Genomic DNA, 72,089 nt, shown 5'->3' with positions numbered 1-72,089 from the left:
CCGAACATTCTGTGTATGTGCTGAGGAAATTGATGTGGAGGAAACCAGTTTGAGTTATTACTGCTTTCATATGGATTGTCCATGCATCTAGTTGTGTCATTTAGTTTTTATCTTAGGCCCCTTTGCAGGGCTTCAGTTATAATTGATTCTGCAAACAGCCTCTGTTCTTCATCCATTCGTCTCAGTTTGGAAGCAGTCGTGAACCCAAATGCATAAAACTCATCTGATGGCTTGGGAAGAAGAGCAGCAGTTTAGTGTATTAATTTCTGTGTTGATTCTTCATAATTTACTTTATTTTTTCTTTTCCTACCCTTGGGCATTTTTTGTGAGGTATTATCTTCATGTCCATCTGTGTTTGGAAGGCTGGAAGCACTAGTACTGCTAGTGTTTTGTGATGCCTGTGAAAATAAAAAAGTGTGAGAAATGTAACATATCAATTACAATGAATATCATTTTTTTCCCTTTTTTGTTGCAGTTCCCCTCAACTGCCTTCAATTTATAAAAAATGTTTATCACATAATGTTTTGCATGTGTTTCAAATGCAACCAATCCTTTATTCTTTTAATATTGTTGAATGCTAAGAAAATTGCTGCAGAATAATTTTTTGGTCAACTTTCAAAGCACATAGTGTATGAACATAATATGCTATAGCACGTTGCTTGCTGTAATAAAAATAATGGTCTTGCTTTTATTTCTATTACCTGTTGCATACATATGGCTTTTAATATATATAGAGATTTTTATGTGGTTTATACCCTGCACTTTCATACTTGTAGCAGTGTTTTCGCCTCATCAGCCAGTAGGAGTGGTGCCAGCATTGTGTCACTATCTGTAGTATATAGTCAGTTTCTCCTTCCCTGCTCCATGCAGACATATGGATTTATGTCTTCCTAATGCATAATAAACTTCTTTCACTTATAAGGTTATATGGTGATATTTCTGCAGTCAGCACCAATTTATTTATTTCTTTACATAGTTCATACGGTTAGAAATGAAGCTTTCAGCATGAATGTTTGAGTCCTTCCGTATATTTTCGTTGGCTTGTGCTACAATCCTGATATGCGCAAAGAACAATCGTTCTATGACAAATGTCTGTAATTTACACTCACTGGCCGATTCTATTCCTGAACTACTAAAATTTTTATCATCCAATCAATTTTGCGAACGATAATGTCGAGACGATCATTCGTCCGACGATCGTTCATACACTATCAACTATCCGATAACTTACCAATATTATCGGAATGTTCTGAAATCGGCCATTTGGAAGTAAAAAAACTGCCCGTGTATGGCCATAGAGTCAGCAGTGATCTATCAATACCAACTTAACTGAAAAAAAGTGTTTGAAGGTGAACAACTCCTTTAAAAACGTAAAATGCGAATAATTCTTCCTTGTGCATAGTTAATAATCATATATTGACTCAACTGCATATTTTGGCATTTGAGCCAATGCACTGTGTATTTCATAAAGTATCTTACCACAAGAGCAATTATTCTGTGCAAAAATATTTAGGCCACCTTCAAGCTGGTGTTTAAAATTCACAATGTGCAGTAAATGTGATGTGTTTTTGCAAATTTGTATTCAGTTTGTCTTTTATTACAAGCCCAATATGCACTGGATATAAAGGTATTATTTTGTGTTCTGTATGTGTGTGAGTGTGCTTGAGTGTACTTAACGTAAAGCTGTCTCTGACTTATGCACCTTTCCCCTTCTGTGAGCATCGAAATGACAGGATCTAATAAACTAATGAGATGCAGCAAGGATTTTGTCTGTGCATGGGTAGGTGACAAACTGAGCTAAAATAAGTTGCTTGCCTTACCAATTATAAAAAGTAAGGTAGCTGAAAACAGTATCTGCAAATTGGTGTCTTAGATGCGGTCTCTTTCACACTGGCAGTCAGTCTTCTTCTGTGACAGATGTATTTCATTATCTGGCATTAGCTGGAAAGACAGTCTCCAGGGTGAGGCATTAGCATACTAGTGTGCACACAGGGTATTCATTTAATGACTTTCTTTTTTTAGACCTGGCAGCCATGATTTTAAAAACGACATTAACCCCCTGTGGCCACCATTTTTTTTTTACCTAATATTCCGAGGTTCCACTTTACCTACAAGAAAATATAATTCTACAAGCAATAAAAGGCAATTTCTTATTTGTTTGTTTATTTGATAATACAAACTTCAGCTACGCAGTGATTAGTGGTTCTCTGAGGAAGAGACCTGCACGGATCTGTTTTTAAAGACCCACACCCAACCCTGACCCAATTAGCCTAAGCTGTACCCTGTTATGCCTACCTGCCTTCTGATTTTCATCCAACCCGCTCCCCGTGCCAACCGGAAGTGACGTCATGCCGATCATTTTTTACATCGGGAAGCATAGGTTTTCTTACTTTACCCCAGGAATGACCACCTGTAGTCCACCCCACTGCAGAGTATCAGGTTCCTGCAGGCCACCCACACAGTGGACACAAAAAGTATAATCCGTCTGAGAACCAATCACATTGCGGGTATTCCTGCGGGTACCCAATCCAATGCAGGATTCTACTCTGAGGCTCATACATCACTCAGAGCTGGGTTGCCACCTTTTCTGGATTGAAATATCAGCCTTCCTATATTTTTATGGTTTTTCCCTATAAATAACATTGGTATCAAGCTAAATTTTTACCAGCCAGGTGGCAACCCTACTCAGAGCTACAGAGGAAAACAAACTATGATGGAGTTTGGAAGATGATACAAGACAAAATGTAGTTAAATGATCAGTATAAAAAGGCTAGCGGTAACAACCTGCATGTGGGTTTTCCAGTCCTCATAAGGTCAAAGGATAATAGTTATCATAGAAAGGATGCCTTGCGTTCAAGGAGAGAATTTTACTTTTATGCATGCATCATGCACATTAAATTCTCTCATTGTTTGAGTTTTATGACAACCATGAGTATGAGTAGACCCACCTATTTTTTTTTACATGACTTTCCACATTCATCCCATCCCACACAATCTTTATTTTGTTTCCAGTCAGCTATGAATTCCATCAAGCAGGGTCGGACTGGGCTACTGCCCCAGGGCCCCCTCCAACCCCCCCCCTGCTGCTACTGGTTGTCACATTAAATACTATTGGGCTGATTTATCAACATTCAAATTAACATTTTTACCACAAACTGAGTTTTTTTAAGCTAAAATCACAAATTAAAAGAAGAGTTTCAAAAACTAAAATTTTAGCAATATATTAAGCAACAGAAACTTAAAAACTCAAATGTAAAAATGTGGCATCTAAAATGTTCTGAGTTCATACAGAAGTCAATGAGAGTTGTCCTTGGAAAAACGTAAATTATTCTTTTCAATTCAAGTTCTTCAAGTTTTTTCAAATTATATTGAGAATTCGTAAAACGATGAGTTAAATACAAGTTTGATGCATTTAAAAAATTTTCCAACAGTTTTATTTGATCTAGTTGTTTTAGATTCAAATTATTTTATAAATAAGCAAACATTCAAGCCTTGTAAAATTTCAATGAGTAAAACCTCTTAGGGGCATAGTTACTAATATTTGAATTTCACAAATTAAATCTTTGTGGTTTTTTAAATTTCTCTAAAACTCTAAAAATTCAAGATGTATCAAGTGTAAAAACCACAAAAACGCCAATACAAAAACTTCAATAAGTAAAAGCCGAGGTCTTCCAATTTGTTAGCCGATTTTGTAGGTTTTCAGAAGTTTTTCGCTAGCAATTTTCCACAAAACTCAAACTCAAAGAGGTTTTAGTATTCTTTAGTGAATTGTTCAGTGTCTTTTTTTCAATCATACTTTTTATATTCAGATCTTTTAATAAATTACATTTAGGGGCCTATTTACTAACATTCAAAACATCCATTTTTTTCACGAATATCTAAAAATTCCTATATGTCTTAAAAACTCGAGATATATTAAGTATAAAACAATGAAAACCTGTAATACAAAATTCACCAGGTAAAAATTGTTGAGGCAGTTGTGCTGATCCTATTGGGCCATTTTTGATCAAATCAGGCTTTTAGAGGGTTTCTAATTTTTTTTCATTAGGAATTGTCAGAAAAACTCACATTTTTAGAGGTAATCATATTTTTTACGGATCGTTCAGTGCTTTATTTCATTTGTGCTTTCTAAATTCGTCGTTTTTAAATAAATTCCATGGAATTCGTGGTTTTAGAGAAGGTTTAGCTGTGGTTTCACAAACCTGTAAAACCACTACCACAGTTTTAAAACCTTAAAAAAACAACTAAAATGAGAATTTTAATAATTGAACCTCGCTGATGGGAATTGTTGCTATTAAGAAAGCCAGCAGTACCAGGCCAGGCTGGCCCCTTAGGTATCTCGGCTGGTCCCTCGCCTTCCACCCCCTGACATGTGAGCGAGCAGGGCATGCACATGTCCTGATCCCCCAGTCTGACCCTGCTGAGGACAAGCAGCTCCCCAGTGCTCCAGCGCATGCAGCTGCTATGTTCGCATGGCCTAGGGGCGCCTGTGCAGAAAATCTGGACCTGAGCTCACCCTCTTTCTATTCATTCTTATGGTGAACTCTAAGGGGCTTATTTATTAAACCTAGAGTTTTTAATGGGGGAAACGCAAATTTATTTTTTTTAGAGGAAAGAAAATAGAATTTTTCTAAATTTATTATGCTCTGACTCTACTAAAAATCGGAATCCAAAAATACTCCAGCTAAAACCCATCAAAATCATGTAAAAGTCAGTGGCAGATGGTCCTTTTAGCAATGCCTTTTACCTTCAGGATTCTCAATTATTTCGGGCTGCTTGCACTGGTTTTTATCCAATACATTTGTGTTTTTCTGGCGCAAACTTGAAAAAGTTTGATCATCAAACTGAAAAAGTTACACAATTCGAATGTCAAATTGAAAAAGTCACATGATTTGAATTGTCGCACGATTTTGTCTCAACTTTTTCTCACACCAATTTTTTTTTTGAGAATAATTATTGGTGAATTAAGGGGATTTGGGTTTGGGAGTTTGTTCAAATTGATTATTTTAATAAAGTGAAAAAAGTGAAAAAAGCTACTCACTGATTGGCTGCTATGGGTTACTGCCCAGGAGCAAGTGTTTATAAATGAGCTCCACAGTGTTGCAAAATTGGCAATAGAAATGATTAATAAAACAAGGTGTATGTAGTGACTAGCAATGAGCAAATTTATTTCCCAGCTATGGATTTGCGCCAATATTTAGAATTTTGTCATGTGCAAATTTTTTCACTAAACTGTGGCAAAAATTTGCAGAGAAAACATGCCCATAAGAAAAAACGCCCATTGACTCTAATGCATTAGAACAAAAAAGTTGGACAGATTCGCTCATTAGTAGTGACACATACAAGCCAAAAAGACCAAGGCACAGCACAGCAAAGGTTAATAACAGGGCCGGAGCTAGGGATAGGCAGAAGAGGTATGTGCCTTGGGTGCAAATATTATGGGGTGCATGCACTTACCTCTACTTTTGCCTACCCCTAGTCCAGGCCCTTGTCCCAACCACTTTTTCTTAAGCTCTGTCTTAAAGGAAAACTATACCCCCAAACAATGTAGGTCTCTATAAAAAGATATTGCATAAAACAGCTCATATGTAAAATCCTGCTTCATGTAAATAAACCATTTTCATAATAATATACTTTTCTAGTAGTATGTGCCATTGGGTAATCATAAATAGAAAATTGCCATTTTAAAAAATAAGGGCCGCCCCCTGGGATCGTAGGATTCACTGTACTCACAAACATACCAACAAACCATACATGTTAGGTCACATGAGCCAATTAACAGACAGAGTTCTATCTTTTGCTTCCACACTTCTTCCTGTTACAGTTAGGGGCCGATTCATGAAGCTCGAGTGAAGGATTCGAATGAAAAAAATTCGAATTTCGAAGTATTTTTTTGGTACTTCGACCATCGAATTGGTTAAATTCGTTCGAATTCTAACGAAATCGAACGAATCGAACGAAAAATCGTTCGACTATTCGACCATTCGATAGTCGAAGTACTTCCCCTTTAAAAAAAACTTCGACCCTTTACTTCGGCAGGTAAAACCTACCGAAGTCAATGTTAGCCTATGGGGAAGGTCCCCATAGGCTTGCCTGTGATTTTTTGATCGAAGGATTTTCCTTCGATCGTTGGATTAAAATCCTTCGAATCGTTCGATTCGAAGGATTTAATCGTTCGATCGAACGAAAAATCGTTCGATCGATCGATCGCAGGATTAGCGCTAAATCCTTCGACTTCGATATTCGAAGTCGAAGGATTTCAATTCGAGGGTCGAATTTCGAAGTTTTTTTAACTTCGAAATTCGACCCTTAATGAATCTGCCCCTTAGAGTTGTAGTATTTCTGGTCATTTTAGCTTCTCTACTACTTTGTTAATTTAGCAAAACAAAGTTTCCACAACCTAAACTTATATGTTAATCTATGTTTTTTATTTTTTCAAAATTTCACAGCTACAGCAAACAGGCAGGTGCTAAATTGAGAGAAAGTTTTCCATCTTCTCTGTACTGTATGTGCCAGAAAGAACAAGTAAAAACTGAGCACTTGAGTGACAAGTCCAAGCACAGGCTATGCAAGATTCAAAGCAGTGAGCAGAGCAAGTGAGGAGCGTAGTGATATCAAGAAAGAGCAGTATGGGACATCAGTCGCATAGAGGTAATATAATACTGACAGTCAAGATACTGAAATAACTGATAAATAAAAACAACAATTTGAAATTCTTCTGTTGGAAGGGTCCTTTAAAGGAGAATCCTGCCTTCTCTGTGTACAGCTTTGCCCCTGTCATTTGTTCATATGAACATTGCTAAGAAGCACATTTTCCAGCACACAACACCAAAACAGCAATTTGCTAATTTCATATAAAATTATAGTGCAATATGCGCTGTTATTAGATAACAGCAAGATGTTTGATGAACACTAGTGGAGATGTTTCCCAATATAAAATCCTCTTTCATCTATCCTCTATTCTCTCATTTTAATGTCTAGTTCAAACAGCACTCATTTACTGTTTTGGGCAAAAGGCTATGAATTTGAGAAAAGCAAATATGAACTCCTTAAGGGCTGCCTTCAGAGCGTGGATTGGGATATTATTTTTTCTGCTAAAAACACAGAACAAAAATGGTATTAATGGATATATGATATTAAATCATTGCTGTTTTCAATTTATTCACTCAAAAAAGTAAATGTAGAGTGTTAAGGCCACGCTATGTTCAGTTCAGTAATAAAGAAGTTAATAGGAAAAAAGGTGTTGAAAACAAGACGTTTTTGAAGTATATTAATAGAAAAAGAAAGGGTTTGAGAGTGTGTCTCCATGAAATAATGGTAATGATATAAAGGATATAGAAAAGTGCTTATATGTGCTTAATTAGTTCTTTTTGTCATTGTATACAATAGAGGTGTCATAATTCTAAGACCCTCCTGATAGGGGCACTGTTGGCTCAGCTCAGTCTAGTTAGTGGCTGATTCAGGATAAAGATTTACACATAATTAACATGGTACCAGGGCCAGATGGAATACACCCTCAGGTACTGAGAGAGCTTAATTCAGCTTTTAGCCAGGTTCCTATTTCTAATTTTCTCAAACTTGGTATAGTAACCATGGACTGGAGGAAAGTTGATGTACATCTTATGTTTAAAAAGGGATTATTATCTCAGCCTGGCAATTAAAGGCCAGTGAGTTTGACATCTGTGGTGGAAAAGTTATAATACTTTTAAGGGATCACATTCAAAGTTATATTCTGAACAATGGTATTAAATTGAGCAGTTATCAGCGTGGCTTTATGAGGGATAGGTCATGTAAGGCACGTAAGGTTCTGTTTTGGGTCCACTTTTATTTAACTTATTCATTAATGACTGTGTACAGCTTTGTCCCTGTCATTTGTTCATATGAGCATTGCTAAGAAGCACATTTTCCAGCACACAACACCAAAACAGCAATTTGCTAATTTCATGTAAAATTATAGTGCAATATGCGCTGTTATTAGATAACAGCAAGATGTTTGATGAACACTAGTGGAGATGTTTCCCAATGGAAAATCCTCTTTCATTTATCCTCTATTCTCTCATTTTAATGTCTAGTTCAAACAGCACTCATTTACTGTTTTGGGCAAAAGGCTATGAATTTGTGAAAAGCAAATATGAACTCCTTAAGGGCTGCCTTCAGAGCGTGGATTGGGATATTATTTTTTCTGCTAAAAACACAGAACAAAAATGGATATTAATGGATAAATGATATTAAATCATTGCTGTTTTCAATTTATTCACTCAAAAAGTAAATGTAGAGTGTTAAGGCCACGCTATGTTCAGTTCAGTAATAAAGAAGTTAATAGTAAAGAAGGCATTGAAAACAAGACGTTTTTGAAGTATATAAATAGAAAAAGAAAGGGTTTGAGAGTGTGTCTCCATGAAATAATGGTAATGATATAAAGGATATAGAAAAGTGCTTATATGTGCTTAATTAGTTCTTTTTTTCATTGTATGCAATAGAGGTGTCATAATTCTAAGACCCTCCTGATAGGGGCACTGTTGGCTCAGCTCAGTCTAGTTAGTGGCTGATTCAGGATAAAGATTTACACATAATTAACATGGTACCAGGGCCAGATGGAATACACCCTCAGGTACTGAGAGAGCTTAATTCAGCTTTTAGCCAGGTTCCTATTTCTAATTTTCTCAAACTTGGTATAGTAACCATGGACTGGAGGAAAGTTGATGTACATCTTATGTTTAAAAAGGGATTATTATCTCAGCCTGGCAATTAAAGGCCAGTGAGTTTGACATCTGTGGTGGAAAAGTTATAATACTTTTAAGGGATCACATTCAAAGTTATATTCTGAACAATGGTATTAAATTGAGCAGTAATCAGCGTGGCTTTATGAGGGATAGGTCATGTAAGGCACGTAAGGTTCTGTTTTGGGTCCACTTTTATTTAACTCATTCATTAATGACTTAGGGGAGGGTATTGTAAGTAATGCATCAGTGTTTGCAGATGACACAAAACTATCCAGCCCAATTAATTCCATCCAGGATGTGGCATCCTTGCAACATGATCTTGACAAACTGGCAATCTGGGCAGCTAAAAGGGAGATGAGGCAGATGAGATTCAATGTCAATGAATGTAAATCCGCCTGGGATGTAAAAATATTAACTTATATGACTAATGGCACTATATATGCAAACCTATGATGGAGAATGACCTTGAAGTCCTTGTAGATAATAAACTTGGCTGTAGCAAGCAACACCAGTCAGCAGCTGCATGCGCAAACAAAGTCTTCAACTGTATTAAAAGGGATTCACAGGAGGAGGGGGGGGGTCATTTTGCACTGTACAGAGCATTAGTAAGGCCCCATCTAGAATATGCCATAGAATTTGGTCTCCAGCACTCAAAATGGGACATTATTCAATTAGAAAGGGTGCAGAGAAGGGCAACTAAGCTGTTAAAGGGAATGGAAAATCTTAGCTATGACGAATGAATGGCCAAGTTGGTGATGGAGAAGTAGGGAGGAAGCATATGTTAACTACTGTATGTATAATTATATAAGTGGTCATTAGTGATGGGTGAATTTGTCCCGTTTCACTTCGCCACATAATTCGCAAATTCCCAGTGAAATTCGCAAAACGGGTGAAAAATTAGCGAAACATGAATTTTAAAGCTGCAACAATTCGCGGGCGTCAAAATTGACAGCAGGCGTCAGAATATTTCCGAATTTATACACCGATGGCGAAACGCACAAATTCGCAGCGAATTCGCACCTGCTGAATAAATTCGCCCATCACTAGTGGTCATATAATAATGTCTTAAATACTTTATATACCATTAGGTACTTCCAGCTGACACAAGAGCATCCATTACAATTAAAAGAAATGAGGTTCCTTGTAAATATTCGGAAACTTTTTATTACAATGAGAACTGCGAAATTGTGGAATTCTCTCCTGAATCATTTGTACAGGCTGATACGTTAAATAACTTCAAGAAGGGGTTGGGTAGCTTTTTAGCAAGTGAGGAATTACAATGTTATTAAAAATAGTTCTAAAGTTGATCTAGCTGATCCAGGGAATGGTCTGATTGCCATCTTTGAGTCAGGAAGGATTGCAGTGCATTGTAAATGTCCCCTCTGGTGTGTACACCCTTAAAGGGAATGTCAACCCAAATTTTTTACAAAGTGTCTATGGTTTTTACGTTATTTGTATATGTAATGCTATTAAAAGCAGTGTGTCTGTCCCTTACTATTCTCTGCCCTAATGGCTCAGACTGTTGATACAATGTAAGACAAGGCAGCTGATTAATAGACCTGTCTTTGCTGGGAACCAAGGCTTTTGCAACATTGTTTAAAAAGTAATAGCCAGGAGTTAGGCAAATGCTGCTTTCAATAGCAATGGTTTTGTTTTTATTTTTTACAAATAACTTTAAAAGCACTGAAAAATGTTAATAAACTTATATTGGAAAGTTGCTTAGAATTATGTTGTCTCTTATTAGACACATTTTTATTTTGGGGTTGATTTGCCCTTTAAAAACTATTTTGAACTCTAAACTTAAAGGAAATTATGTGCTCAACACCAATATGATAACTGGACTGCCCCTGCATAGTCAGCATATGACACGGTGCTCTGCACGCTGTCTAATTACATTGAATAAATTGGGGTTTTTCCTCCCTAAAATGACCTTATTTCCCATGTTTCCAAAACTGTACTAAATTATTTCATCCACTAATCTTAAACCACCACTAACAGTGAATGGCTTGACCATGTAGTAATTAGTAGTGTTATGCTGCCTTGCTGCTTGATTTATGACCAATTAACTAATTGTGTGGAATTTGTATGTTCTTCCTGGATTTTCAGTTTCCTTTTACATGCCCCTCTAATGTTGGGGGCCCAGGACAAAGGCCCTTGTTCTTTTCATCTAAAACTGGGTGTGTCAGTAAACCAAGTATGCAAGTCAGTAGCCTCAGTGACTCTTTATAAATCAGCGCCATGAGAGGTAAAACTTAGGTGACAGCGAAGCTCTACTTCAAGGCCACTTTTAGTCTTGTGAGCCCTTATTTGATCATATCCCAGAACTAAAACTGAGACAATAAGACAGGTTCAGTAGAATCAAGTTCTTTGTAAAGATAAGAAGTAAGACATCCATCCTACTTTACAATTGTCCATTTAATCTTTTTTTTATTTAAAAAGCAAATGAATGTATGTACAGTATATGTTTTTATATTAATATAGTACCACGGGCATGTACAGGCATCACTAAACATGAACTTGGTGTATACTCTTCAATGTATTTTTTCTGCAAGTAGAGGGCCCTCTGTAGTATGTTTCCTTGTTAAACTCCTTGTTACATCACTAATCACTTAGGAATCAATCACCCTTGCAAATGCTCTCATCCCAAAAAAAAATGTCCCCCACTTCTCTATACACAAATAGGTTTATTTGGCTGAAGCAGGATGGTGAAATGCAGTGACTAAACTAGATTTCATGAGCATTTTCCTTTCTTATGCTATTATTTATGTTTTACTAAACTTGTTTTTGTCACTAAAAAGATAAATGTTTTGGTATTTGGTTCATATCAATTTAGCTTTTTATTTGGCTCTATTAGGAGCACTGCGGCACTGAAAAGACATGAGGGAAAAGGGATTGCTTCATTTTGAAATATTGGGGTCGAATAGATGGCTCATTCTGTATCTGGCTGATAAACGAAATGCAGAATTGCAGATGCTGTGTTAAAAAATGATGTTGCAGAATCTGAGAAAGGGACCAAGGGTGCCATCTACTGGCAGCAAAAACAGAATCAAATTTGTCAGCTGCGGAAATATTGCCATTTCTTACAATTATTTTGTGTTTTGTAGAAAATGAAATTCTATCATAATTGAAAAGATATCATCTGTTTGTATTTACTTTAAATATTTAGAAGTGATTTTATAGTCAATTCCATCTTGTTATGTTATGTTTTCCTTAGGTTCTATGAAGGAATTACTAAGGGTGAAGGTTTACTTTGCGGAGTTGAGAATGATTTCATATTCACACTGACACACGACTTTTCGAAACGCCTCCCCATAACATTGTGTGTGGGTGTAAATATATTGTCATGCTCAACCAGGGTCAGAATGGACCACTAGGACACAAGGAAAAATCCTGGTGGACCCCGACCCTGTTGGGCCCTGCCATCTGCTTTCAAGCCAGCTGCCCCCAGTCTCCACTTCTCCCTGCTTTGCTCCACAGTTGAACACATGGCTAGCTTTTATTTTTAACAGCAATGTAAGTATTGAAGCAGCTTTGGTTGGGGACAGAGCAGAAAAGGGGATCTGCAGTGCCTGGCCTGGATAGCCCAGTCTGGCTCTGTTTAATAGGCCAGTCACAGAGCCAGTCACAGTCCAAATGGATGCCTCACTTGCTCTAGGGCCATAGATATCTAGAAAACTGCATAGCATAAGCAGTAAAGAATAATACTCATTAGGCAGCCTGAATTTGTGCATAGGCATCAAGGACATCCTACATCATTAAGATAAGTTTTATTGTGCATTATGCAGATTGTTTCTGGGGGTCCCTGGGTTTCTGGTTTGGTAATATGGTTACACATATCATATAACTAAGGGCTGAAACATTTTATTTCAGCCTTGACTATTATGCAACAGACTTTCCTGTTGTACTCAAGCCAGTGCCCCATGCCTTGTAGCTCTACAACACATACACCTTGGCATAATGATAAACATACTAACCAAAATCCTCAATAAATTGCTTGCGCATCATAAGCAAATATAATTATTCATTCTAAACTACGTCAAACCATGAATGTTTGTTTCTCATCATGTGTTTCTTTAAAAATGGGGCAATTAAAGAAGCTCATAGATATCTCACAGAATTACAGTTTTCTTGTTCTGCATGCGCATTATTTAGGTTGTCTGTTAGATGAATGTCTACTGAACTCAACTGATATACATGCAAGTATTTATTTATTGATATAGTTTAAGTAAAATTCAAGGCCTAGAATGGCAAAGGAACAAATCAAGATATTACTGTGCTATAGGCATATCAGTTGCCATGGCACCCATTAACTCTAAAAGCCCTCAAACAATTGGTAGCTAAACCTTCACCAAAACAGAAGGTAAGCAATTTCATCCTATTTCACGTGTAATAGAACTCAAATTGTCCTTGAGAAAGGATTCATTGCAGATTTAAAGATAAATAGACAGCCTTGTTTTCCGGTAATTTATGGTCTCTTCTTCATGACTGAGATGTTGCTGTGCAGCTAAGGGATTGTTTATATTTTTTTTTTTTGAGATATCCAATTCTGTGGGTGAATGCAGCATCTATAAAACACTCAGCGTACCATAGTCCTTAAACACACTGGCACAGGGCAACCTTTTTTCTGAAATGAAATGTTATACGAGGTTGATCCTTGGCAGTAGCATGGATATATGTTTGCAATCTGGAATACTGTAATATAATTTTCAATAGTAGACACCTTTTAGCCCATGGGTGCCAAGACTCTCCTGATATTTTCAAAGAACACCAAACAAAAAGTGAAGCTCTCCAAACCCCCTACTGATTAGTAAAGTCAAGACTTCAATGCACATGTAAAATTATTACATTTGCAGGCTCACCAGATAGCTGACTTGGTTCGGGTGCTCATGTCTCGAACCCTCCAGTTGACACTATTTATCCAAATGATACAAATGTAAGGTTCACTCACCGCCCCTGCTTTATGGCCCAAACAAACATGTTTAGTCCTAACGTGTTTTGTGTGTTTCCCCACGTAATCAAAGGCATCAATTCACAATATCAAACACTTGGGTTAAAAAGCAGTCTAAGGCTACATCATCATCTTTTTACAAACATGTATGTTATCGTCTGTTTTAATCTATGATTTCTTAGTATGTTTTAGACGAATATTACTATGTCAAAACTTTAATAAATTACCCACTTTATTGTGATTATCATTAACCTTTCTACTGATATTTTAGTGATTGTATCTACCACAGACAACCGACACAGGGAGTCCCACACCTACTTAAATGAAACAACATCCATTTCCACAGCCAATGTAAAATCAAAATGATAGGAAGTACCCAGTAGGGTGATTTATTGTAGCAGTTTCTGGCCATTGCTGAGCTGCTGTGAACTACAGATCACTGGCTCAAGATTTACTCATAGGTCATGATCTAACTTTTGGACACTCCAGCTCTATGCCTATTTCACTTTTTGATGATGCAAAACTAGTTGGTAAAGATTATGGGCATCTTTATTAAGTGAGCAATGTGTGTTTGATCACTAGATGTATGCTCCATCTTTTTTGGTTAAATAGATATTAAACTCTGCACATGGTCTGGTACTATGGTACTTGCTCTTACAGCTTCCAGTAGAGAGCCATATAACTACCACCTAAAACCAGAAGGATAAAACGCTTGTAAGTACCACACAGGCCATGCTTGTTTGCTAACCCACCCACTGGTGCTAACAACTACAATGCCAAGTTAGCTGGTCAATGTAGATCTTTGTGACAAGCTTTCCTAGCAGCTTTCCTACAGCTGCTACCTAGATATATTGAAATAGCCACATACAAATCTGCTCCTGGTAACTTAAAGAGCTGAAATTCCAGGTCTTCTAGATGCAGTTGTGCTCTCTGCACTAGTGATGCAGCCCCCCCGTACCCACAAAAAGTTTAAGCGCGGGAGGAGTTGAGTGGATGTGGCGTCGATTTGGCTGTTTTAAGGTGGCATAGGGGCGCTCCTCACCCCTGAACAGACTGTTCAGACAGAGATTTCTACAGACTATTCAAACACATTTCAGCAAAAAAAAAATTCACACACACAAGAAAACTTTGGGAAATAACTAACCATAACTATATGGGTAATATGTCTTTTTATTATCATTTATTTTCACATTTTGATAAATACAACCCTTCAGTACTTATCCAAATTAGATGCTTTACACTCATCAACAACAGTCATCTCATCAACAATGAATGTTGTGTTCCATGTATATCAACCCCAGAACTGGCCAGGTTAGATCAATGCTCCTAAAATATATAGAGTGAAATTAAACCGTGATAGTCTGTCTGTTTAGTCACTAGGACTGGTTCCCCATCCAATTTAGTCTCACAGTATAATGCAACTCCCTCCATTCCTTTTTTCATTGTGAAGTGCTGGCAGAGAATCTGTGCGGCAGATTCCTCCCTCATTCACATTGGAACAAGTGAGGGAAGAGTTACAATACACTGCCAGCCCATAGGGGAACTTGTTCCAGCGACCACACAGACTATCATGGTTTCCTTTCATTCTACAGAATCAGGTATGTTTGTGTAAAAACAATGTTTGCAATATTTTACATAACCCCAACTGAATGAGCTTAAGCAACAAAAAGAGGGGGTAATATATTCCCATTAAGACCTGAAAAGAACACAATGGAGAGAAATATGTATATAAGAAATTAAAGTTTTCATAGTTATGAAATATAATATGAAGCCGTCTGTGTATATGCAGAGCACCAAGTTGGAACTGTGTCAGTTTTAGAGCCCTGTTGCTAATCCTTTTTTGCATAGGTAATTGTTTCCTGAGAAATGTAAAGAAGTGTAGTCACAACTGCACTGCAGGAGCTCCAACAAAAATGATGCAGGTCTCTCTAAGACAAAAACTTGAAGGTGATCATCATGTAACTACACCTGTTAGAAAGGCCTCCTTGGAGATAAAGCAAATAATATTTTGAACAACCTAATTCTGGAGCTTGAGAGCAGGCACAAAGCAGCATTTTTTTTTCAGTTGCAATGAAAGCAACTTTTGTGTCATAATATGCTGCTTCATTAATAAATACGGGATGGATTTGTTTCTCTCCATTGTACAATATGCCATCTCCACTCAGCCTTTGGAAAATGGGATCGCCTGGCTTCAGAGGTCTTTCAGAGGTCTTTGTCCTGAAATAAAAAAAATAAACAAGTCAGCACAATCATAAAAACAATTTTTTTACTTTGAAGAAAAATACATGAACTATTGTTTCCCAACTTAACTATGGGCAAAGGGTGCAGAAATGTCAACATTTCAAAATTTTTTTGTAATGTTAGCATAGCATGCACCTTTCTTTCCCCAGTACTGAACCCTGCTGTGATGGCCCTGTGTAATTAGATTATCTGAATAGGGCCATTTCAATAGATATATTTGGTGTATACAAGCCATATTGTTTGAGAATAACTGCTTATATAGGTTACTACAAAATAACCTCATATTGTTAATAATAACTTTACAGTGCCCACATTATGCTATTTTTAAGGAGCATACTGACAGAACTTTAGTTCTTTTTTTCCACTGTATACACTGCATCATCATATTCATTGCTTATTTGTATAGTGGCAACAAGTTACAAGTTACACAGTGCTTTACATCAAATTGTAATCAGTCTGGGACTAATTGTATGCTGCTAACATGTGTACAGAGACAATATCCCCACAGGCAGAAAAAGCAGATTCTTTCAATGCAAACAGATATAGGTGTAGTCTTCAGAAGACGATTCTCTTGAAGGGCAACATCTGTCCTGAGCCTTACACTTAGGGGCCCATTTACTTTGCTCGATTGAAGGAATAAAAAAACTTCGAATTTCGAATGTTTTTTTTGGCTACTTCGACCATCAAATGGGCTACTTCGACCTTCGAATTCCAACGATTCAAACTAAAAATCGTTCGACTAATCGACCATGCGATAGTCGAAGTACTGTCTCTTTAAGAAAAAACTTCGACCCCCTAGTTCGCAACCTAAAAGCTACCGAAGTCAATGTTAGCCTATGGGGAAGGTCCCCATAGGCTTTCTAATGTTTTTTAGGTCAAACAAAAATCGTTCGATCTATGGATTAAAATCCTTCGATCGAACGAATGAATAGCGCTGAATCCTTCGACTTCAATATTCGAAGTCGAAGGATTTAACTTTGACAGTTGAATATCGAGGGTTTATTAACCCTCGATATTCGACCTTAAAGGACCAGTAACACTAAATTTTTTTTCCCCAAAATTCGTTAGTATAGAACGAAAAATAAACACCAAGGCAAATAAAACTTTTAAATTGCAAAGCCTTTATTAAGAGATAACTTACCAAAACTCCACTTCCTGTCCTCTTCTAAAACGGCGAAAGGGCGACCATCCATGCAGCGGCGTTCAACTTCTCCTCCCTGGCTATTCTAGTGACAGTATGTGAAGAGGAGGCAGTGGTCCGCTCTGCAGCGCTTCCCCTATTCCCAGCAGTCGGACTTTGACTCCAGCCTTTGCTCCTCCGACGATTAAGAAGAAGAGGAGGAGGGCAGCCTCTGCCTCTCCAGCGGCAAGTGCTGTCTGCAGAATGGTAGTAATAGTAAGCGGCAGGCGCACCGATCTGCTGAAGAATATCCACTTGTTCCCTGTCGATGTGCCCATCTGAGTGTGCCTGGGGCTGGCAGTCCCAGCTGCTGCAGAAGAAGCCGGCGATTTTAGACTCCGGTTGCTGCAGAATCCATGGATGAGGTGGGAGCGCTGAACCACTTGCTACCCGTCGATGCGCTACGATTGCGGGTAGCAGTGGCCGGTGTATTTAGTAAAAATAAAAAACGAGCCGGTAGCACTCCCGGCTCAAAGGCGGTGCGGAACGCAAAGCCAAGGTTTGCAGGAACTGTGCACTTGGAGAGTGCACTTAGCCGCATCGAAAGCCTTCAGTGTGCGCAGCTCCTCCACGTAGCGCTGGTTCGTCTTCACTTCGCTTGTGCACTGTAGTCCTACCCGCAATCGTAGCGCATCGACAGGTAGCAAGTGGTTCAGCGCTCCCACCTCATCCATGGATTCTGCAGCAACCGGAGTCTAAAATCGCCGGCTTCTTCTGCAGCAGCTGGGACTGGAATAGGGGAAGCGCTGCAGAGCGGACCACTGCCTCCTCTTCACATACTGTCACTAGAATAGCCAGGGAGGAGAAGTTGAACGCCGCTGCATGGATGGTCGCCCTTTCGCCGTTTTAGAAGAGGACAGGAAGTGGAGTTTTGGTAAGTTATATCTTAATAAAGGCTTTGCAACTTAAAAGTTTTATTTGCCTTGGTGTTTATTTTTCGTTCTATACTAACGAATTTTGGGTAAAAAGAATTTAGTGTTACTGGTCCTATTTGCCCCTTATTGTAGACATTATGTTTTGCTATTTATGAATCATGTCACATAATTAAATTTTTATGTTTTAATTTACGTACATTTAAATGATGATGATCAAGCTATCATGTATGCCCCCCTTGTTTTATCTTATACATATACTTTCAAAAATGTATGTAGAATTTTCAGAGAACTACATGGGGCTATCCTTAAGGAATGGCTAAAGTGTAATTTGATTCCATATCCCGTGCAAGTGCCTGCATTTTGGGAATTCCTGAATAAATACTTCTTTTGAGATATTGCCCACCAAATTATATTAGCACTTCTTTTTCTGTTATTTTTTTTATAGAATTGCTGAGTCCCCATGGGGGTTGGTCCTTTGCATGGGATAAAATGTGAGGTTAGGTAGACACCAGGAAACCGATCATGCGCACAAGATGGAGCGCTGTAAATAACAGCCTTACAGGTAGAAAAGGGGTTCAGTACCAGTTTGTTTAGAAGAAATACCATTTGATATGCAGTATAAACATAAGCTTGCTTCTTCCCTATCAATGCAAACCACCTGCTATCAGATTAGGAAAAAGCATTAGCAGCACTGAGCAATATAACCCAAAGATTTTACAAAGAAAAACATGTTAGGGTAAGGCCACACTGGACGTTTTGTGGAGATTTAGTCACCTGGCGACTAATCGCCTCATCTCTGCGCTGGCTAAAATGAAAAATCACTGGCACTAATCACACGCAGCGATTCGTTTTCCGAAGTTGCCTCATGAGGAAACTTTGGGCGACTTCGGAAAATGAATCGCCTCGCAAAGACGGAACGATTAGTCACCAGGCGACTAAATCTCCCCAAAAGCCCAGTGTGGCCTTACCCTAAAAAATAATAATAGTTTTCCATTCATTGAGTGGGCACATGATGACCTGGCGTTGCTGCAGAGAATAATCAGCAGTCAGTGCCGGGACAAGGCATTGAACAGAGGTACATGTCTGGCAGCCCCCTTCTGCTACGCCCTAATTGAGTATGGATGGTCTAACGCATAAAAAGAAAAAACAATTATACAGATGAAGCCACTTGGATTTGTGAGTTAAATGCGTCATGACTCAGAGTTAATTGAAGAAACTGTGTTATCTAAAGTTATCTTATCTCATTTAATGCATTTAACCTTTTCATTAGCATACCAAAGCACCATTGTTCACAATGGTGAATGCTTTAATTAGATGGGATGTTGTGACACAGTTTTCTGTGTTAAATGAGATAAATGGGATATCTGTGTTTAGTTATTCTGTGTCAAACAGACAAACCAAAGTGGCTGCATCTGTACATAGGATTGCCATTTGGAAAAATTAAAGTATGTGCCCACTAAATGAATGGGAAACTGTTATTATTTTTTATGGTAGGTAACACGTTTTTCTTTGTAAAAAAAGGTAGATTAATGTTTGTATGTCCTATTCTCATCTGTGATACAGTACTTCTTCCTCCTCTTCAGTCACTTGCAATGTAAATTACCTGTACATAAGCCATCTCTAAAGCCTACTTTATACATTACATTTACAGAAAATGAAGCTCACCTGCAACTCTGAGTGGATAAACGCCTGTATTTCACCATCTGTACCACTTGCCGCACAAAATTTGTATAGAAGTTTTTTATACACAGGATCTTCTTGTGTGCCGTAAACTGTGCTTTTCCCATAGACAATAGTGGGGAGACATATGTTAGAATTTATGAAGTTTACCCAAGGAAAAATGGACTTAAGGGTTCCCACATGCTATTCCCCTAAAAGCTGGTAATACTCCTGCTGACAAGCTGAGGTAATTACCTTTCATGTACTATATTAACGGATTTCTTATGAGAACACATAAAAGTCAGTATCCAGCTACATACAGTATATGCTCTTATTCTAAAAGCAGTAAGATATTTTACAGACAATGGGTGGGGACTCATTGGAGGACAAGGAGATTATTTTTGTTGGAAAACAACAGACAGAGGGGTCCGTTTACTAAAGTGCGGTAAATCTGACTTTAAGTTTCCGCATGTTTTCGATGAGAATATTTTTCCACCAGAATATTCGCAGCGACTATACAGCGATGCGCTCAGAAGTCATTGCGATCACTTGTGGTAACTACGTTAACGAACCAGCTTACATTAGCGGTAATTTTAGCGAGTTGCGAATTTTCTGGCAACAAATTACGTTTTTTGCGAATATTTATGCTATAAAATAGTCTTGTTTTATGGCGGTTATTATTAGTGATTCTGTGTCAGCACACAACTCCTCCACTGTTTCTGGTGCACGTTCAATGGTGGCCACCCCACACCGTAGAAGATTCAATGTAGACAAGAACAGCACCTTCTTAATGTAATAAAAGGCCTTTATTTAGACATGGCACAGACCAATAGTAGCAACGTTTCAAGCCATCTCTGGCTCTTTATCAAGCTAACACACCTGGTCACAGAGATTTCCTTTTAAACATGTAAAAACAGCGCCATCTATTGACATAGTAGCAACAAAGTAACAGCAATTTGTATATAATGTAAAGCATACTTGTATCCATTTTATATGTAGCCACTCGGCAAAAAGTTATTCAGCTTTTCTTCAATAGTATGCGCAGAGGTCAATTACCTGTAAAAACACAATACAACAATAAAAATACTATAAAAACCAACTGGATGTCTTTTATTAAAAAATAGTATGTAGATCATTATGGCGGTTATTATGACAATTTTTACTGTGACATTTATAGCCAGAAATGCAACTTCAAACTCATAGGGGCACATTTACTTAGCTCGAGTGAAGGAATAGAAGAAAAAATACTTTGAATTTTGAGTGTTTGGCTACTTTGGCCATCGAGTTGGCTACTTCGACTTTCGACTACGACTTCAAATTGAACGATTCGAACTAAAAATCGTTCGACTATTCGACCATTCGATAGTCGAAGTACTGTCTCTTTTAAAAAAACTTCGACTAAATACTTAAAGCCACCTAAAACCTACTGAACATCAATGGGGAAGGTCCCCATAGGCTTCCTAACAATTTTCTGATCGAAGGAAAATCATTCGATCGATGGATTAAAATCCTTCGAATCGTATGATTTGAAGGATTTAATCGTTCGATCGAACGATTTTTCCTTCAATCGTTTGCTCGTAGAAATGCAGTAAATCCTTTGACTTCGATATTCGTTAATTAACCCTCGATATTCGACCGATATTCGTAAATGTGCCCCACAAACTTTATTGACTGATGATTATACCATCCAACAACATCACCAGAGTAACACCAATCAAACATGTCTGCATCATATAAACCCTTCTGCCAATAGAAACATATGAACAAGAAATCATACCAGTCAATCTCTTTGCTTCATACAAATGCACAGTTTAATGTAGCCAATCACAATAAAACCAAAAAAGCATAGAGGCTGACGAATCCTTGGACTGTGATGCCGCTGCCAATAATACGCCTCTGAGCTGCAGCAGATAGAAGCAGAAGCCAAAACATCCTGTCAGCAATAGCTACAGATCGCTCTCCTGTCAGCAAAGAATGATGGGTAAAAAAAGTATTATGGGATATTTCCTGCCCCTTGAGAATTTTCAGGCGAAAAAATACTTTTATGCCACTACATAGGTGGCGGTAAAATGTTGCGAATATTCTTGCGTAAATTTAGTCTTTTGCACATTTCGCTGTTTAGTAAACCAGGCGTTCATGTGTACGTATCGTTATTTTCAGCGAATGCGATAACATATTATTGCACAAGAAAATTTGCAAATTTATACTTAGCTCAGGTTAGTAAACTGGCAAAAACATATTTGGCGTCAAATTTGTCTATATTTTGTCCGAATATTTTTATTGCGCTTTAGTAAATGGACCCCAGAGAATGTTCCAGTGGATGTTACTTAATGCAGGGAGGGTCTATTGTTGCTTAGCAATGTGATGTCATTTTTGACCAGTTGTTTTGCACTATATAAAGTCCTATAAATGCGATTTTTTGGCAAAATACATTTGAATACTTCTTCTTAAAAACTGTGAGTGCGTCTTTGTCTTTGCAACTTTAAATTTTCCCTTGGAGGACAGCACCCAGGCACCTGTGACTATAATATTTATATAGTGAATAAAGTACCCCCTCTTGTAAAATATAAGGATATTATAAGTTACTGAGGAGTTTCATGACCATATAAAAACACGAGGCCGAAGGCAAGGTAACTTCTAATATCCTCAGATTTTACAACTGGGGGTACTTTATTTATTATAATACACAAATTTCAGTGAGTCATGTGACCGAAATGACATCAGAACTCACCGTTTATAACTGATGACATCAGAACTCACTGTTTATAAGGATATAATTTACAAGATATTCATGGCTTTTGTGTATTATATATATATATAAAGTCTAGTTGTGTAATGCAAAATAAATAGAATAAATAACCAAGGTGCTTCCAGAGAAACTTCTTATCCATATAGCAAAGGACAGGAACAATCATATAAAGCACAACAAATATAAGCACAACAAAATTCTGCCCTACAAGGAGGAATGAAACATAAGACATAGACAGTTGTTTCACCTGGGTGCCTGAGCTAAGAAATAACACATGCAATGCAGAAGAACAGCACTCACAGGACTTGCTGAATCAATCTTCCAAAGGTTTATTTTGCGCAACGTTTCGGTCCTCCACAGGGACCTTCGTCAGGAATCAAACAGTGTACAAAGAGAAGTACAAACTGCTGCTTTAAGGCACAATATACATTTGAGAGTTCTTTAGTATAGTGCCATTTGAAACAGCTTTCCCAAAAGGCAATTTACTTCTTACTGTATTCACCATTATACACTGGCTAAAGCATTAAAAATATTGCTACGCAAAAAGTTTTATGACATCTGAATGAATCTCAATTTAAATATCAAGGACATTTTCCAGCAGAAAGATTGTCACTCCTGTGAATATATAAATGTAGAATTATACCGAGCACAACATGATGGGTTCATCTCCATGTATTTATGTGGGATCTAGCAGACTGAGGATTTTGGCATTGTAAGTGTCTGCAGTGATATAAGGTGATAACCCTCAACGCAACTGATTTGCTACTGAATTAATGAACCCATACTGATCACCATGCCAAACAATATTGCTATGACTGTAAAGCCAGTCAGTGACAATGTATCTCACTGATTAGATACTGCAAACACCAATTATTTAATAACTGTTGTAAGTTTTTTTTAAAAAAAAAAAGGATGATTCAGTGCAAATATTAGAAGTATCCTGTTACAAACAAATATATAACGCACAAATTTATATATGTATAGCACAAGTACTGTATATCTTTTTTAAGTGTTAGATGCCAGCCTGGTGGCATGCACACAGCTTTTCTTCAGATTTTAACTAGGTGAGATGTGCAAAAGTGCTTAACTGCAAATGTCTGGCAGCACCAGTTCTGGCATGTTTCAGCCCCAAACCACTACACTACAGCATTTTTATTCTGTAAACTAATAATGCTAGCAGCACTGTTAGATATTTTTTCCTTTCAATTGATAGTAAGGTGGCAGCAATTGAAGCTCTGCAGGTGAACATGCCCATATTCTGGTATGTCAATGAGGAGAATGTGACATGGGAAAGAAGGATCAACACATTTATTCTAAAACAAGAAAATAAAACTGAGCAATGCAAAACATCCATTATTCAACCATGTTTACAATATGTGCAAAATTCTTACAAAATCTTCAGGGATCTTGAGGTCCCCTCATTAAATGTCTATAGACATAAACTGGCATGTCTTGGGTCTAGCAACGCAAAGAACCAAATTGTCTGCTTTGAAATAGCAGATTACTAAATGCTACTTTCTGGTTGCTATGGGTTCCTAATCATGGGGTATAGCAGTACCGAAAAGAAAGAACGGATATGTTAGTATTAGGGGGAAATGTAATCTGATCACTGCAAAAAAGTGGGGGCTAGAGCAGAGCAAAAATTGAGGAAAAGTTTCACGCTTGTTTGGCATGTATGTTTTACGTTATAAAAAAAATGTGTACTTTTGTTCTCATTGCCCCTTTGTTTTTAGGTAAAGTTATTTATGCCATGCCCCCTTAAGTCTTCTTCAGATGCAACAAAGGTGAGTAGGTTCTCAAATCAAGTCCCTAATAGCATTGAGCCCTCTAAAGTTGTAGCAATGGTAGGTAGGTTATATTAGGTGAAAAGTGACTACATAACCCTCACGTTTCATAAAGAACCAGTCCGGTAAAACATGTTATCTTTAACTGACAACATTTTTTAACTGAGTAAAATTATGAAATTGGACAGTATACACTAAAAATGTTGTAACGATCATTTTGTTCTATTTGAATGCTTGAGTTCAACTCACCTGTAAGTAGCTTGCCACATGCAATGCAAAATTGTCTCCCTTAAAAAGTATTGTTGTGCCCATATTGGATGTTGTATTGTGATGGTCAATAACAAAATTTAAAGAAGATTGCTTTGGTCCATACTTCTGGTATAGCTCCCTAGCCCGTTCTGCCTCATAAGAATCACTTTCGAGACTGAGGCACTAAAGTTAGAGCAGAAAAAAAATCAATAAATCGGCAAATGTTGCTCATAAAGAAATGCTATATATTAGAAATGCTATCCTATGGGAGAAAACACTACATTTTGGGGCAGATTTATCAAGGGTCGAAGTGAATTCGAGGGAATTTTCGAAGTAAAATAATTCAAAGCAATTTTTTGGATACTTCGACCATCGAATAGGATTCTATGACTTCGAAATTTACTTCGGCTTCGATTCAAAGTAAAATAGTTTGAATATTTCATAATCGAAGTACTCTCTTTAAAAAAGAACTTCAATAGTTCGCCAAATTAAACCTGCCAAAGTGCTATGTTAGCCTATGGGGACCTTCTAATGCATTTTAGAAGTTTTTTTGTAGTCAAAGTAAAATCGTTCGATCGATCACTGAAATCAATCGAATTGTTCAATTTGAACGATTTAATCGTTCAATTCGAAGTCGAACTATAGGCTTTCGATGGTCGAATTACGAAATATATTTCACTTCGAAATTCGACCTTTGATAAATCTGCCCCTTAAAGTTATAGAACTGAATAAGAGACAAAAGGGGGTCATTTACAAGTGTGCCCCAGCCTGCCCCTTACCACTGTATTGCCTTGATAAAGCGTAAGCGAAACGTACGTCGGCGAGCCTTCAAACCCTTTTTTAAAAAAAAGCTCATTATTGAAATCTTACCTTTTTAAACTTTAATTGAATCTCGGATCCAGAGAAATTTAATGGAATTGTAGCGCTATTAGTGCAGCATTCATTCCTTTTATTCTCTTTTATCCCTAAGGCACTGAGGATTTGTTGGTTTTATAGCAAAGTTAGCTCTCCTTACAAGACAGTTAAAAGTAGTAACGAGACCACAGTCCTCAGTGTTCTGCCTTCCTCCCACGTGTGGTGTCCCAGGGCTTAGAACAACGCAGCTAGTTTCTTCAGGACAATTCCATCTCTATACTATTTTCTAATTTCTAACTTTTATTCATGAATTGCTGACGCTTTATTTTGAATTGTTTGATACCATGAACTCACTTTAAAATTATAACTACAGCACTAGCACCTTATTTAATTCCTATAAGAACCATGAACTTTTAGATTATTCATCAATTGTGTGTGGATACATTTTGTTGAAGGTCACAGCACCTAATTTATAGCGCTTAAGCACTTTAATCATAATTATTTGAATTAACACAATCGAAATACCATTAATTGTATGTTGGTGCTAAATTGATTGAGAACTAAGCATATGTTTATAATAGCACTAAGCACTTATATAATTAGATCTCAATTAATTTTAGTAAGGTAGTGTGGGGTTTTACTGCTTTCTCTTGTTTTTAGTACATTTTCTATCTTCGTAAAGCAGTTTCTTGCACATGGATACTCTAGGTATAGGTACGGTTGACAACTGGATATATTACAGGACTAACCACTAAAATACTAAATAAGGCCACTGAGGTATTCAAAATGGGTCTTGCCAGTAACTGCCTATTTATTTAGGCTTCCCCTTATTGTACCCAGTTTACCTATTTATGATTCTGTTCCTCTGTGCAACCCAGTCTGCTACCCGTCTCCATAGCTCCCCCGTTGGTTACATGCCTGATAAGTCTCTATGCCTGTCCCCCACTCCCCCTATATGAACATCCGTAAACATTTTTAATAGGTAAATGGTATTTGAGCTATAAAACTTAATCTGCTAATTTGTAGATGGTGACTTTGTAGCATAGAAGACCATTGGCATCTGAACAAATAAAGTTGATTAGTACATATAAAACATTTTTGCCAAACCCATAAGCAACACTATTTTTAGAGGACGGTTTTGATGTGGCAATAGTAGTATTTACTAGTAATAAGCGATTTACTGCAGTAATTAAAAAAAAAAACCCTGACAAAACCTGACATATATGTTATCTAAAGTGAATCCATACTGCAATATGTCTAATGCCAAGTATATGGCGCCATCTTGTGTTATAAATGGCAAAGTGCAGAAAAAAAAAAAAAACTTCTCACATTGACATTGAGAACACGATAAAAAAACAAACAAAAAAAAAACACGTTTTTGTACCTTGGCATATTTGTTCATAAATTGCTGCTATGACCCTATAAACACCAGCTATTGCTTTATTTCACTTAGAATATGAAAGCAGTTCAGCCAGTGAGCATAAGAGTCTTATTGCCTGGCAATCTTATTCCTGGCTGATTTGTGATCGCCTACTTGTGCTTAAAGAGACATTAACACTTTTTCTTCTTAATCAGCCATTACCCTTGTCAATTGTTGGCTCAACCAGTAACTTGTAAATTTAGATTTTTTACATTGCATTCTGCAGGGTAAACATTCAAAGACTGATCAGGTTAATGGCACACTTAGCAGTATTGGCAGAGATTCAGACAGTTAGGCTACTGCCCATCCCATTTTATGCAAGAACAATTTAAGCACCTTCATTCTCTAATTTAACACTGACATTGTGTTCAATCATAGTTCTAAGTGCTGAAACCCAAGACTATCCATTTAATGACTTGTTACAAAATTCTAAATTAATTATGCTGAAGCATTCAGCATGTGGTGTTCTTAAATAAGAGGATTAATATGATTGAAAGGAATGGTATATGTCTTTGGTCAAGTTAAACAGGTTTTAAAAGCATGTCCATTTGTTTTGAGCAAATAAAGAAAACAAATAAAATTCCAGAGAGGCATAAAGAAAAATATGGTATTTAATTCTTGAAAAGAATCACTGTGGGCTTTGAGATGTTGTGAACACATTACTTTAAGCGCTGTCAAGCATTTTGGGATTGTATGCTATGTCTTTGAAATGTTGGAGGAGAGAAGAAAGTCACCATAATGACTTTGATCCCTTCTTCACCACAACAGACAGCTGCACAGCATATAACAAATACAATCTTTCTAAAGTGTCATAATGCTTCAATAAATTAGGGAAGCAGAGTCTTCATCTGGATGGTACTTTTCACTTCCGATTCTTGATGAATTCTTCACCCTTTTTAATGGAGCCTTTTAGCTCTGCCATGGCTTCTGAAATCAGTTTCTCTTCATAAGCAGTCAGCTTGCCTAGTCCCAGATTCTTCTCTATGCCATTTTTCTGTTCCAAAACATTGTAAAATGTCATTTCATACAGTACAAGGGCTTAGATATTATACACCAGAGTTAGATTTATGTATTAATTCTTTCACTATCTGTACATGGTATTTGTCAAAAACATTCCTTGATACAGGTCTAACAGGGCAACGACACATAATGGAAATGCACAATGCTGCCTGCAAAAATATAGGCTGCAGAGTTTTTATGCATCGACTCACTGAGGCACATACATTAAATTATTTAAAAAAAAAAAAAAAAAAAAAGTGTGCAAGGTTAAGCACTAAAAAGGATTTGAGGAGTAGTTAAGAGAATTTAACTCACTTTTGACTTAGCAAATCTGGCCCTAAAAATCCTACACAAGTGAAAAAATGAGCTGTAAAATTACTTATTTCAAAGTAATGTCATCCTTCTATAAATATGACAAAATGTCTTTCTGCTTATGCATAAACAGAAAACTTTTACTGTGAGTGAAGATATGAGGTGAATGGCACATTTAATTAAGGTTACACCAAAATTAAATTACACAAATCAATACCAGTTGGTAAAAATTTTTGCAAAAGAAAAAAGAATAGTGTAATGTATGTATAAATATGAAGGAAGTTTTACATACCCCCAGCAGCAGTGGAGTTGAGAAGTATGGGCTCTCGGTTTCCTCAGACCTGACAAATGAGCACTCAATTACACCCTCCTTTCCATTCATAGCATCCAGGAGTGAGAAGACAAATCGGGCTCCAGCATATGCCATGGAAAGAGTGGCAGATCCTGGAAGAGGAAAACATGCACAAACATTACAATTGGTGCACAGACAGCAAGCCTGCCATCTGAAGAAAATATCAGAGAATACTTCAAGAGCTTGTGCATAAAGGTGTGTGCGGAAAACATACACCAAAGAAAATATTTAATTATGTATCCAAAAAAAGGACTTCTTGCTCAAGTTCTGAAAACAGCTGAACTGAGAAAAGCATTGAAGTTGAACAACCCCTTTAAAATGTACTAACATCTGTCCCTGTGACTCAAACAGAAGGGCTACATGCTATATTACATCAGCCAAGGAATGGTTAGATTTAGTACTTTTTTTTTTTCCCCGTCAGGTGATAAGGAAATTACCAGAAGAGCATCACAAAAGCTGCAATTTTTACAGTGTGCAACAATTTGATAAATTATTAAAGTCAAAAAATTAAATTTCTTTACAGGGTCCACTGCTTAAATATAAGCATATCTTCAATACACCAATAAAAAATTGTGTACCCTTTTCATAAATATCATGATTTTCTGAGCTCCAGTTCCCCCTTCTCTCCAGCAGCACAGACTTCAGCCTGCATGAATTCTTCAACCTGTCCAGGCCGTTGCATTCTCCCCTCCTCTGAGTTCTGAAGTGTCAGGGAAGGAGTTTGTGGAGTGAAGTTTGTCATGGAGGTTAGCTTAAGTCAGAACGAACAGATAGATTAACCGGTTACCCTGCTTTGCTGCCCTTTCGAATTCGAAGAAGCTCTTATTTTAAAGTAAAGCAGCCAGTGGCCGGCCGGGTTGAGGAATTTATGCTGGCTGAAGTCCGTGCTAGTGGAGAGACGTGGGAACAGGTGCACAGAAAATCATGATTTTTATGAAAAGGGTATAGAATTTTTTATGGAAGTATATTGAAGATAGGTTTACTTTTTTTAATCAGTGGACCCTTTTAAGGAATTTAATATTTTGACTTCTACATCCCCTTTTCACTTTAGATATAATCTTCTGACAATTAAAAGTTTATATATACTGTTATTTGTAGACATATGTCATTAAAAATGTATTTGTCTGGCTCTTTATATTCTCTGCAAAGCTGGTTCTGACGTTTGGAACAATGCAGCCGAAGCCCCTTCGGGTACAATGTTTCAAGAGTCAGACCCCTGAGAATCCATAAACACAGCCTTCAACTGCAATTACATCAACAAAAACACAAAACACTTTAAAATATAAAAAACAAACAGGAGAGTTACTTTGTTTCATGCAAAACAAAAAAGGCCAAACAGGTTTTGGGTAGAGATTACTTATGTTTTAGTTCATAACATACAGTTCTCCTTTAAGTCAACTCCCTTCCCCAACAATTACGTTTATTTTAAGAGCATCCCATTTGTAGCTGACCTGCTCCTGCTTTAGCCTTGACAACCTCTGTACCAGCCTCTTGAATTCGGCCAATCAGTACTGCCAGCTGGTCTTGGGGAAACTCTACTTTTGGTGTGCTCTAAAAAAAAGAGATAGTTTTTCTACACTAAAAGTTACGGACAGAAAATGGACAGTCAAGATAAAACCACTTGTGTGTCACAAGCATTTAAATACACCCCAGTACTAATATGTGTGGAGAAGGCCACAGCCACTTTAATGCCAGGGTGCAGATGACCTAACTGAACATTAATTGCTTGCCCAGCACTAGCACCTGTGTATCTACTTATTAACACCAGAGCTGTGGAGCCAGAAGCAATTTTGGTTACCTGGAGTCAGAAAAAAAAAAAAATGTACCGAATCAAGACTCTTAAATTGCAATTAAAAATGTATTCGAATATTAGACTGTCAAGGTTGGGGTTGTTTTCTCTGGAAAAAAGGCGCTTGCGAGGGGACATGATTACACTTTACAAGTACATTAGAGGACATTATAGACAAATGGCAGGGGACCTTTTTACCCATAAAGTGGATCACCGTACCAGAGGCCACCCCTTTAGACTAGAAGAAAAGAACTTTCATTTGAAGCAACGTAGAGGGTTCTTCACAGTCAGGACAGTGAGGTTGTGGAATGCACTGCCGGGTGATGTTGTGATGGCTGATTCAGTTAATGCCTTTAAGAATGGCTTGGATGATTTTTTGGACAGACATAATATTAAAGGCTATTGTGATACTAAACTCTATAGTTAATATAGGTATGGGTATATAGAATTTTAATTAAAAGTAGGGAGGGGTGTGTGTATGGATGCTGGGTTTTCATTTGGAGGGGTTGAACTTGATGGACTTTGTCTTTTTTCAACCCAATTTAACTATGTAACTATGTAACTATTAGGTAGTCATAATAAAATATTTCTGTCCAGTTGTGCGATTATAATCTTATTGTTTTCATTTGTCGTCTTTTGATTAAACTTTAGATTTAAGGAATGTTTGTAGTTTATTTAATAAATAAAAAGACAATATAGGCAATCCAAGTTTTCATTTCTGACATTCATATTCACAAATTCAAATGTCACGTTAAAAGAGTAATGTTGTACAATTCTGTTAAATCGGACCGGTCACCTACACATCAAAAGCAGTATTATGAAAGACCTTTGCAAATTAAACATTGAACCTATATTATTTTCTTCATTAAAACATTCATATCTGTTATAAAGGTGTTAAAATATCTGAGCTGTCAATCAAATATTACCCGCCCCATCTCTATATCTCTATGCTTGAGGTATAGAAGTGGGGCAGTCAATTACTTTCACTTTCAACTCAGCAATTCCTAGATGTCACTGTTCTCCTCACGGGTAAGGCACCGAACATGGGACTTAGGTCCCCCATTCTTGTGCATACACAAGGTTTTGTGGTGATACACAATGGGGGGGGGGGATTCACAAAAGTGGAGTTAGCCCATTTTTGGAGTAAAAGTGGTGGTAAACTGGTGTAAAATACTTTCTCTATATTCACAAAGAGAAATCCACCTAAATTCCGACTCAACCGCCACTTTTTCATGAAAGAAAGACAGTTTAAAGACACTTTTATGAACTTTGTCTTTCAGACTACATAAAAATGGTGCAAAAACGACATTTTACACGTAATTTTCGCCAGCATTTTAAAAATGGAGTAAAGCTCAGTATAACTATTCCCCATGTGTCAGATCAATACTAAGAAAATTTGCTCTGCTTTTGTTCAGCCAATCTTCATTTCATACCTCCTGTATGTGCCCCATTGGGTAATTATTAGCATATTAATAGGAATTAGCATTTTATAGTCATGGAACAAGTTTCTGTCTAACCCCATTGGTGTAAAAGCATCATTAACAAAACAAGTGAAACACTAATGAAACAAAAAGTTAATTTAATACAAATTGATAGGTAAAACGTTTTTAACTCACACTTGCATTATTTTTCTAGTTTTAGCTTAATGAATAAGGCAATATTAGCAATTTGAGTGAACATATTAACTAAAGGAAAAGTAAAGCCCCCCAGCCATTTTTTAGCAGCAATGAGACACTTGACCTAAGATAACAAAACATATTTCTGATACAAACCCCTATATTATGCAAAATAGCATTTCATGTATTTAGACCCTTATATCGTGCTACAGAATTGGAATTACACAAACATGTACGCAGATTAAGAAAGCCCAGGAAATCCTGAAAAAAATTATGTATCATTTTCCTAGGTAAAAAACCCCCTCCCCCAAAAATTCCAATATGATGGCTGACTGACAGGTGTAATAAGAGCTAAAGACAAATTCAGGAAAAAAAAAGGTCTTTAAAACGTCGTGCAAAAGATAAAATCTGAAAACGGTCTGTTTAAAAGACAAATTCCCAAAAGTGGAGATAAGAGTTTTGTGAATTTGGTGGGAAATCCGACACTTTTATCTCCACTTTTATTTTGTCTCAATATCACCACTTTTGTGAATTCCCCCCCCCCAATGTCTTAATAAAGTGTTCCACAAAATGGCACATGCCTGCTTGCTGTGATTGTGTAATTTCAAGACTGGAGGAAACAACATTTAAATAATAAATATAGTGTAAGTACGTTTATTTTGCTCAATTAAAATGATAGAAAATAACTAAAGATTGTTTCTTAGGCTGACAGGTCCCCAACAGTTCCAACAGTTTATATACCAATTGTGTATACCAAATGCTATTTGTTATGTAGTACATGTTAATGGGTAACCATTAATATAGCATTATAGACTAAATTCCAGAACATTACAAGTACTTACCTGAGAAATAAGGGGAATAATTGTTTTGCCAGCATGCCCACCAATCACGGGCACATTCACACGTGCTGGGTCTAAGCCCTATAAAATATTGAAAAAAATGAAAGTTTAGTGATTGCCAAAGAGTACCATTCAAAAAACATTCCATAAACTTACTGCAAAAGTCAGTTTGACTATAGCCAAAACATCTCATCTTCCACCTTTGGATTCATTCCCTTATTCAAGGGCACATAAATTGTCCCTTTTATACTAAGTTTGGGTGGTGTTGCCCATATAGCTTGTCTTTCTACCAGGGACAGCCGAACATGGGCTAGGAGAGAACCCAAAGTTTATATTGGAACCAATGACACATGCCCACCGTTCTACTGTTCTGATCTTTAGTGCAAAGAGCACAAATATTCGTAACAGTAGGATACTAGGCAGCATGTACTGGCAAACATGGTGCATCAGCAGGCAAATTGTCTATTTAGTTATTGCTTAATCGTTTTCTCTCCAGCCACATTTAGGAGCAGTGGGCCCCTTCTCACCAGGAGGCAGGACACTGCAAAAATTCAGATTAGTGGATCCTACCGATTTGGTTTATCCTCCAGCACCACGCAAAGGCCATCAGTTTACACTGAATTCCTACCTTGTAGGTGGCCAATGCATTTTTGTTTCTGGATAATGGATTCTATACCTGTACCAACAGGTCAAATTTTTTGTATACTGTATCTAAAGGGATTCCCAAGGGCAGAATTTGAGCACTGGCAATATCTTTTCTGCTTTGTGTGTGCAAATAATGGCTGTATATCGTTTTTAGCAGCTATCCAACTCCAGAGTATAGGTTAATGCTGAAAAAAATAGCAGTTGGCCAATGCTACAGCATAGATTAGACCAAACGCTCACAATTTCTCAGTTTTTCATACATACCTTAAGCTCAGCAACAAAGGTATTGGCTCTTACAATATCCAATGTGGTCACACCAAAAATGCGGTTGGGGTTGTAAACACCATGTTTTTTAAACACTTCTGATGTGATTGGGATGGTAGAATTTACCTGCACACATACAAAAATACATGAAAGTGTCATGCCACTACTTACTTCCTAGAGTAGCAGTTTAGCAACATTAAGGGTCATTAATTTATAAAGCAAAGAGGCATTATTTTTACTCAAGTCATTTTCAAGCAAATGGGGTTTTAGTCAAGAAAAAAAGTGGCTGAAGCTGCAAGTACAATACTGTACAAACAGCTGTACTTGGTAGTAAACTTTTGTAGTTAGTACAATTATACTTGGTAGCAGTTTACTAAGTTTATAAGTACCTTATTAGAAAGAGAGCTAAGCAATTTTACTTATTGCATTTTTATTTTTATGCATAGTACATTACTGAGCAAGAATATTTTACTACTATGTCTATTTTATTTACTGACAAAATTAAGTTGGTGATCAAAAAGGGATCCCGTTCTCAGCATCCAAACTATGGGCCAGTTATTCCGACGTCAGTGGTAGGAAAGCTTTTCGAAGTGTTAATAAAGGATAAGATACTGGTCTTCATAGCAAATCAAAATACTATGAGTTTGTGCCAGCATGGTTTTATGCATAATATATTTGCCAGATTAACTTAATTTCTTTTTATGAGAAGGTAAGCAGGGACCTCGATTCTGGGATGGCAGTGGATGTGATTTACTTAGACTTTGCTAAAGCATTTAATACAGTGCTACACAGAAGGTTACTGGTTAAATTAAGGAATGTTGGCCTGGAACATAGTATTTGTACCTGGACAGAGAACTGGCTAAAAGATAGACTACAAAGAGTGGTGGTAAACGGAACATTTTCTTATTGGACCAGTGAAGTACCGCAGGGCTCTGTACTAGGTCCCTTGCTTTTCAACTTGTTTATTAATGACCTGGAGGTGGGCATTGAAAGTACGGTTTCTATTTTTGCAGATGATACTAAATTGGGCAGAACTATAGGTTCCATGCAGGATGCTGACACTTTGCAGAGTGATTTGTCTAAGTTGGGAAACTGAGGTTCAATGTTGATAAATACAAGGTTATGCACTTTGGCAAAAATAATATAAACGCAAGTTATACACTTAATGGCAGTGTGTTGGGAGTTTCCTTAAATGAGAAGTATCTAGGGGTTTATGTAGATAAGTTGGCTAGTTCTTGCATAAAAAAAGGCCATTAACTCAAGGGATGAAAACATAATTATGCCTCTTAATAGGTCCCTGGTAAGGCCTCACCTGGAGTATGCAGTGCAGTTTTGGACTCCAGTCCTTAAGAGGGATATAAATGAGCTGGAGAGAGCGCAGATACGTGCAACTAAACTGGTTAGAGGGATGGAAGGCTTAAATTATGAGGGTAAACTGTCAAGGTTGGGGTTGTTGTCTCTGGAAAAAAGGCCCTTGCAAGGAGATATGATTACACTTTACAAGTACATTATAGACAAATAGTAGGGGACCTTTTTACCCTTAGAGGATCACTGTACCAGAGGCCACCCCTTCAGACTAGAAGAAAATAACTTTCATTTGAAGCAACGTAGATGGTTCTTCACAGTCAGGACAGTGAGGTTGCGGAATGCACTGCTGGGTGATGTTGTGATGGCGGATACAGTTAATGCCTTTAAGAGTGGCTTGGATGATTTCTTGGACAGACATAATATCAAAGGCTATTGTGTTACTGAACTCTAGTTAGTATAGATACAGGTATATAGAATTTATATGAAAGTAGGGAGGGGTGTGTGTATGGATGCTGGGTTTTCATTTGGAGGGGTTGAACTTGGACTTTTTCAACCCAATTTACCTGTGTGTAGGACTTTGGTATGTGTATGGCAGTCTGGTTATTCTGACCATTTGGTCGGTTTATGGATGGGGCAACTGAAAATCTAATCTCCAATGCATAATATCTAAAGTGTGTGGTGCATCTGCATATTAACAAGTGAAGAGGAGCTCCCTTCTGTTCCAATCACGCCTTTTGGGAACAATAGAGAAGCATACTGCATTATAAGTCCAGCCAGCAAACTGGAAGATTGGTCAGATACTGTGCCTGTTTTACATGTCACTGACCACATTTACTTAAAATTTGATACCAATGTACACCAGTACAGTACTATGGAAGTTGCTCAACCCTTTAAAAGGATAAAAAAAAATAAATAAAAACTTTTCAACATAATCACTCACAGGGTTAGCAATGATACAGATCATGGCTTCTGGGCAATGTTTTGCACAAGCTTCAGTTAGGGTGGCCACAATGGAGGCATTAGTATTAAACAGGTCATCACGGGTCATTCCTGTTTAAAAAACATAAAAGGGGCAATAATTTACTAGAAAATATATATATATATATATATATATATATATATATATATATATATATATATATATATATATATATATATATATATATATATATATATACAGACTAGTCAAAATCGCAATCATCAATCTTTTACATTGAGCAGGCGCACCTTTTCTGCAAAGAAAAGGAAAATCTTTTCACTGCTGCTAGCTATCCCTTTGGGCAGATTTAAGTGGGCACAAGTATAGTACACTATTGACTTTAGAGAATTTGTTTTAGACAGGTGCACAGCCCAAGCTGCCACAAAGGACATCTAAAAACAGAATATGGACTGGGTGTACTTGCTTGGAAGTGTGGCTCAAAAGGATTATACTGAGCAGAAGCAGTTTAACAGAGAAGCGCTTATTTATTAACTTTTTGCCTAAAATTATGCCTTTTACAGAACAAAGATGGCTGGAGGTTTTTTTTTTTATGGAAAACATACTAAAGAAATTATTATACTACAAAAATTAGAACATTACACAATTGCCTCCATAAAGTAGCTAAAGTGATTTTACTATAATAATGTATATAACACATTACCTGGTTTCCTTGGCACACCAGCTGGTATAACAACAACATCGGCACCTTTGAGACTTTCTGGAAGTTGCTCTGCTCCAAGATAACCTGTATAGCACACAAAATCAATGTTTGCTCTTCTGATGATCTTACTACAAATTTATATACATATGTAAAAATTAACTAACATAAGAGGTTAATCTTCAGTGAATCAATCATGGATAATCAACCAAGAACAATGGCTGATTCAGAAGCAATTAAAATTCTGCATGCCACAGGGTCATAAATAAAAAATGGTTCAAGGGGAGTCAACAAAAGGGAAAATGGTTTTAAAAAGCTTCTGCCTTGCACATCCATAGCATAACTAATATTTAAAAAAAAAAAACCCTTTCTTCAATAAAAGCCTCAGTGATAAGATGTTGGGAGTAATTCTTGGTTAAATAAATGGATAGCGTGTCTTCCCTTCTTCCAGGCTGAGACACATGTATGAAGGCATTTATGTCAGACCACTGTTATGCATTATTAGCCTTGCATCTGATCTTGGCAGACAGCTTGTTACATCAATTGAAATAAAAGCCTGCCGAGGTGTTATAAGAACAAAACAATAACTTTACCTGTAACCTTTGCTCGGGTCTCAATATGGCTCAGATCAGCTGCTACACCTGGTGTGTGGGCAATATCATACAAAGCAAGGTTGCTAATCAAAGGACTGTTCTTTAGCAGCAGGGATAATGGCTGCCCAATTCCTCCTGAAGCACCAAGCACCGCCACCCTGGCATTGGCCTAAGGAAACAATAACATGTTATCCTCAGGATGGATCATATAAAGTATTAGGGGTAATCTGATGGCTAATAAGAATTCTGTAAAACTCAACTCCTTGCTTCCCATTGACATTAAAGGACAAGTAAAACTTTAAAATAAGTGAATGTAAAATGGATGAGAGTGCTATTCTAAAAACTCTTGCAATTTACACTCATTTTCTTTTTCTTACAATATATAAAGGGATACGTGTGCTGTTAATATGAATTAATTTTGTTACAACAGTGCCACCTGCTGGTCAATTTCTGACCACCAAGTAGTCAAAAGAAGTTGTCAGGAGAAAGAAAGAGGCTGCTCTGATGTTCTTCTGCTTAGGAAAAAAAATTAGAAACCTTTCTCAAATCTTTACTAAGCGGAAGAGCAGCCTCTTTCTTTCTCCTGACAACTTTCTTGACTACTTGGTGGTCAGACTGGTCAGAAACAGACCAACAGGTGGCGCTGTTATAACAAAATTCATTCAGATTAACAGCATATGTATCCCTTAATATCTTGGAATACAAAGAAAATAATAATGAATGTAAATGGCAAACGTGTGGAGAATAGCACTCTCATCCATTTTACATTCAATTGTTTACTTATCCTTTAATAATCTGTTAAGAACTTGAACAGCAATGATCAAAAGTCCCAATATACCATACCTCTAATGCAAACACACATAGGACAAGTTTCTCAGTAGCTGACAATGCACCTTGTAGACTGACTAGCTAGCTAGCTAGCTTAGTGTTTTACGGTTAGATTAAAGAACATTGGCAGAAGCCCAATAAAATTTCTCTTATCAATCATACAGGATTGCAAGCAAAAAAAAAGTGTGTTGGCAGAAATGAATGCGTTAGCTACAAGTACAGGAAATGCTCGTTGGTTTGAACCACAATTTTATTTTGAAGACCATATCTTTTTGAAGTGGAGTTGTGGGATTGGCCCCTCTAAAGGACACAATACACTTTGTGGTCTAATATATTACCTAATAAGTTGGAAGGTTACATATGACTACATTTTTAAAACATCAGTAACACACTGTAGTGTTTAGCTTGCATTGACAAGTCTGAACATTTTCTTTCCCATTTAGTGAGAAAATACACTTTTATGAAATTTACTAGTATAGTAACTAACTATACTACTTCACACACAAAAAATCCCACTGTTTTTTTTCCTCTCTCCCTTTAAGGCACTTCATTAAGGTGCCTAATGTGATTAGTGATTCAAGAGCAGATGGACCAAGCCCTTGCCAGTAGTGCTATAATAAGATATATTGCAAAACAGTGACCTAAAGGGCAAATATATTAATATATTAGACACATGAAGACAACTTCCAAACTACCAATAACAAAGAGAAGCTTGCAAATGGTGTGCGGTATTAAAAAAAATAAAAAATTTAAAAAAAACCAACAACATCGTGAAAAGGATTTTCTTGCATTAACCACTACCTGACCTACAAGCAGCACTGTGTGGTAGCAACATATATCACAAACCTAATACAAAGCTCCCCAGAGAGGTCTCTAGTTTTTACATCTAGTATATATATATATTTACTTAATATCATAACACTAATAACTGGCCTCCTACCAACTGCTTGATAGATCTTATCAGGCCATTTTAGCCCTCACTTATAGCAATGCAGATTACCATATCAAGTCTCCCCTTTGCCAAATGCAAGTGTGTCCCATCACTTTCCTTCCTCACAGTTACTACATGGAGCGCTTCCTAGCTTTCAAACAATACATTTATAGTTCGCTACACTACTAACAATTTTATGGTATAGCTTTCTGTACTACAAAGACGTTCTATACTCCTATATCTTGTCTGTCCAGCTCTTGTGCGGCAGTTGATGAATGATTTGGACACTCATGGACATTACCAGGCACTCGTTTGCTCTCTACCCATGCTGCAACAGGCTCCCCATTGCCTCCAGAATCATATTTACAATGCCAGGTAGATGTAAAGCAATTTGCTATTTAGCTTTCTTTCTACACTTCCACTCTTTACTGATGCTATTAAGAACATTTCGCTGCTATTACCAGATCAAAAACAGATCGTTGGCAAGACAGTAGGTTCAATCAAGCAAAATGCTTCTGTTTGGTTTAATGGACCTTTATACAGTACTTATCCAAGTGGCAACATCTCAAATGTTTAGCCTGTGGGGGATGTATGAGGGGAAGCTGCACATTCAAACCAAGGTAAGTCAAGTAAACAGGTTTACAATACTTTAATACAGTTCATTCACAGTAAAGCCCTTAAAGCTAAGGTCTGATGTGGCCTTTTCATAGCCTGTGGATAAACGTGTCGAAATCTGCTCTATGTATCTACACCCAGGCCAACACCGTGTTTGCAAATGAAGTAACATCATGGAGCAGAGGTGAGTGGACACCTGACCACAGCCTTTAAAAGACATTTAAAATAATACTATGAGTTTGTGCCAGCATGGTTTTATGGGAAATATATCTTGCCAGACACATTAGCCTTCTATGAAGAAATAAGCAGAAGGCTAGATACTAGTGTGGCTATGTATGCAATCTTAGGTGTTGCTGAAGTGATACAGTATAATAAACAGAAAGTTACCTGTTAAATTAAGGATAATTGACTGGAACATATTTGAACTTAGCTGACTGAAAAATTGTTGCTTGAGTAGTAATTTATTAATGATCTTAAGTTGGGTATTTTTAAGTATGGTCTCTATTTTTGCTGATGAAACAAAATTGTGCCAAAAAGTTTCATGCAGGCTGCTGGCACTATGCAAGACAGATATGACTAAATTTGAGAACTTGGCAACACACTGGAAAATGAGGTTTAATGTTCTTTGGCAGAGATAACAAATGTAAGCTTTACATTAAATGGTAGTGTGCTGGGGGAAAACACATTTTTATAATGCATCAGTTAATCGTGCTGCTCCAGCAAACTTCTGCACTGAAATCTGTATTTCAAAATAGCAAACAGATGTTTTTATATTTATGTTTTAAATCTGGCATGGGGCTAGACATATTGTCTGTTTCCCAGGTGCCCCAGTCATGTGACTTGTGCTCTGATAAAATTTCAGTCACTCTTTACTGCTGCACTGCAAGTTGGAGTGATATCACTCCTCCCCCCTTACAGCCCATCAGTAGAACAATGGGAAGGTAACCAGATAACAGTTTCCTGGTAGATATAAAAACAGCACTCAGTAAAAAATCCATGTCCCACTGAGACACATTCAGTTATAGTGAGTAGGAGAAACAATAGCCTGCCTGAAAGCAGTTCTATCCTGATGGGACAGGATTATTAAATTTTTTTTAAATCAGTTAATCTAAGCACAGGATTTTATCGCACAATATGGATGTGTAGCTATGTTAAATCTTGATATCATTCCAAGTAGTGAAAGATGAATCCGACATGTTGCGCTCCAGCCAAAATTCTCGAAACAGCAAAAATTTGCCTAAGTGCATTGAAGTCTATGGGGGACAGGTTTTTGACGCGCAGCACAACTAATTTTTTTGACGCACAACAATTTTTCACACCCATTGGAGTCTACGAGCATCATTTTCACAGCAAAATATTTTGCTCATCAATGATCCAAAGCGCTTAAAGGCAATAAGACTCTTTATAAGCATTGTGCAGACTAACCTGCAGTCACCTTTATGAACATTAGAAGTAGCAAGTAAGCTTTGTATGTCTGCTCATAAACATGTCAAGTCTTTAAACAAACAGTGCCCAGATAAATGTCAAGGTGATTAGTACACTGGGAAGGATAGTCTGATCTTGAGATTGCATTGCTCGGTAATGCTTACTACAGCTACTGCCAGGGGCAAGAACATAGTCATTATACATAATTCACATCAGTCCCTTGACACAGTCTGATGCTTGAACCAGACAGACATTTTTGTTTTGTTTCTTTTTATTGAAATAAAGGGATAATTAAGTTCCTAAAAAACTGATTCTTTTAAAATAAATTAGGAGTGGGCGTGGGCGAAGATATACTCAATATTTGGATAGGCTATATATTCTAAATATAAAAGTTTTACTAAAGTGGACAGACTATAGAGACTGCTTTTCCGAGACAGTAAATCTGTGTACAGCTATGCAGGGGTAAACCTAATCATAAATATATCTATGTCTCACGGCAGAACTGCCATGTTTTCCCTGCAGCTCTTATCCCCATTGTATGTCTAGATAAGTAAAAAGATTTTCACCTAATTGGCAATTCTTAGCTTTGGACAAGCAGGAAGCATTGTTTGTACATCCGTATACGGCTTGTCATTGTTAAATGGCTTACTTACAATATATTAATTTCAGCCATGTTTCCTGTGGGTGTGCACAAAATAATATAGTACAAATTTATCTTGAAGATATTTAATTCATATGTTCAGCACTTCGACCTACTTTAGCCATTATAAAAGGTATAGATTATTATGGGTTAGACATTGCATACCAACTTTATTGTTTTTTACCCTGTGATAAAATGCATTGTGTCCATGGTTTACGGATAACTTGCTAAAATAAATCAATAAAACCCTGAATGATTTATTAGAATGTAACAATAGACTTTCCCAAGAGGAAGCTGCCCTACAGCACAAACGAAAAATAAGCTCTTCCCTCCCTGTACTCCCCAAACCCTCAGATATAATAAAGGGGACATTGGTTGGGACATAAACTAGATTACATTTTCTATAATGATTGTACGAGGGAATAGAATTGTATAAAATGTCATATGCAATATATAAATGAGCACAATACTGCACCGTAATTGCAAAAAAAGATGTGCATATTGTATTGTTAACATTGCACATTTGATTTGACACACCCTTGGGAACTTCATACACGTTACTTTGTTTCAATGCCTATGTATGTATTTATTTGGTCTATTAAAGAATACAACTCAAAGAAATGTACAGGAAGCATACCTACATATATGGCTCTCTACAAAGATTTTAGAATTAAAATCTATTTTTAGGAATTTGTTAATCAAACACCAGGATGAAAGATATAATGCAATATTTCACATTGTAATTACCAAGGCTGCAAGCTGGCAGATGGAATGGGTTGGTACACTTTTATATTAACTTTTAGTATGTTATTGAATGACTATTTCTAAGCAACTTTTCAATAGGCCTTCATTTTTTCTTTTTTATAGGTTTTGGGTTTTTTTTAAAAAAAATTATTTGCCTTATTCTTAATTCAGCTTTCAAATGGGGGTGTCTGACCCCCATCTTAAAAAAAAAAAAAAAGATGCCCTGTGAGGCTACAAATGTATTTGTTATTGCAACTTATTACTCTTATTTCTATTCTACTATTACAGTATCTTTTTGAAAGCAACGAATGGTTGCTAGGGTTAATTTGGACCCTAGTAACCAGATTGCTGAAACTGCAAACTTGAATAAAAAGATAGATAACAAAAAAATAAATAAAAATTAAAACAAATATCAAACTAAGAAAAGCACTCTCTACAGCATAATAAAAGTTAATTTAAAGGTGAACATGCCCTTTAAAGAAAAGGCATCGCTCACCTTCCCTACTTCTGCTCTGTAGAGGACTGTGGCTAGATGGTCTCCAAATCCGACACATATTGCCTTTAAATGCCATTAAACTGTACATCAGTACTGTCAATGGTATCAGGGTCCAAGATGAGGCCCAGCAATCACACGGCCTCTATCGGATTAACAGCCACATAATGAAAGATTGACAGACTGTCTCAATAGGAGACGACTATTCCGTTCCCTAACCTAGAAGCTAGTACTGAAGACCCCATGCGTCATTGCGACACCTTTAGCGGACACTGCGGCCCCTTTTCTTTGCCACCATCACTCTCCTTCAGTCTCACGGTACCTGTGCAGTGGTGGAAAGACCCCGGATGAGCCCATAAGCAGCTGGTCTGGCGATGCGAGAGAACATGGTGAAGAAAAGAGAGAGAATCACGAGCTCAGTGCCGGAGATACAAGTGACTCAAACGACCTCCAAGTGCAAAGACAAGAAAGGAACGCGCATGCGCTGATAAACGAGCCGCCTCCTGACGTTCACTTTAACCTCTTTGTCTCACGCCCAGACGTTGCTACCACTGTGCACAATGCGCATGCGCCATTTTCTCCCACCGCTAATGTAGCTTTAAGGATTTAACGCATTCCGTAATAATTTCAAGTAAATTGAATACAAAGGCCATTTTGCGTTTTCTGGAATGTATGTAGACAACCTACTGTGGATCTTTACGTAATACAACGGTTGCATATCCAAAAGCCCGTACCTCAGTAAACTAAACAACCAAATGAATTATGTAAAGTCTAAATATTTATTTTATTACGCAGGACTGCTGTGTGGGACATTTTTTAACTGTTGCACCTCTAACCACATTTCAACAGAAACAGCATGGGGCAAATTCACTAAAGGACGAAGCGCCTAACGCTAGCGTAGCGCATTTTCATTAATTCGCCAATTCACTAATGGACACTGGCGTAAATTCGCTAGTGTTACTTTGCACCCTTACGTCTGGCGAATTTGCGCAAACGCTACCTTTTACGCCAGACTTCCTTCGCCACCTCAGAACAGGCAAAGTGCAATAGAGTAGATAGGGATTGCTTCAAAAAAAGTTAAAAAAATTTCTAAGCCCCAAAAAACGCTGGAGTTTTTTCTTTTTTTATGGGTGATAGGCTGATAAAGATCGAAAAAAAAATTGGGGCTACCCTCCTTCCCCCCTACATTTCCTAACTCATGGCACCTTAACTATACAGTGGGCACATGTGCAGGGCAAAATAAAAATTTTATTTGCTGTTTTGAAGGTTTCCCAGGCTTGTGTAGTGATGCTACATATACCTCCATTGTAACTTCAATTTGGCGCCGTATGCAAATTAAGCATCGCTAGCGTAACTTCGCTTTGTTTGGCAAATTAACGCTAGTGCAACTTCGCAACCTTACGCTTCCCCTGAGCGCAACTTCGGATTTTAGTGAATTTGCGTAGCGCTGGCGAAAATATGCCTGGCGAAGTGCGGCAAAGCGGACCCTGGCACAACTACGAATCTTAGTGAATTTGCCCCCATATGTTTGGTACTCTCCACAAACCCCAATAAAGGAGAAGTGTATAACCATAGGGAGGCTGAAGCTTTACTAAAGAGGTTCATTCTAGTCCTTGATGGCTGTACTACTTTTCATAATGTATGGCTGCATCAATTGCCTATGAATTTCATGTCTGCCCAGGCCCGGACTGGCAATCTGTGGGTTCTGGCAAATGCCAGAGGGGCTGCTATAAGGTGCCATAGAAAGTCACTATTTAGTGGACTGGTGGGGCTGTTTGGGCCTCTGAGTGGGCTGATTGGGCTTGAAATCCCAGGGCCTATTTTAATTCTCAGTCCGGCCCTGTGTCTGCCTAAACTCTTGCTTAGGATCTACATAATCTGCATTTATGGGAAGTGGTGAATTTAAACTTTGCCAAACGTTGTCTTTTTCTATCAGTCTTTAATGTTGTAAAATGCCACTGAAATCCTGCAAATAGTTCCGCCTGATTACTGCCAATTAATAAATTATGCATGAATTCTTCTCACACTTTCAAAACTACAGCAACTGGTCTTCTCAGTTCCCAAATGTAATAAAAGTGTTACAGAGTGTTGTTAAAAGAAGAGGTGATGCAACACAGGGGGAAACAACTTTTTGGAAATCTGCTGCTGGCATCAAATTTATAATGAGTAGATGTTTCAACATTTGATATATTGTACTTTGTACTATTTACATTTAGATCTAGGCATTAAATGATTTGCATATCGTCCCATTCTCTTTTTATTTACATTTTATTCAGTGCCCCAACTTTTTTGGAAACGGGGTCTAACAGTTAAACCTAATGGGCCAACTAGGGCATAGAGGTTGTTCTGACTGATGTGGAGTACCAAATTTAACCTGAACCCTAAGAAATCTAAAGGAAAACAAATAAATTTATTTTGAAAATAAATATTTTACATTGTCCACAACTTTAAAAATATGTTTAAGAGATTTAAGAGTTAAAGGAGAAACAAACCCTTTACCAAAAAAAACCCTACCCCCACCTCACAAAGACTTACCCCTCGGTGCAGAGTTACAGAATTGGAGTTCACAGCAGCAATCTTCCGGGTCTTCATGTCTTCTTCCAGCGCTTCAGCAATTTCCGTCCATTTCGGCACATGCGCAGTTGTAGCAAACCGGTGAACTCCGGTACCGTGACTCTGCACCTAGGGGTAAGTAAAAAGTTGGGGGCATTTCCCCGAGGGGTCAGCTAGGCTGGGGGGGAGGAGGGAGGGGGGTCTACGTGGGGGGGTATGGTTTTTTTGTAAAGGGTTTGTTTCTCCTTTAAATGGATACTGTCATGGGAAAACATGTTTTTTTCAAAACACATCAGTTAATAGTGCTGCTCCAGCAGAATTCTGCACTGAAATCTGTTTCTCAAAAGAGTAAACAGATCTTTTAATATTTAAATTTGAAATCTTACATGAGGCTAAACATATTTTCAGTTTCCTGCTGCCCCCAGTCATGTGACTTGTGCTCTGATAAACTTCAGTCACTCTTTACTGCTGTACTGCAAGTTGGAGTGATATCACCCCTCCCTTTCCCCCTAAGCAGCCTAACAACAGAACAATGGGAAGGTAACCAGATAACAGCTCCCTGGTAGATCTAAGAACACCACTCAGTAGTAAAAAGCCAAGTCCTACTGAGACACATTCACTTACATTGAGTTGGAGAAACAACAGCCTGCCAGAAAGCAGTTCCATCCTAAAGTCCTGTCTCTTTCTGAAAGTACATAACCAGGTAAAATGACCCGAGATGGCTGCCTACACACCAATATTATGAATAAAAAAATACACATTCTGGTTCAGAAATGAAATTTTATATGGTAGAGTGAATTATTTGCAGTATAAACAGTGTAATTTAGAAATAAAAACTATTGACAGAATCCCTTTAAGGATCTGGTTTGTCTTACAGGAACAGTAACATTAAAAGCTGAAAGTCTTTTAAAGTAATGCAAATATAATGTACTGTTTTGCTGCACTGGTACAACTGGTGTGTTTGCTTCAGAAACTCTACAATAGTTTATATAAACAATATGCTGTGTAGCCATGGGGACAGCCATTGTACACAATTTGATTTTCAGAACTTCTCTGTTATCCATTGTGCATCTTTTGCTTGAATGATATATAAGCTTGTTTATAATGTATAAACTATAGTTGTGTTTCTGAAGCAAACACACCAGTTTTACCAGTACAGGGCAACAGTACATTATATTTGCATTCCTTTAAGACACTTTCAGTTTTTGGTGTTGGTGTTACTGTTCCACTTCCAGGATTTGGCTGAATTTGAATTGTGCAAATAAGGACTAGTGTCAAATCTTATAGTAAATCCTGGATTTGATATAACTACATCTTTTAGTTATTTTATACTATTCTGGATGGTTCTTGATTTACTTTTGGGTAGGGATGCACCAAACCCATTGATTATTGATCCAGCCGAATTCCAGACAAATCCGAACCCTTTTTGTGGATAGAAATTGCCGTCGCATAGGGTTCAGATTCTCATTGCAAATTCTCATTTGGAATTTTGAGAAGTAGTTGCCAGGTTCTTATGTGCCCCCCCCACCAAAAAACTGAAAACGAAATCTGATACCTTTCTATATTTTTCTTGTTTGCATCCTAATTGTTTAATAATTCTAGAACAGAAATTACAATCTTCATGCTGAACAACAGGAAGCATATTGTCCGAACAAATTTGTCATGGAAATCAAACATTAAGGGGCAGATTCAGGGCCAGAACTAAGGATAGGCAGAAGAGGCATGTGCCTAGGGCCCAATAGTTTTTGGGTGCTGGGCACGAACCTTTTATGTCTGCCCTTACCTAGTTCAGGCCTTGTAGGATCACAGTTTCAATTGCTCCCTGGGCCCTCATTGTTTTCCTAATGGCACTTATCGGTGCGCACATACATGTGCACCGATAAGTGCACATGTCTGTGAGTGAGTTCTAATCTCACACTTTGTTAAATCTGCCACTAAAAAGAAGGCCTAAAAATACATTTCTGAAGATACATGAAATATTCTAAACTCAAGGACATTCAAAGCAAGAAAGTTGCTAATACCTCTGGAAATAGTCTGCAATATAACCAGGACCCAGGTAAAAATTGTACATCTGATGCTATATATTTGTATCACGCTTCATTAGAAACTCTAGATGATATTTGTTTCTAAGCCTTGAGTAATGTTCCAAAACCTGTTCCAGAAAACCCTTTAATGCACAATTACACCATCAACAGCCAACCTGCCAGGTTGTAGATGGAGCATCATGTTCTGGGAAAAGACAATTGAAAGCAGAGACAGGTATCACTGTTTTCCCATGACCATGGTTAGGGTGTATGGGGGAAATGTAATCAAAATCGCAAGCATTGCTTAAAATAGCATTTTTGCAAATTGCAATGCTCGCAATGAAAAACCATTCACTGACGAATATTACATTGAGCATTATCACTAAGCAAAGGTTAGCGTTAACAACAGCTCTGGAGTTTCCTTAAATATTTTGTCACAAAAAAAACATTTGCAATTGCGAAATTTTATTACATACACTGCGAATGTTTGCAACAGCCATTTGGCCACAAACTTTGCAAGAAAGTCATTGAGGTCTGTAATCAGTCAAAAAGGATGTAAACATGGTCACTAACGTTTGCAACGTTGTCTGTGAACTTGTTTTTCCAGCAAATATTCCAATTCAATCTTCTTACGTTGATGTGCCCAGTGTGCTCCCCCAGAAATCACCTGAACAGAAATACAGCAGCTCTAACTGTAACAGGAAGAAATGTAGGACAGAAGTTTGTCCATTAATTGGCTCATGTGACCTAACATACAGTATATGTGTGCCCTTGGTTTGTTTATGTGCTGTGAATTGTATAACCCCAGGGAGTGGACCTTAGTAGTTAAAATGGCAATTTTCTATTTAGGATTAGGATTACCCAATGGCACAAACCATGCATCCACTATTTAATTAAAATGCATACTGAACACAGCAAACACATATACATTACAATGAGGCGCAGGGGGGGGCCCCATTTTCAATGTCACAACAAATCTATCCCCCCCTCCAGGGTCGGTTAGAAGTGCCTAGCCATGATTGCCTCTTCATGTAGGTGTTATCAATAAACTTTTCTCTTAAAGCAACATAAACATCTTTGTCTCCGTGGGGTCTGTTGAAAAATCCAGTACAGTATCACACACATGCATAGAATAATGCAGTCTTCTGTGTGAACATGGCTCTTGATTATTTATAATAATTGTTTTTGTTGTGTACAGGAGGCCTCATCTATCCAATAGATGAGACAGAATGATTAAATCCCTTAGGAATTGTCACTGCTATGGTTTCCATACACAGCTGTTAGTTAGGAGTATATCAGTTGCTAGTGACACTAGGTGGCGCTTTAGTACTTTCAATCTTTGCCACAGCAGGTGGAATATTCATGTAGGTTTATATTGTTAGAGGTGCATTGAATCCACGTTTTTAACATTTAGGCTAAATCCACCACAAAATCAGTGGAATCCTGATCTAAATCCAAAGCTTAATTTACATATGCAAATGATCAAACACCAAAGCCAAATTCGAGCAAATGAAAAAGAAGTTCACCTTCACCTATAGCTAGTGAATGATTAGATTAAATGATTAGATAAAAAGAATGAACTTGATAGACACATAATTTCCATGCCATAATAAATATATATTTAGGTTTCAGATTTAGTTTGGCCAAGTGCTCTAGTCCTGCAGAAAAGGCTGGGATTCAGCTGAATGCAGAATTCAGTACAGTGCTAGTATTTAAGGTGTTTTACTGGTCTTGGTAGTTGTAAAAGTTGCAATCAGTGTCAGACGGGGTAGGTGGTGATGTACGAGGTATTCTACGCCATAGGAGCGATGTAATGGATTTACTTTCTCTCCCCAGCTGATCTCTTAGGGTAGAACTCCACTGGCGATTTCTGCGTGATCCGACGCACTGCGCAAAACACAGGCGTCACATCGGATGCAACGGAAATAAGTTATAGCATTGTCGGCCCATGTGTCCCAGTCCTATGTATAATACAGATGCATGCCCTGCTTTGTGTATAATACAGATATTCTTCCAGCTCTTTTTAATATTAATAACCCCTTGCTTTCTGTATAATGTATTCCACCATATTTGTCTGTTATATTGATATGTACCATGTTCCAATATACAATGATAAGTTAGTCACACAACAAATGAGTAGGTTTCTATGTAGATTTATGGTAGCCTGTTCATACAAACAGCCATTGCCTAAAACAAGAGGTCTATTTATGTGAAAGTAGGGAGGGGTGTTTGTATGGATGCTGGGTTTTCATTTGGAGGGGATGAACTTGATGGACTTTGTCTTTTTTCAACCCAATTTAACTATGTAACAGACTATGTAACTATATCTGGCAGTCTGTAATAGTGTTGTGTGGGCTGATCCGAAGCCTGCGGCTCAGTCGAGTTCTGACCATCTTCCACACAAAGTTTGCAGGCAGGTGAAGGCTGAACTTTAGCCTGTGTCCACCACACTCGCAACCTTCTAGTACCCCACTTCCATCTGGACCTGCTCCTTTTTATATGCTCATGCCAGCATGCCCAGCCCCTTCCATGATGTCATAGTAGGGCAGGGCAGGCACAGGTATATAAGCAGGAGCATGCAGCAGGTTAGGGTCGGGTGCGGGTTCTTCAGGTTTGGGTGCGGGGCGAGTTTATCCCGACCCACACATCACTAGTCTGTAAGTATTTGTAAGTATTTGTAAGCATTTTTGGCAACACATAAAAGTCAGGTCAAGAGTGCTTTGTTTTCTGTAATGAGAACAGTATCTAGGGTATCTTTGACCAAGATATTTGATTGACTTTTGAACTTAGTATTTGGGTCATATGAAAATATCTAATAACATTTGACATCTGACAGTTGCAGAGTTGTCAGCCTTCCCTAGCATCCATCTACTTAGAGATATGATATTCAATTATTTTTTGTAGAGTGTCATTAGTAGACATTGCCTCGTCTGAGTAACGTGATCGTCTTGTATATAATAAGTAGTGGAAGAACAGTATCTCTTTATTTGATCAAAGTAGGATATAGTAACTAGTGTAGTAACATAATTATGCCTCTTTATAGGTCCCTGGTAAGGCCTCATCTGGAGTATGCAGTTCAGTTTTGGACTCCAGTCCTTAAGAGGGATATAAATGAGCTGGAGAGAGAGTGCAGAGACGTGCAACTAAATTGGTTAGAGGGACGAAGACTTAAATTATGAGGGTAGACTGTCAAGGTTGGGGTTGCGAGGGGACATGATTACACTTTACAAGTACATTAGAGGACATTATAGACAAATGGCAGGGGACCTTTTTACCCATAAAGTGGATCACAGTACCAGAGGCCACCCCTTTAGACTAGAAGAAAAGAACTTTCATTTGAAGCAACGTAGAGGGTTCTTCACAGTCAGGACAGTGATGTTGTGGAATGCACTGCCGGGTGATGTTGTGATGGCTGATTCAGTTAATGCCTTTAAGAATGGCTTGGATGATTTTTTGGACAGACATAATATTAAAGGCTACTGTGATACTAAACTCTATAGTTAATATAGGTATGGGTATATAGAATTTTAATTAAAAGTAGGGAGGGGTGTGTGTATGGATGCTGGGTTTTCATTTGGAGGGGTTGAACTTGATGGACTTTGTCTTTTTTCAACCCAATTTAACTATGTAACTATGTAACTATGTAACTATTTTGTTCCATGTTTACTTCAGATCTTTAATGACATTTTTTTTAACCCAGTAGACCAACAAATGCTGATAGCTTATTGGTTAATCTTGGTTACTATGTTTTGAACAAACTTGCACCTTTTAATCCTGAACTGAGAACAATGCATTCTGAATGAAAATGTACCCAACAGATAATTTATATTCTAAAATGTTATCAAAAAACTTTATTAATCTGGCAGATAACTGTCCGTAATTATTGCCCTTTTACATGTTTACATCACCGTTTAGTGATGTCATGTGTCACTCACTGATTATTTATAAACAGGCTTGATATCTATCTATTTAAATATTCACTGTTTATGTGATATATTTTAGAGACCCTGGCAATGTTCAGTGGTATAATTCTCCTTTAAAGCAGCAAGAGAGGTTTACCTTGAACAGCCATTATAATCCGGGTTAGATTCTCAAGATGTAGATGATTTTTGAAGGGTGCTTCTCCCTCCCTATTATAAAAGAACAAAGAACTGTGAATATGTGATTTTAAACACGTACATTTGATACTTAGCAAGTGCACAAATATTTATCTCTTTCAGCCTGCCAAGTGGTTCATTAGGCAGGCATGATACACAATAGTTTATTCAAACAGGTTTGAACAAATGTGCACACAGAAATTGTAAAAGGACTGTAGTGAGAAAAAAAGCAATAAATGTTTTCCTGCCTAAATAAAAGCGAAAGCCTGACAATGTATCTAAAATCATTTTGCATGTGGTTTAAAATAGCAGCCTAGAGGCACCATAGATCTAACATAGTGAAGATTAGCTCAATAAAATTGCCCCTGGAGCACCTCAACTCGATTTTCTGTTCCAGTAGCCTTGCACATGATCTGTGGCTCAATATTTCTGTATTTACTAGCAAGGTAAGGGACTGATAAAAATGACCAACTGATGAAAAATGTTGCATTCTTCTCTTAAATAATTATAAATGTAAGTCCTGGTCCTACCTAGTTGGTTATCTTTTTTTTATCCATTATAAGTCTGATATGAAATATTATATTAAACAGGAGCAAACTCTAGAGTCATTTATAAACACTGGGCAAATTTGCCTCTGGGCAGTAACCCATGGCAACCAATCAGATGTTTGCATTAATTGTTCGACTTGCAACTGGCTGAATAGAAGCTAATCACTGATAAGGAAACATACTAAACAGTTTAGGTGATACATCATGCAAACACCTCTGTAATGCACAAGAATCACCCAAATAATGGTGCTTGTAAGATGTTAGGCCAGGACTTATTTGCTTATATTCATTCACTGTTTCTCTTGTATTGCATACCATCCTGTTAAAATATTTGTTGTCAGTATAGCAATAGGTTATGCATTTCTTAACTGCACTACACTACAGAATGTCCTATTCCTACCTAATGATAAATTCATCCTAAATATACTTGCTACTTTATTTTGCTTCCCTGAAGGACCCTTAGTTGCTGTCATATGATTGAATAAAACTCCAACAGAGGATCTTACATTGGCCTTATTGGTGACATTGTAGCTATCATTACAGCAGGTGCTATGTAAAACCAATTTACTAAAAGGGTAGGGTATCTGCTAAAATTTACCCCACTAGCTGCTATTTCATTGTTTTCAGGTGATTGGCACTTGGTAAAAGCGGACTTCAACTTCCACATTTCCAAATGACAGTCTCCTGTTAGCTTTAGCATTTCTGAATACTCTTGTGCATTTGGCACACATTAACATTTCCCAGACACCCTTGTTTACACTTATAACATAGGAAAAGACTACTCCCAAGTTCCATTCCCTTCACTTATATTACCTGCAGCCAGGGCCGACCTTAGGCCTATTGGACCAATTGGGCCCAATAGGGCCCTGCACCTCTGGGGGGCCCCGCACCACAGGGCAGCACAGATAATATTTCCCTCAGCACATGATGCTGCCTGGCCTGCCCCCAACTTTGAGAGTCCAGCCCATCCCCAAATCCATAGGTCTAGCCTGCCCCCAACTCTCATAGGCTAAATCACAACTCTCATAGGCCCAGCTTTCCTCCAACCTTGATAGGTCTTGCCTGCCCCCAATCCAACCAAGCCTGCTCCCAAACTGAATCGGCCCAGCGCCAAACTAATTGGCCCAGTCCACTCTCCTATTTCCTCCCTCTCTCTCTTATTCTGTGTGCCCCCATTATGTGCCCCTATTTCATCCCTCTCACTCTCTTACCTTGTCTGCCCCTTTCCTTTCTATTTTGTGCCTGTATGCCCTTATTTTCCTAAATACTTGGTGTGTCAGTAGCCAGCAACACTTTGTCTAGGGGCAACGCCAACATGGTCCCAATTGGGCCCCACATTTGATAGGATCAGCCCTGCCTGCAGCAGTGTATTATTTAAGAAGTGAAACTGGCCATAGAACATTTTGTCACAGCTGGTTATACAATAATTTATGTTGTCTTTCCAGGTGTTATGCAATGGTTTTATGACTTTTCTTAGGGATTTATACAAAATGTCCTGCCTGAATGTACTATGGAGGATTTGAGACTGTGTCAGCCTAACATAGATTGAAAACTGCACTGCCCAATGTTGAAGCGTGAAGTGAGAGAGTAGGTAAATGATAGGCTGTGTAAGAACTATATATCTTTATTTACAATTGCTTAACCAAGGTGCCCAGGGGCAAACCTGGGCTGTTGCCACCTGATGCCACCCCTCTTTGCATGTAAAACTTTAGCATTGGAGCCAAATCACTAGCACAGAGAGCACTATTGCCACTCGTCAGTAGCATAGATGAATTTCCGTTTTAAAAAATGGAAATTCGGCTTGTTTGCTGTCCCAGTTATTTGGCTGCTCACTGCTGTCTGATGCAAAGGTCTCATCTTGCTTCATGGCAGGAGTTGTCCTAAAGATGCCCACATATAGACCAAGGGGCACATTTACTAAGGATCGAATTTTGAAGTGCTAAAACTTCCAAATTTGACCATCGAATAAAAAAAATTTGATAGTCCTTTTTTTTTAAATTAAATTTAGCAGTTTTCAATTGAACGAAAATCGTTCGATTGATCGTAGAAATCATTCGAACCGAATTTTCAAAAAAAAAACTTTGACTTCTAAAAACTTAGCCAAATGTTGGCTATTGGTTCTATGAGGTCCCCATAGTCTAACATAGCAATTCATCAGGTTTAAGGTGGTGAAGTGTCGAAGTCGAAGTTTTTTAAAGAGACAGTACTTAGATTTTCGTATGGTCCAATACTCCAAGTTTTTCGAGTCGAAGTCGAATTTGGCCTATTCGATGGTCGAAGTACCCAAAAATTACTTCAAATTCAAAGTTTTTGAATTCTAAAAGGGCTCCATTTGACTGCCCCTTTTTCTTACAGGGGATGCTCTTTTAAGCTACCCAGGTATCTACTTCAGGCAAGGGATTCCCCATCTAGCTCCTTGCCCATACCTTGCCTTTGCATCAACTTGTTTTTTTTCCCCATACAGAACCCTTTTTGGGGTTTGCCTAGCATCAGCCTGCAGTTGATCTTGGCAAATTGCTTAATGAGGACACTTTCTGTTCTGTAGCTTTAAAAAAAAAAGTATCTGAGAAGCTGATTAGCAAAGGCAGGTTTTTGCGTTTTACCGAATTGTAAATATTGGTTACTCTTTAATGTAGCCCAAAGAAAAGGCAACTTCCGTCAAGGCTCCAACCCAGTGACCTTTGGTGGAAAAAAACAGGCAATTTGATGCAAGCGCCATAGAACAGACATGTGGGGAGGCCGGTTTTTGCCGACTCTAAAGGAGCAGTCACTCTTGAATGCAGGCTGAAGAAAAAGTCTCTGTACAGGCAAAAACAACCCTGAAAAGTCTGGGAAAGCATCCTCTTGGGATTTGAACTCAGGTATCAACAAGCGAACAACCAGGCAATCTAGCTGCCACACCACAGAGCCTAACCATGCTAGGAGCCATTCCAGATGACCATAACAACCGAATGTCCTCTTGGGCCCCTTTATTGACTGGCAGTACCAGCAGTCCATCTTCCACCTATCAGAGTCAATACCAGTGGCGTAACTAGTTGTTACTGGGCCCCATAGCAAATTCAATTTAGGGCCCCAAAATATTTATAAGTTGGCCTATTTTACCAAGATATATTAAAATTGCTAATTAATTAGGGTCTCACTGGGCCCCCTACACTCCTGGGCCCCCGTGCAACCGCAGGGTCTGCTTCCTCTATAGTTACGCCCCTGGTCAATACGAACCCCAGGTACCGCACGAAAGGGGGCTCCTGAATGGTCAAGTGGTTAAGGGGTTTCTGGTAAGAACCCACATAGAACAGATATGTGGGGGGACTGGTTTTTGCAGACTCTAAAGTAGCAGTCACTCTTGAATGCAGCCTAAAGAAAATGGCTAGGTACAGGCATAAAGATGCAATTAAAAAGTCATAAGGGAATATCAATAAGGGAGGACTTGAAATGGAAAAAAGAGCTTTAAAGAAAATTATGAATATTAAAATGTTAGTCTCGCAGTCAATGTAAGTTTTAGTTACCAGGCTTATTTACCCAGGCAATCAGATAGCTGAAAAAGAGGCAGAATAGAAATCATAATAGTTTGTAAAGGATCTGATGCTGGCGTTTCTCTTTAAAAAAAACTTTGACGCCCTACTTCGCCACCTAAAACCTACCGAATCTCAATGTTAGCCTACGGGGGAGGTCCCCGTAGGCTTTAAAGGGTTTTTTTTGGTCGTAGAAAAATCGTTCAACCGAATGATTAAAATCCTTCGAAACATTTGATTCAAAGGATTTAATCGTTCGATCGAACTAATTGTGGTAAATCCTTCGACTTCAATATTCGAAGTCGAAGGATTTACATTTGGCAGTCGAATATTGTGGGTTAATTAACCCTCAATATTCGACCCTATGTAAATCTACCCTGCTGTGTTCAGGGATTCAGTGCCTTCTTTATATCTACCACACCCTCGTCTTACCCTGCTATTGGTATTAATGTGTACCACAGCCAAGCCAGTCAGAGGGTCTGCTTTAAAATGCCATAGACAGCCACATTTTACTGGGCTGGCGTGGGGGGTTGTTTGGGCCTCTTTGTCCTTGGAATGCCAGGGTCTATTTTGAATCCCAGTCCAGGCATGTAAGAGTCCCTGTAACCCATGCACTGTCTGTCTAATCAAGAAGTGAACACAGGTTTTTTAAACCCCGTGAGCGCATATACAGGTGCCAGTTCAATTTGGTTTTCAAGTGTACGGTACCTTGAGTGGTATTCAGCGTGGCTGCTGAATAACTCCCGTGCCTATTGATACCAAAGCAGTTTCCCTCGGAGCCACTCATTAACTGCTTTCCTCGGAGCCACTCATTAACTCTGCATAGAATTGGTTCTACCCGAGGCCACTCGTGTCATTGCGGCTCCATTACGGAACGAACTTTAGGACATCCTCTGAGGAAATCCCTGTCCTCCATGCGATCTTCTATGGCTTAGGAATGCCACATCGGGTGTTTTTACTGTCACTCATCCTCAAATGCTGCAGTCACACCTCCATCCTCTACCCTCCCTTCTCAGCCGTCAGCCATACGAACCCCCTCCTCAGCCCTCCGCCTTCTGCCCTCAGTCCTTCGCCCTCCCTGCTTAGCCCTCCACCCTCTTTCATCAGCACTCTTCAGCCCTCCGTACTTCACCCTCCGCTAAATGAAATCACATTAAAAAAACGGAAGTTTAAAAAAAAAAAAACACCACCAGGACGGATGCCTGAGGAGGGAGGAATGAGGACCCAGGACACATGGCTGAGGAGGGAGGAGTGAGGACCCAGGTCAGATGACTGAGGAGCAGGAGCTGACATCTGAGTATGGAGGAGCAAGGTGTGATGTCTGCTTTGAGGGAGGAGTGAGTTGAAAAGGATGTCCTAAAATGTGTCCGGGTCCATTCCTGTAGTGGTACTTCCGCACTGCTCATTACTCCTGCTCGCACAGCCCCATGGAAACTCTAACTCAGCAGTTTGCATCCATAATTCAAGTTATGTCCAATCTGCAAAATCAAGTGCAGCAGCTGCATGGTCATGTGACTCGGTAATGCTGCCACTGCTGCTGCAGAGGCTGGAGTCCAGAAAGAGCATAAAATGCCGTTGCCTTAGAAATACAGTGGGTATAGGAAGACTTTTCGGGTTTTATTATCCAATGCAGATTAATCTTCCAGCTGCAACCCCAGCAGTATTCCAGTGACTCCCGCAAAGTGGGATTAATTTTGACCCTTCTATCAGGGGAAGAATTAAATTGGGCCTCTCCTCTTATTGAACAACAAAGTTCCCTTCTGTCAGACTTTAATGGGTTTTTAGCAGCTATGTCAATTATTTTTGATGACCCCAATAACTTGACTATAGCAGAAATCACCTGTTTAAGGGACAAGGGTCAGTGGTGGAGTATGCCGCCAGTTTCAGGAGGTGGGTAGCAGACACTTCCCGGAACAAGGCTGCTCAGAGATTCCATTTCAGGAGGGGTCCAGCCGATAGAATCAAGGATGAATTGGCTAGGGTACTAGGGTACCGGATGATCTCAGTTCCTTTGTTCAGTTATGTATTAAGACAGACAGACGCATCAATGAGAGGCTCTGGGAAAAGACTTGGAAGCTCTTGCAGCAAACTATTACTGTACCTATCAGCGGGGAAACTCTGCCAAATTGTGCAGCAGGGGAGAAAGCCATGCAGATAGGATTTGTTCAGGGACCTATCTCCCAAGAGGAAAGAAATTGTCACAGAACTCATCGACTTTGTATGTACTACGGAGGCAAGGGCCACATCTCATAGTGTCCTAAAAAGAGTCGTGGGTCCTACTATAAGAAGGAGGAGCCTACTAGAGGTACAGCAGAAATATCTCAGATTCTAAATGTCTCACAATATAGGGTTAGGAATGAAAAGTATCTTACATTATTTGTTACCTTACAGATGGAAGACAGACAAATTGAAGCAAGAGCACTTATTGATTCTGGAGCTGGAGGCAATTTTATTTAATCTGAATTAGTAACTAAGGCTGAATACAAGCCGGCACGCAAGCCGTCTCCACTGACGATTGTAATGGTGGATGGTTCCACTTTAAGTTCGGGTTCCTATTACCCAAGAACTACAACGGAGGTTCCTGATAATCGGAATCTAAAAAAGACGCAAATTCATTTTACCTTGCCCCTCCAATACCAAGACTTCATAGATGTTTTTGATAAAAGAGAGGCAGATAAACTTCCCCCACACCGGTCTTAAGACTGCCCAATATATTTAATTTCAGGTTCTAGGTACTGTATACCATTTGTCTAAGCCAGAACTGAAAGAATTGAAGGAATACTTAGATGAGAATCTCGAAAAGAGATTCATACGTCCCTTCTCTTCATCAGCAGGGGCCCCTATCTTCTTTAATCAGAAAGAAGATGGGACCTTGCGTCCCTGTATTGACTACAGAGAGTTAAATAAAAAAACAGATCCCCTTGCCACTCCCAGCTTCTTGATCAACTGAAATCTTCTTGGATTTTTACCAAACTCAACCTCAGGGGTGCGTACAATTTAATTCGTATTTGAGAAGGGGACGAGTAGAAGACAGCATTCCGCACTCATTATGGGCAGTACGAATACTTAGTTATGCCTCTCGGGCTATGTAATAATGCCCCAGCCACATTTCAGTTTTCCGTTAACAATATTTTTCATGGCCTTCTCGATCAGTACATAATCATCTATTTAGATGATTCTTTTTTTCTGAAAATCTGTAACAACATAAACAACATGTAGTGAAGATGTTGTCTCGACTCCAAAAAAACAATTTGTATGCTAAACTCGAGAAATGCAAATTTGAAGTCTCTTCCATTAAATTTTTGGATTTCAAAAACTCTCCAGAAGGGTTGCAGATGGATCCAGATAAAGTTCAGGCAGTTTTGCATAGGCCAACTCCTGGTTCCACTTTAAGTTCGGGGTCCTATTACCCAAGAACTACAACGGAGGTTCCTGATAATCGGAATCTAAAAAAGACGCAAATTCATTTTACCTTGCCCCTCCAATACCAAGACTTCATAGATGTTTTTGATAAAAGAGAGGCAGATAAACTTCCCCCACACCGGTCTTAAGACTGCCCAATATATTTAATTTCAGGTTCTAGGTACTGTATACCATTTGTCTAAGCCAGAACTGAAAGAATTGAAGGAATACTTAGATGAGAATCTCGAAAAGAGATTCATACGTCCCTTCTCTTCATCAGCAGGGGCCCCTATCTTCTTTAATCAGAAAGAAGATGGGACCTTGCGTCCCTGTATTGACTACAGAGAGTTAAATAAAAAAACAGATCCCCTTGCCACTCCCAGCTTCTTGATCAACTGAAATCTTCTTGGATTTTTACCAAACTCAACCTCAGGGGTACGTACAATTTAATTCGTATTTGAGAAGGGGACGAGTAGAAGACAGCATTCCGCACTCATTATGGGCAGTACGAATACTTAGTTATGCCTCTCGGGCTATGTAATGCCCCAGCCACATTTCAGTTTTCCGTTAACAATATTTTTCATGGCCTTCTCGATCAGTACATAATCATCTATTTAGATGATTCTTTTTTTCTGAAAATCTGTAACAACATAAACAACATGTAGTGAAGATGTTGTCTCGACTCCAAAAAAACAATTTGTATGCTAAACTCGAGAAATGCAAATTTGAAGTCTCTTCCATTAAATTTTTGGATTTCAAAAACTCTCCAGAAGGGTTGCAGATGGATCCAGATAAAGTTCAGGCAGTTTTGCAGAGGCCAACTCCTACTAATGTTACAGAAATTCAGCGTTTTATAGGATTCACAAATTTCTACAGACGCTTCATTTGAGGGTTCTCATCTATTGTTACCCCCATTACACGTCTTATACATAAAGGGGTTTCGTTCCAATGGACCAATGAAGAACAGGCCTCCTTTGACAAATTAAAATCATTGTTTACCACTGCTCCTAACCTAAAACACCCTGACTTGGAAAGACCATTCATGGTTGAAGTTGATTCTTCGAATTTTGCAGTGGGCACAGTCCTCTCCCAGCCTCCATCCTTGTGCTTTTTTTATCAATGAAGTTAATGGAAAGAGAAAAATTACGACATAGGTAACAAGGAATTGTTAACAATAAAAAGCACTTTTGAGGAGTGGAGACATTTTGTAGGGGCTACACATCCTATTATAGTACTCACAGACCACAAAAACTTACCTAAAATCTGCTAACCGGCTTAACGCCCGTCAAGCCAGATGGTCCTTATTCTTCTTCAGGTTTGTGTTCATTGCAAAATGCCAAGGAAAGCCCCTATGGGCCTATTGTTGCCCTTACCTGTTCCAGAGAGACCATGGGGTTCTTTATCCTTAGATTTCATTGTAAAATGTCACATTTTATCCATCTGCAGTGACTACAGCTGATCTTGTAATTCAAGAAATCTTTAAATTCATGGGAGTTTTGTAAATCCCTTGGTATTCAAACATAATTTTTCTCTACTTTCCATCCACCTTAGAGATAAAGTATTTGCTTTTTTGTTATTTTAATCCTCTTGTATATAGAATTTCACAGTACAGTATCCCTGGATTATGGATGCTCCCTGATAAGTAGCGTATAAGCTATTCTCATTCAGCTTCCACTCACCCACAAACATATTACTCATGGTATCTTTCACAGAACAGTGCAATTAGCCATTTGAAAACTGCGTTTTGTGTTGTGTAAATTGCCAGAGGCCTCTGTGCTCCGTTTCTTCGTATTCTCCTCCCTCGAACAAAGCACTGACTGTGTTGGTCAATGCTGTATTGGTGAGGGGCGAGGAGGGGGCAGGCACATACTGTAGGTATTCTTCTACCTGCCCCCTAAGTTGTGCATCATTATGGTATGAGGTGCAGCCCTCACGAATTTCTGTTCTTAAAGAGATTCTTACACCAGAAAATAATTTTTTTTATATCTATCATAATATTGTCTTTGAATTCTATTTATAATTTTGCCATAAAAATATTTGCCTGATGTTTTTATATTACCTATCTGATCTCCAATCTCCCTTTATGAGGGGCTGCCCTCATATTTGTGCTGCAGGAGTCTGTTAGCTTTAGAAACTCGAACTGACAGGCTGAGATGGGACAGCAAGGTTGGCAAAACAGTCAGGTTTAGGAACTTCAAGTAACAATTACTTACAAAAGCAGATCTATCAGCGAAAAATAATCAACATACATTAGGTATCTTTTAATGTAAATATTTTGATAATATATTTTTTAGTGTCAATATCACTTTATAGGAAGAGTTCAGTGTAAAAATAAAAACTGGGTAAATAGATAGTATGTGCAAAATAAAACATGTTTCTAATATAGTTAGTTAGCCAAAAAGCAATGTATAAAGGCTTGAGTGACTGGATGTCTAACATAATAGCCAGAACACTACTTCCTGATTTTCAGCTCTCTAACTCTGAGTTAGTCAGTGACTTGAAGGGGGGCCACATGGGATATAACTGTTCAGTGAGTTTGCAATTGATCCTCAGCATGCAGCTCAGATTCAAATGCAAAATTATGACCCATAGTTACTGCCTGGTAACCAATCATTGGAAACCAAGAGAGATGCAAAGCAGGAAGTAGTGTTCTGGCTATTATGTTTGACATCCAGTCAATCCAGACTTTTTACATTAAATTTTTGGCTAACTAACTAAATTACAATAATTTTTTATTTTGCACAGTCTATTTGCACAGCCTATGACTGCTTGATAATTTGTGACAACCCCTATGCTTTAGTTCTCAACAGCTGCCTAAAACACACTGAGCATATAAGTGTCACTGGCACTCCTAACAAAATCCAAGATGATAAACACATGTGCACAACTTTACAGGCATAGATCACTACTGTTATAGAGATGCTGAACTTTTAGACTGGAGCTTAAACTCAATATACAAAATATGGCATTTTTAACAATATTCATTTATTAGCGTTTACTTCTCCTTTAAATCCAGGGTGGGGGTGCTGTCAAGTCATGTACAGCATGCCTATAATTAAAGACATGGAGGAGTACATGATATCATGGTGGGATACATGCAGGCTGTGTATTCCATATGTGTTCAGTGTTAAAGGGGTAAGGCAGCACCTCTATGCTAAGGGTATACTCACCAATCATTATCTGGCTCCATTTGTCAGTGTGACCTGTCATTCAGAGTTTCTAATGTTAACAGATTACTGCTGCACCAATATGGCAGCCCCTTCATAAAGGAACATGGAGGATCAGACAGTTCATGTAAAAACATTAGGTATCACTTTAATAGGAAAATTAGTATGCAAAGACAATGTTTTGCTAGATGAGCATAAAGGTTTAATTTTTGTTGTCAGTATTACTGTCATGGGAAAACATGTTTTATACAAAATGGATCAGTTAATAGCATCCTGCATTGAAACTGATTTTTCAAAAGAGCAAACAGATTTTTTTATTTAGTTACAAAATATGACATGGACATGTTGTCAGTTTCCCATGTCCCCCAATAATGTAACTTGTGCTCTGATAAACTTTAGTTATTATTTACTGTTGCACTGCAAGTTGTGATATTGTCCCCCTCCCGTTCCCTCCTAGTGGAAATGTGACTAGATTAAAGTTCCCTTACACCTGCATTGCTAAAAATGCCCCTACCTAGTCATAAATGTGTCTACCTGCAGAGTTCAGACTTGGCTACCTCACTTTCTGAGGTTGGACCTTAGGATGGACCGGGAGGATCAAAGTTCACCATCTAGTTAGAAATCTCTGTGCGTCTGATCTGGTTTTTAAAACCTTCCAGTAAACAGTATAAGATAAGCAATTAACAGCTAAAAGAAGTGATTGTGTTGTTTCTGTTAAATATGAACCCTCTAATAACATAGAAAAATGTTTTTTAATATTTGAATTTATTTTAGTAAAATTTAATAACATACCCTAGCCAAATGATCCTCAACCAGTGGCTCGTATGCATCATGTTGCTCACCAACTCCTTGGATGTTCCTCTCAGTGACCTCAAATTAGGTGCTTATTTTTGAATTCCAGGCGTGGAGGAAATTTTTTGTTGCATAAAAACCAGGTGTACTGCCAAACAGAATCTTCTCTAGGCTGCCAGTCCACATTGCTATTAAATAGCCAATAGTCACAGCCCTTATTTGGCATTCCCACACATTTTTTTCATGCTTCTGTTGCTCCCCAACTCTTTTTACATTTGAATGTGGCTCATAGGTAAAAAAAAGTTTGGGAACCCCTGCCCTAGCCTAAACAATTACTATTAACTCTTAGCTCCTGTGTTATCATTCTGATCTACTTAGCCACATATTATCTATCTTATATGTGATCCCTCCCTGAAAAATACCTTCCCTCAACAAGGCAGGGCTTCTGTGATTTCATAAGAAACTGCATTCTTTTACTATGCATGAGCTAATTACAAAGATACATAAAGAGGGGCTGATTTAGTTATATCTCATAGAGCAAAACAGCAGCTTAACAGACATCATTACAGTAAGCATGCTGAATTAAAATGTGTAGAACCATCATAGAACTTATTGGAATGGACATTTGTATCATACAGTACATTCTTTTTTTTACTAATACTACATAGCACTGTACATTTTGCAGAACCACTGCCACACTCATTCTTACAGGCAGTTAAAACAAGTAGAGTGCAGTGTTGGTGCACAGTACAGCTCTGCTTTCTGCCAGGTCCTCAAAACTTCTGGAAGCCTGGCTTGAAGCATGTGTGCTTCAACCTCAATGCAAGGGTGAAGGAACCTTGCCTTGCCCACCATTTTGGCAGGGCTGGCAAAGAGCTACATGTGTTCCTGATCAGAATGCTGTTTTTTCTGTAGGAGACTAGCAACTCACTACCTACCTATCTGAGCTTATAAGAGGGGGAATGGGCAGCACTGGATCAGGTGGCAAGTCCTAGAGCTACTTATGAATTCAAGGCCATATGAGCTCATGTTTTATTTTAGGTGGGAATATAGATGATATAGTATTTTTAGTTACTTTTTCCAAGTAATTTTTTTTATCATAGACACAGATAAAGAGGAGAAACAAAGTCAAATGCTGCACTACAAAAGGCAGCTGAACACAGAATGATTTATTATGAGGTAGCGGCATCTACTACAGGTTGCGTTATCCAGAACTCCGTTATGCAGAAAGTTCCAAATTATGGGAAGGCCATTTTCTCATAGACTCATAGACTCCATTTTAATAAAAAAAATGTTACATTTTACAAAATGCATCCTTTTTCGCTGTAATGTTAAAACTGTACCATGTACTAGATCAAAACTAAGATATACTTAATCCTTATTGTAGGCAAATCAATCCCATTTGATTTGTTTAATGTTCAAACTATTTTTAGTAGACAAAGTATGGAGATCCAAATGGCAGAAAAATTCCTCTTATCTGGAAAACAAACACCAGGTCCACCGAGCATTCTGGATAATAGTTCCTACACCTGTACAACAGTAATGATGATATTACGCATATACTTATTATCCCTTCAAGCTGAACGACCACTCTCACTGCTACCCAGCACGCAAGTGTCGTAGTTCCAGTAGCTGGGATTCAGTCAGCCTGGACTCAGGCAGAAGATTAGAGACAATTTAGACAAAGAATAGCGCGCACAGTAACAGATAGAGTCATAGAGATCATGTATTCGTTCTGCTGCTCTACACCTTAGTAAGTATGTTTAAGGAATGCAAACAAATGAGAGAAACCCAGATGTGCTGCTGTGAACAAGTTCACCCCTCAGCCCCTGATGCCCACAGCGTTACTTAGGAAAACATATGCCCCCAGTGCCCCCCACTCATAATCGCAACACCTGTACCAGTCCGGTTTGGCTCCTCAACTATCGACCAGAGGCTGCTGGCAGAAAGTTCTTTGGGTATGAACATAAGCCCTTCTGCGCATGTGCATCGGGGGACCTGTAGTGCTTCACCTTCCCGTCCCTTCACCTGACACCTCTCATTATGCCCAGGGTGGCCTGAGAAGGGGTGAGTGACGCCCATTTGAAAGCTGCAAAGAGTCAGAAGAAAAAGACAAATAACTATAAAACTATAGAAAATAAAACATTAAAACCAATTGAAAAGTTGGTTATAATTGGCCATTCTATAGCATACTAAAAGTTTCCTTAAAGGTGAACCACCCCTTTAACACCACATGTACAATTTTAACTCAGAGCTGTGAATGCTGCACTACAAGGGGAAAAAGATTTTGGCATCATATGCAGAGACTGTGAGGTACTCAAAGGACATGCAAAGGAGCATTAGATACTGATTTCCCAACAACCTTTTTGTGGGCCCATTCCCTGCCATTTTTCTCCAGTCGCCCAGTTCCCCTTTGGCTTCACCTTGTGCTCTTTATTAAAATGATATTTTTAGAAGCTGTTTAGAAGATGTCTGCCGAAACAGTTCTAAGAGGGCAGGAGATGAAGGGGAGGCACATAATAGTTCTTTTCCCCTCCCGCTGGCTCAACTTTATCCCTATGGCATGATAACATAAGTGCCAATAACATTTTGTCATCTTGTGAGATAACGTGTGAACAGTTTTTATTATCTTCACAACCCATGTGTTCACTTTGTCAAGGATGCCACTTTCTGTGCATTGTATTTTATAGCAAGTTAATGCTAATGTTTATTGGCGCTACAGCCAGGTTTACTATGTCACAGTATGTCCTGGCACCATAGCACAGATATTGAATTAATTCCAGGGAGCAGCTTGGTCATACTGGTACCAAAACCTATAAAAATAGGCGCAGCTCCTGGATAACATTGCTCAAGCTTGTAAAAATACAGAGAAAATAATAGGCAGCAGTTTCTCTGGGACTTCTCCACCTCTACACTATTTTCCTTTTCCTACTTAATTTTCCTCGAATGACGGTCCTGGTTCCTTTTTCTTAACTAATTTTGTTAATGGATTACCTTTTGATCATATAATGCACTAGCACTTGCATAAATTATTTATTTCGAACCACACGCAGTCGGTGACTGCAATTAATTTAGCACTTGCACTTTATAACTTATTGGAATTTTGAATCTATTGTCTATAGACTCAGTATACAAATCAACAAGTTGGCACTAGCTATTTTTAATATACAGAAAAAGCAACTCAATGCTTTTCTGAACGTGTTGGTTGTTAATTGCTTAATATTTAATTAAACTTATTATAAGGTTTTAATTAACCAAGCAAGTTTTTCTTATCAGCACAAGCACTTTATATCTATTAATTGATTGGTTTTCCCAATATAATTTAGATAATTAATTTAATTTAATTGAGGGTGCGGGGGCTTTTACTATCTTTTTCTCCTTTACAAATAATTGCTCAAGCTTGTGTCTGTTTTCGCTGCTATCCTACTAAAATCCTTAGTATTGTTCCTGTATTTCCCTGTTATTCACTTCAGTGTCTTTGCATCTAGCCTGTTTACTTGCCTGCCCTGACTACAATTCTGCTTTACCTCTTGGGTGCTGAAAGTTATCTTCAGTTGTAACCCTAGGCTACAACTCTGACCTTTCTTTCTGTTCTGCCTGAGCTGCTTCACTTATCCGGTCTTTCAAGCAGGACTGGGCTTCTGCAGGTGCTACTGTAAAAAGCCTGGGGCCCTAAAAGGTCAGAAACCAGTCAGAAACCAGTACCTGTAGGGTGTTATGTCCAGTGTCGGACTGGCCCGCCGGGATACCGGGAAAAAACCCGGTGGGCCCCGCCGGGCCAGTCCCCTCTCCCGATCAGATTCGGGGGGAAAAAAACGTTTTTTCAGGCGTTGCGCAGCGATCAGCACCTGTTGATAACAAAAATATAATTTTGCTGATTGTCTATTAGACATATCAAAATTATGTGTGAGATTCAGGAATAATGAAATATTCACGACTTTACTTTATATACACTAATGTGGGTGCTTAGGTCCATCTAACAGGCATATTGATATATTTTCTTTATAATATGTTAAAGTAAAAAAGATTTCCCATATTCAAATGATAATTTGTCCCTGCTGAGCAGCATCTCTGGGTTTCATTACAGGCAGTTGTTAGAATTGATACAATAGTTGCTAATACTCTAGAGATGCTGCTGAGAAACTGCAAAATTGTAAGTTTAGAGTCTGCACCTGAATTACTGAGCAGTCAAAAACCAGAGACATGAACATTCAACTTAGATTCTGGAAAAAGAGTAAAAAAATTGTAATTGAAAAAAAGCCTTTATTTCTGGGGAACAATCTAAAAACAACTGACAATTATTGTATCAATTATAACAGCTGCCTTTAATGAAACTGAGAAGTTCTGCTCAGCAGAGCCAAAGATAAGAAATGTATCAATTACTGTATCAACAGAACAGTTTACAGAGTCATTGACTCCCCTCCAAGAGCTGCTTCAGATAGACATAAGGTGGTAAAAAATGAAACTTTAAACTAAAGTTGTTAGAGACAATTGAATGGCTGTTACTTGCCTAGTTTTTTGTGGCTTGTGGCTTTTAGAGGGTTCTGAAGAATATTCATTAGTATATTTGTATTTTACTCTGCATTTTTTCTTGAATGCTGAAAAAAACAGCTAGCAGAGCCCATTGACTCCAACTTACTTGGAACACAATCCCACCAGTGCACTTAGGATTTAATGAATGTGTAAATGATTTTTTATGAAGATGCAAATTACAGTAGAGCCCTTATCTGGAAACCCCAGATCCTGACCATTCTGGATAACATGTCCCATAGCTATACTGTATATCCCTGAGAGACTTTTTGATGGTAAAAACTTACAGGATTGCATCATCAGTTACATAGTTAAATTGGGTTGAAAAAAGACAAAGTCCATCAAGTTCAACCCCTCCAAATGAAAACCCAGCATCCATACACACACCCCTCCCTACTTTTAATTAAATTCTGTATACCCATACCTATACTAAATATAGAGCTTAGTATCACAATAGCCTTTGATATTATGTCTGTCCAAAAAATCATCCAAGCCATTCTTAAAGGCATTAACTGAATCAGCCATCACAACATCACCCGGCAGTGCATTCCACAAACTCACTGTCCTGACTGTGAAGAACCACCTACGTTGCTTCAAATGAAAGTTCTTTTCTTCTAGTCTGAAGGGGTGGCCTCTGGTACGGTGATCCACTTTATGGGTAAAAAGGTCCCCTGCTATTTGTCTTTAATGTCCTTTAATGTACTTCTAAGGGGCCGATTCACTAACTTCGAGTGAAGGATTCGAAGTAAAAAAACTTCGAATTTCGAAGTTTTTTTTGGGCTACTTCGACCATCGAATGGGCTACTTCGACCTTCGACTACGACTTTGAATCGAAGGATTCGAACTAAACATCGTTCGACTATTCGACCATTCGATAGTCGAAGTACTGTCTCTTTAAAAAAAACTTTGACCCCCTAGTTCGGCAGCTAAAAGCTACCGAAGTCAATGTTAGCCTATGGGGAAGGTCCCCATAGGCTTTCCTAAGTTTTTTTGATCGAAGGATATTCCTTCGATCGTTGGATTAAAATTCTTCGAATCGTTCGATTCGAAGGATTTAATCGTTCGATTCGAAGGATTTAATCGTTCGATCGAAGAAATAATTCTTCGATCGTACGATCGCAGTATTTGCGCTAAATCCTTCGACTTCGATATTCGAAGTCGAAGGATTTTAATTCCTAGTCGAATATCGAGGGTTAATTAACCCTCGATATTCGACCCTTAGTGAATCGGCCCCTAAGTGTAATCATGTCCCCTCGCAAGCGCCTTTTTTCCAGAGAAAACAACCCCAACCTTGACAGTCTACCCTCATAATTTAAGTCTTCCAGTTGCACGTCTCTGCACTCTTCGCCAGTCTCTCGGCACTATGCCAGATCTCAATGAATCCTGAAAAATTAAGTAAAGAGGTTTGGCAATCACAGAGCTAAACCCTGGGATGAATAATTACCCTGGGATGAATATCTGGCCCCGGACCTTTGTTAATCTTAACATGTTCTAGTCTCTTTTGAATTTCTTCATGTGGGAACCATGCATCATTAGTTGTGTTACTAAAATTGGGACTATTAAGAAGAAAACCTTCTCTTACTGGTTCCTCATTTGTGTAGACAGATGAAAAATATGAGTTCAGAATCTGTGCTTTTATTTTGTTTTAATCAACCAGCTGACCCCCCTCTGATAGTAAGGGTCCCACCCCTTCCTGCTTCATTTTTTTACTATTAACATGTTTAAAAATATGTTCCTGTCTCTGGTGTCTCAATAATTTGGGATTTTTTTTACTGCTTGCTGCAATATCCTTTTCTATATCAATTTTAGTTTGCCTTATAGCTTCTTTGCATGATTTATTGGCCTCCTTGTAACTTATAAATTATTCGGCTGTCCCAGCTAACTTGAAAGCCTTAAAAGCACGTCTTTTCTTACCCACCTCAGTTGTAATGTATTACAAAGGTAATCAGTATGGGTAAAAGTGATGAGCTAACAAAATAGACTCCCCATAAAATAAATGAGCTAAAACCAGTTAATTGTGGTGTTTAATTTTCTTTAACAAGTCAAACAGGTGCCAGTACACATCAGAATAACTACTCATGTTCACAGATCTTGTTCAAATAGTATGTATTCCCTCAGAAACATGTGAACAAGTATTGCAATAACACAATGAAATAAATATTTTCTCTGTAATACAAGTAAATGTGACTAATTGCAAGAGGATATTAACATACTTCCCTGCCTGCTATGTCATAATTATTCCCTCAATACTAGAAAACAAATCATGATAAATGCACATACACATTGTATGAGTAAGGGGGTCTTGATCATTTTTAATATAGTAAAAGTTTTGCAGCTGTATTGATAACCCCTGCATTATTTTTTCTGACATAAATGTGCCAGTTTCTCACATACTTCTGTTAATTTCAAATAAATTAGAAAGTATGTTCACCGTTTTATTAACAGGGTCAATGCCATGGCTGTAATGTCCTAAGCACTGTCACACTTCTTCATTTGCCCCTATAGCTCCTGACTTGTGAAACACAGGGTGTTTTGATCATCATGGACACCTCAGAAACTGTACTCGTCAAAACTCCCTTGCCTGAGGATTTCCATTCAGTTGAATGGAAAACATGTGCACAGGAGCTGCCAACTAAGCCCATGTCAATAGGGTGGTAATAATCCACTCCAGTCATTTATAAGACATGACTTTATTTTACAACTTGAAGAGGAATTAGTTTAAAAAAGATTCTTGGACTGGTTAATTATCACTCTATTAGCAAGGGGTTAATTGACATATCAGCATTCTGCCTGTGACAGTCATAAGTAAATATTAAAGTTAATGTTCACAAGCTAAAACCTCCTAAGAGCTAATGTTTGACACAGGCATACTGTCTCTCTTTCAAGTTATTAAGAAGTCTGTCACCAGACAGATGGCCATTTTCATTCTTAAGTTTAGCAATGGAGTGCCGAAAGTTCCTGGCAAGCAGCAGGGGGAGTGCCTGGGTCGGTGGGGCCCACAAGCACAGGGGCCCACTGGGTTATTTACCCAGTAAATCTGTCTGTAATATCCAATCAGTGGTTTGAATGACAGGCTGGAAGATGAAAAGGAGAGGGCCTAAATAGGAAGATAATTAAATGATACCAGCAATAAAATCTGTTAGCACTGAAAATTCTATGGCAGTTTAGGACGTAAAATATAAGTAAAATCATTTAAAAACACCCCCCCCCCAAACACTGATAATAGGCAGACATTCAATAATATAGTAAAATATAACTCGAAATATCCCTTCAAGCTGCTTCACAGAAAATTTTTTACGGCTCCACCAATTTATAATGCATTTCATTGGGCGTGCTTTTCCCTGATTTACATAACGATTTTACACCAAAATGTTGTCCTCGTTCCCAAAAACTGCTGTCTGTGCACTGTGGATATTATTAGTGAAATTAAATCTATTTTCTAATTTTCGAGGTTGAGGAAAACCGCACGAACTGTAAAATTCGAGCAGGCGCTTTTCTCCGGAAAAAAAAAAGAGTAGCGCACCAATGGAAATCACATTGTTCCATTAATTTTAATTAAAAACAATTGTTAGGGCCTTATCCCATTGACTGTGACTGTCGGCCTTGCACATGCCTCTCCCACCATAGTGTAACATTAATGCTTCTTAATCCTTGTTATTAACACTTGTTATTACACAAGTAAATATTCTATCTCAAAGTAAGACTGGCACCTATGTTTATATTAGGGTTGCCACCTGTCCGGTTTTGACCCGGACAGTCCAGTATTTTGAAGGGCTGCCCGGGTCAAAACTTATTTGGAAAACCAGGCAGGATTCCCTTCATTGACACGGCGATCGGTCAATCTCTGTGTCATAGCCCCACCCCCTGACATCACAACCACTCCCATCTATGTCACAACACTACCCCCTAACAGCACAGCCCGCCCCCTGCCCGGTCTCCACTGTATGGAAATATGACAACCCCCTATATGTTATCCTTTGATTTCTTGAAAACTTTACCTGTTCCCGAATTTTATACATGCATCAAATCCACCATTTTGAATTTGGCCGAACCCCCAAATCCTTCGCAAAAGATTCGGCCAAATACCGAACTGAATCCTAATTTTGATATGCATATGCAAATTAGGGATAGGAAGGGGAAAATATTTTTTACTTCCTCGTTTTGTGACAAAAAGTCATTTGATTTCCCTTCCCACCCCTAATTTGCATATGCAAATTAGGATTTGGATTCAGCTCAGCCAGGCAGAAGGATTCAGCCAAATCCGAATCCTGCTGAAAAAGGCCAATCCTGGCTTCGGTGCATCCCTTATTTTTTTCCCTGTTGCCTGAAACACATAAAATGGAGGTTATGCTTTGCTTTCTTTTAATACAGTTAGTTAAAAAGACTTCTGACATTGCACTCAGATTGAACCATCCCCTTCACCTCTGACCAACTTCTCTACTGTTTACGTGCCAGGCTCGGCTACACCCCCTCTTACGTTCCTCGCCTTCCCCTGATTGGCGCACTGGTAGCTACGTCAGAGGGCGCGTTAGCGTAGTCATGGACTGCACCATAGACGAGAAAAGGGGGGTGTGCAACTTGTTTTAGTTTTAGGCTGAATTAATTTTTATAATATCAGGAGAGATACTTATACTATATCTGCTTTTATTCAGAAACACGATTTTTGTTGCTCTCCATCTTAAATAGACGTCTTTTTTAAATGTTGCATTTGATTATAGCCGCCCCTTTGATTGGTAGCGGCCTTCTGTCAC

General features: G+C 38.3%; 2 protein-coding genes across 2 annotated transcripts in view; one reads left to right on the top strand and one right to left on the bottom strand.

The window, feature by feature from the left end:
- Positions 1-27,276: 27,276 nt before the first annotated feature.
- On the bottom strand, positions 27,277-43,162 carry mdh2.S (malate dehydrogenase 2 S homeolog). The gene is given in 9 exon segments (NM_001091857.1): positions 27,277-27,677; positions 28,287-28,438; positions 29,798-29,897; positions 32,594-32,671; positions 33,500-33,625; positions 35,748-35,857; positions 36,448-36,531; positions 37,038-37,206; positions 43,036-43,162. Coding segments are annotated over 9 exon segments (1,017 nt in total). The 5' UTR covers positions 43,102-43,162; the 3' UTR covers positions 27,277-27,545.
- A 28,741-nt stretch (positions 43,163-71,903) lies between these two features.
- The window catches only part of por.S (P450 (cytochrome) oxidoreductase S homeolog), a 34,939-nt gene continuing 34,753 nt past the window's right edge, over positions 71,904-72,089 (top strand). The window contains exon 1 of the mRNA XM_018249635.2: positions 71,904-72,089. This exon is cut by the window's right edge and continues 80 nt beyond it. The gene's annotated coding sequence lies outside the window, so the exon portion shown is untranslated.

This window comes from Xenopus laevis, chromosome 2S (assembly GCF_017654675.1).
Source record: "Xenopus laevis strain J_2021 chromosome 2S, Xenopus_laevis_v10.1, whole genome shotgun sequence".
Lineage (NCBI taxonomy): Eukaryota > Metazoa > Chordata > Amphibia > Anura > Pipidae > Xenopus > Xenopus laevis.
Note: the sequence above shows the minus strand (reverse complement) of the source record. Positions and strands in the feature narration are given on the sequence as shown.